Source organism: Cornus florida, unplaced genomic scaffold (genome assembly GCF_030987335.1).
Source record: "Cornus florida cultivar Cherokee Brave unplaced genomic scaffold, ASM3098733v1 CherokeeBrave_3.0.0_Hap2_Chr03, whole genome shotgun sequence".
In the NCBI taxonomy this organism is placed as follows: Eukaryota; Viridiplantae; Streptophyta; class Magnoliopsida; order Cornales; family Cornaceae; genus Cornus; species Cornus florida.
The window spans coordinates 19,537,064-19,593,878 of record NW_026775573.1 but is presented as its reverse complement, the minus strand read 5'-3'; the positions used below and the strand labels follow the sequence as shown (position 1 = coordinate 19,593,878).

Sequence of the window (56,815 nt, the reverse complement as noted above, 5' to 3'; positions counted from 1 at the left end):
GAAAATTCTTGAGTGCCTTTTGAAAGATCTGAAAAATTAGAGCACTTTACCTCCTTCTGAAAGTTGTCGATACGATATGATCTGAATAAAAGTTTTAAAACCCTTATATATAACAACAACAGGGGGGACGACTTCTCTACAAACAATAATATCTAAATCTCACTTCCTATCATGGAAAATTAGATATCAATAGTTAGAAATAAATCACACCAAATAAGTTAGAAAACCACAATCCAATGGTATAAAACTATACCCCCAATTAGACCACCGAATTAGAAAGTACAAACCCAATCCATCAAGTATCAATAATCACATTGCAATCCTACTTTAGAAAACGTAGTGCATAAGACCATAAAATAATAATTATTATTTATATATATATATATATATATATATATATATATATATATATATATATATAAATTCCAACATATTATAGTATGTTTAATAAGATTGATTAATAAAGACACTTATATGTATTTGGTGACTAATAACATAGATGAATTAGGCAAGAATTGAATTTATAGATTGATTCCTATCCCCTGTTTGGACGGAGGGGTGAAAAATAAATGAAAGGAAAAAGAAGAGGGATGAATGAGGCATTTCGAGAAAAGTAAGTTGTTTGTCTTACTTTTTGTTCGGTTGAATAAATAAATAGCAAAGGATAGAGAGGATTGATATGCTTGCAGATTTTTTGTTTAATTGAAAGGGAGGAAATGAGAGATTTATATATTTTTATCAACATAATTTCATTATTGTTTTTTTTTTTTAGAGAAAACTACACTTATATAGAGTTAGGAGTCTTAAATAACAAAATAGTCTATTTGAAAAGTTCATTTTTCACTTTGACTGAATAAAATAAAATAATTACATATGCATCAATAACTATTGTTTAGGTCCAAAATGACTTCCAAACACTTATTCCAAAATACTAAAATTTATTCCCCTGAAATCAAGTACTTTTTTAAAATAATTTATTTACTTGAAAATTTTAAGAAAAAATAATATCTTTCATTTTAACTTTGAACCAAATTGCTGCAGCTTTCATATATATACACACGAGAACTTATACAAATAATAAAAAAGATTTAATATAGTAAAAAATAAAGCAATTAAAGGTTAGTCCTAAAAAGAAAAATATAATTAAACTCAAGAATATATAAATAGTTTTTACTGTGGTGCATGCTTTGAGAAGATTATCAAATTTTTGGTTCTAAATTAACATTTGCAGGTTTGAACCGATATAGATTAGGGCATGTCGTTAAAGTTTTTTGCACAAACATATATATATATATATATATATATATATGTATATATAGTAGTGTTCAATTACTCCCTGGAAATAAAAAATTATATATTCACTTTTAATTGTAACCTTAGATCTAATCCTAATCAATTAGTTAATTGTCTTTTATTTTATTTATTTTAAGAAACTTATATTTACTTTCCATACCATTAAATATTTTTAAAGAAAAATGACATAACTAGACAATTTATTAAAGGAAACAAGAATAAAATAATTTGGTTACTTTTGGCCAAATTTGCAAGCAGCCAATGAGACGAAGTAAAATTAATCTAAAATTAAAAGTCTATCATTTTTAGTTTCTTTCCACACTTTATCAATTCTATTGATAAATTATAAAAACATATACTAAATGATTTTAAATAAATAGAGAACATAATTTTCCATTAGAATACTATAAATTAAGGACCTTGAAAAAACTTAGGTTTTGCAATGATATTATGCATATTTTGGCATGCTTTTACAAGATCAACATTTTGACCATTTAATTTACCCAAAAAAAACACACACACACACACACAAAAAAAAAAAAAAAAAAAACACTGAGAACATTTAGATGGATATATAATAATATATTAAGAGTTGTTTTGTAGGACCTTTATAAAAAAATTATGAAGTCAATGGTAGTCTCCTAATTCTAAATTAGTTGCTGAACAAATTCAAAATATTTTATTAAGAACATGGATACATTTTTCTTTAAGGATATTTAATCGTAGGGAAAGAAAACGGTAAGTTTCTTAAAATCAAGAAAAGAAAAGTTAATCAACTAATTGTAGTAGGATTAGATTCTAAGGCTATAATTAAAAGTGAGTATATAATTTCTTACTCCCAGTCTCTCAGAGAGCAATTGAACACTACTATATATATATATACTCTCTGGGAGACTGGGAGTAAGAAATTATATACTCACTTTTAATTATAGCCTTAGGATATATATATATATACTGTTTTTTTATTTTATATATATATATAGTAGTGTTCAATTGCTCTCTGAGAGACTGGGAGTAAGAAATTATATACTCACTTTTAATTATAGCCTTAGGATATATATATATATACTGTTTTTTTATTTTATTTAGTTTGGTATAATATACACACTATATGCATGCCAAGTTGAAAGTCAACTCAAAAATTTTGTTTTTCTAATTTTATGAGTGAAAGAATTATTTGATTTAGAAAGGATATTTTGGTATTTTGAAATAAGAGTTTGGAGGGTGTTTTGGACATAAATAATAGTTATTTATGCATATGTAATTATTTGACCTAATCCGACCAAATTAAAAAATTAACTTTAAAAATAGATCGATTTGTTATTTAAAATTCCTAAATATACTTAAATGTAGTTTTCTCTCTCTTATTTTATTTTATTTTATTTTTTATGTGTGATAATATTTGAGTAGGGAGGGTTTAACAACATTTTGTAAATAAGTACTATATATTTTGTAGAATAAATTTTATTTCTTTTTTCCTTTTCTTCAACCCAATTTTGGGTCGATAAAAAAAATGTGAGCTAACAAAGATGCTTCATCCCTCCTCCTTACTTCCTCCATCCCTTTTACTTAATCATTTCTTCCAACGAAAACATAACATTACCATTAACATACAGGAAAAGGAGGAGAAGGAAATAAATAAATAAATAAATAAAAGTTTGACCTTCTGCTAATAATAAGTACTAATTTGTAAAAGACCTAAAAAGAGTAGGATATTATTGTAATTAGGCAAAAGGAAAAGAGCTTAATGTTAGCAAGTCTGTGAGTCACGTCAACATCCAAGTTGCTGTAATTCATGGGATTTCTGCTGAACTAACCAAAAGTTCAAAACGGAACTCCTTTCGGTTAAATATTCGGTGAAAAGATCACTTTTTAAAAAATAAATAAATAAGAAAAATATTATACAATACAAGGAGATTTAAGGGATCATTTTGAAATGAAAAGTACCATAGTATAAAACATATAAAAAATAAACTGTATCATACTATAATTGTACTTTGATTTCAAATAATTTTAACGTAAAAAATAATTGAGAATTCAAAATTTTGATAATTTCAATTAATTTATGTGATTAAGAATGATCGATATCATTAATATTATTGACATCATAATAACTTCAACATCTCTTCCACTATCACATAAAATCAGTCGAATTTGTCAAATTATAAGAAAAACACTATCATTTTACAAATTGTAAAAATTAATTTTTTTAAGATAAGATTTTTACCATTACACGTCATTAATTTAATTTTTCATACGCAGTCTAGTGGTTCAAAAATTAACTATTGTTTGTCTCAAAATATTTTTTTTAAAAATAAAAAGTAAAATTAAAAAATTGCAACAATCGGATCCAAGCGAGAAAAAGAAATGTAGATAATCTGATCATCCTGATCTTTATACTTTTTAAGTGCAGTAGTTTAACAAGAATATGTCAAATTTCAAATAAATTTAAAACTAAGATTGTCTTTGAAAAAGAAAGTCAATCTTATCTTGGTTATTTTATCTTCCTAAAAGAAAAATATGTTATCATACATCATGTTACACAATAAACTTAATTTTCTGCCCAATGATCCGACCATCCAACTGTTTAATTATTATTATTATTTTTATTATTATTTCTAATGTTGTCAGCTGCCTTGAAGTTTAAAGCCAGGTAGTATATATTTTCCAGGAAAACAATGAAATAATAATACGATATCAAAAAACACATTTGAAAATAGAATTTCCGTTTTATCTTGTAACTAATAAATTCAAATATATTATTATGCTGTGTTTGGAAATTTCAAAATTTTAAGAAATTTAGGAGGATTTGAGGGGATTTGATAATTAACTCTTTTAATTTATCAAAGTATTCCTCTGTAAGAGTTCGTTTGATTAAGGTGAAGTAGGTTAGTGAGAGAATTTTTTTTTGAGAAAAGTACAATAATTTTCTGCTTTAAAAAAAAAAACTCTCTTCAAAACACAGGTTATATGGTTAAAATTGTAGAAAATTTATTTTCTGTTAAATTTCCTTTTTATGAAATCGAATTTATTTCAAACGTAAAAATTAAATTCCAATTTAATTAAAAATCAAATTTTTTTTTTTAAAACCAATTTCAAATCAAAGACTTGCTTTCCAAACAAAGCGTTAAAATCCAAATCCATATACAAACACGTGTAGCTTTTCGGTGACTCACACACACACAACACACGCATTAACCCACACAGTCGTTTTCTCGTTGCTTCTAACGATTTCTTGATCTTTCCAGAAATTTCTTCACCTATCTCTCCCAATTTTCTTAACGAATCTCTCTCATTTTCTCTCTCTTTCCGAGCTGTTTCTGATTGCAGCTCGCTGAATATTCCTTTGTTCGTAATTTTCCCGCCGTGCTAGCAGGTTTGTTATTTTCCGAGAAATCAAACAGAGAGATAGCAACCTATGTTTCGAATTTCTCTGTTTAAATTCGACCGTTCGCTGGTTTTGGAGAAAATTGATAGCTTTCAACATCAAAGAAAGGTCTCCTCTCATTTCACATGCAAATGTGTTGGTAAGTCTGGTATTTCGCTTGCATGGATCCCTGTTTGGTTGCTGAGAAAATTGTGTACGATAGAAAGAAAATTACACTATCAGAAACAGAATCCCCTATGAAAGAAAGGAACTCTTTTTCTTTCATAGTGCTGTTTTGGTTTCCACTGGATTCTGTTATATGGTTATTTTCCCTCAAATTTCTTAGCAACCAAGCAGGCATTTTGTAAATACGATTTACGACCCATCAAGAGACGAGCTCAATTTATGCTTATTTAATTTTTGATGCAGAGTTTGTATATAGTGGTATGAGTTTCGGTGGCTTTTGAGATGTACAGTTTTGAGACAAAAATTTTGTGCATTCTGCAATTAGAGGAAATCTTGGTATTGTGAATGAGGAATTTTTGTTCTGATTAGTGTTTTTAGGGAAAAAAATATAAAAATAAAATGGTTACAATGGCTCTAGAATTGGGTTCTGTAATACCAATATTGGAGTTGCTCAACACTTCTGATCATGCTTCCGTCGTGTCGATGACTGTATCTGTGGCACTCCTTTGCGCTTGTATTGTGATTGGTCATCTGCTGGAGGAGACCCGGTGGATGAACGAGTCCACCACTGCCCTTGCTATTGTGAGTTTCTACTCAGTACTCTCATTACACTTTACTTATATTTTTGGATAGTGTGTCTGAAGGAAAATTAAAATTCACGTCACAATTTAGCCAAATAGTTGTAATTGTATTATGCTTAATTAGGCTGTGTTTGTGTTCGGCTGCATGGAATTGGAGAAAATTTTGGTTCAATTTTGTGAGTTAGCTTTTCTCCAATTCCAAAGCTTATATTCCATGTAACCGAACACAGCCTCGGGGTACGTTGAGTATTTGTTTTATTTGGTTATCAGGTTATTGAATGATGAAAAACTCTTATTTTGCTTTGTTTTCCATCTTTCTTGGGAAAAAATGGAGCATTACTTTAATCAGTAGCTTGCTTACCAAAATAAAATTAAAAATAAATGGAGCATTACTTCATTGTGCTGCTCTACAGGTGCGTGCTTCATGTGCATGATGCTGAATTTTGTCATACCACGTGCTCATTCATTTTTCGTTTTCTTTTATACATTTTTCTAATAATAAAGTTATAATTCATCGTGTGGGTTGATGCAGGGTCTATGTACGGGAGTTGTTATTTTGCTAACAAGTGGGGGGAAAAGTTCACATGTTCTAGTCTTCAGTGAAGATCTTTTCTTTATATATCTTCTGCCTCCTATCATATTTAATGCGGGGTAAGTCGAGTATTCCATTGAATCTTGCTGTCTAATAAGATATGTGTATCTTGTATCCGTTGTCCACTGAACACCAGGAGTTTTCTTTAACTTTGTGTATTTTTAGATGATTATGCTCTTATAATTAGTGAATTGTCAGTTAGAAGCGTGTGTTTTTTTTTTCCCTAGCTGATACTCACCTCTACAGGGTTATGTTTTTTGTTTAACCGGGTTAAAGATATCAGTTTCTTTCGTGCTGCTTGGCATCTAAAACCCAGATTTTACCTCAAGGACTATTATAACATAAGTATAAAAATTTGTCAGGTTGTTTATAACTTTTTGGCACCTCATTTCACTTTAAAGTAGTTTGAATACTAGATAACTAGAGTATCGAATTATAATATAAAAAGACAAAAAGGTAAGGGTTGTAGATGATGCAAAGTGAATATTTATATAGAAATATTGTTATGGAGTTTATTTTTATGTTACTTTAATCCAAGACTTCTATTGGATTTAAATCCTAGCCTAAAGCATGGAAATAGTAGTAAGCAATGCATATACAAGAATCAAAATCAAAGAAATCAAATTCATTAGTTATGGATGGCATAATTGAATACCGTGTTTTCATTTCGATGAAGAAATATCCGTGTAAATAAGAGCCTGCAAAGTGAAGGGAATCAGATTTTTTATCGGATTAGAGTTATGTCCTGAAACGGGCAATAGCTTCATGAGTGTAAATATATTACCTTTTACACTTGGAATCTTAAAATGTGGTCCATGTTCCACAATCGGGCTTAATTGGTGCTTTGCAAATAAAGGACAAGGAAATCTAAGGGCGTTGAGGCAGAACTTTGGAGTAATTATATTTGGCATATATGAAAATTTCATTACAACAAAATAATAACTAACTTTGGGGGATTAGATCTTAAAGCTTTAATTAGTTTCTGTTTAACTCAACTGGCTCGGAAATCAGTTAAAGCTGGTGTTAGTATGTCCTGGCTGATGTTAATTGTAATTATTCAATATAATCCCCTCTTTTTGTTTCAATCTACCATCACTTGTTTATGAAATCTGTTGGAACAAAATATGTTGTTTCTGGTCTCAAGCATGCTTGTCTGACTGATTTATGAAATCAACACCATCAAAATTTATTGGAATATCTAAAGTCCTAGTGGGGCACTAGAATATGTCCCCTTAGTGGATGGTTTACAATTTTTATTTTTATTTATTATTATTATTATTTTTTTTTTAATTTTGTGAAATATGAATTGTCAGTGATTAATCATGAGGCCTCCACAATTGTCTATATCCAATGCCTTACTAGGACTCTAGAAGATGTTCATATTGTGTACGGCTTATGATTTTGTTTGTGAACAATGAACTAAAAGATTGTATTATGGTGATGAGCCCTAGAGTTGAGAGACTTTAGGATTACCGTCTCGATGCTAATGGATTTTACCTGTAGGGTATCTCATTATCTTGTGCCGCTTTCCATAAATCTTTCTCCTGAAAGACACTATCTCGTTATATTTCATTTCTTATTAAAAAAGAAACCTAAGGTAAGACATTGGAAAACAAATATGGATGTGTTATTGAATGAAAGTTTTGCATGTTCTGGAAATGCATTCAGAAAAGAATTAGCCAGGGCAGTATTAGTGTTTAACATCGACTTCAAAATCCCTTAGCCATTCTGATTCCCACTATGAGATATCAGACAAAAAAATAGAGTGATCCAGTCTCACTTATCATTGTCATTACCATAAATGTCCAAAAGCTGCAAGGTTTTTGTTTTGATGTTCCACTACGCAGAGCGATATTTCCTGCGTCCTTTGAACTTTTTCCACTTGCACCAGAGTGCATTTCATTACTTGTGCAGCTGTGTTTTTGATGCATGATAAGAACATGTAGTAGTGTCATTCTTCTTTCTTTATCCATGTGGCTAGTTTGAGGCTTTTCTCTTATACTCTCATTGTGGGCATCATTCTTGATATTGTCACCCATCTGTCTACATGCCATTTACCTCCAGTTTTTGAAGGTCTTGGTTGCAGGAAATTATTGTTATCTTACAGGGTTTTAATCATGAGTTGATTTGTTTTTCCCCTTCAGCCCTTCTTTTTACGTCTCCACTAAGATTGTACTTCAATTCCATGTGAGGAATCTTCCATTTGTCTTTTACTTCAGCCTAGTGAGACTTCACAATCGTAATTTTCTCCTCTGGAGAAAAGATGATTCCTTTCATAATATGTTGTTCACATTCCATATTTGATTCTGGTAGTCTGATTCGACTGATATGTGAATCTTGATAGTCCAGAAATTTTACTTCACCAAGTTCTTGAATCATGCTTCTTATTATTGTTCATGTGCCAGGTTTCAGGTGAAAAAGAAGCAATTTTTTCGAAACTTCATGACTATTATGTTGGTTGGTGCCATTGGTACACTAATCTCCTGGTTCATTATATCTTTAGGTACGCTTTAAAACTCTATACATGTTTGGATTATTCAAAATGCCCTTATGAGTAGTCCAGATATCTAGCTGAATTACATCATGGCATGTTTGCTATACTGCAAACATTCTTAGTTGAACAATCATGAGAAAAATTGGAAAATATGGGTTATTTGGTTCTGCTTTATGAATACAGTTCTATGTTTTCAAATAACTGATAATCAGAACACAGTACAAAATTTTGTTTGGTTGACTGTTTTTTGAAAATTCAGTTAAAAAAAGCAAGTTTTAGAGAACAATCTTTTATAGTTTTCTGAAAACAATTTTCTGTTTCACGAGTTCTTGAGAATGGTTTTCAGAAAACTGAACCAAACATGATTTCTTTGCTTTCTTTGAGTTGATTCATACTGTATCTAATTGCTTTTTAGTATCCCTGTACAAAATGGAAACAACATGAACTTGCAAATAGAAGCATTCTAGGTTCCTAATGGCCTATTTAATCCATTTTTTCGAAAGCATTTCTCAAAAACCCAAGATATGAAAATTGTTTTCAAAGTAAACAAATGTTTTTTTCCTTCTCCCTAAAACAGTTCTGAAAAACCCAGGAAATAGAAATGTGTTTTCAAATAATAAACAATTTTTATTTTTATTTTTTGTAATTGAGTTTTTAGAAAACTGTCAACTAACAACTTTTGTACTGTTTTCTGATTTTCAGTTTTCTGAAAACAGAAAACTGTTCTCAGGCCATAAATTAATGTCGGTATTACAACCACGAGATTGAGTGGGATGTAAGTTAATGCATATCACTTAGGTATGCAGCTATATAATGACTCTCTTATGCTCGGCTCAGGTGCCAAAAAAATCTTTTCAAGAATGGATATTGGCTCTTTGGATATTGGTGATTATCTAGGTATCAACCTTATCACTCTCATTTGTTTCACCAGGGTTTTCTTGACTATTTGGGTTCTGACTGTTCTTCTTCCACTATTTTAGCAATTGGTGCAATATTTTCTGCAACAGATTCTGTTTGCACATTGCAGGTATAAAATATATCAAAGTTAAAGCAGTGTTGCATACACTAAAGGTACCAATTCTTTATGAAACTAAACTTTTTTGATAATGCAGGTGCTTAATCAGGATGAGACACCCTTTCTCTACAGTCTAGTATTTGGGGAAGGTGTTGTAAACGATGCGACATCGGTGGTGCTTTTTAATGCAATCCAGAGCTTTGACCTCACACATATTGATCCCACAATCGCCCTTCATTTCATTGGCAATTTCTTTTATTTATTTTTTACAAGCACTATGCTGGGAGTGCTAGTAAGTCTCTAATTTTTACTTATTTGTGTGCATAGAATAAAATTGTGGCTTCGATTGTGATTGACATCATATCTTTTCATGCAGGTTGGGCTTACTAGTGCTTACGTCATCAAAAAGCTTTATTTTGGCAGGTATGTCATCATAATGAAGGCTGAATAATTCTCCCCCTAAAGCGTATTCTATTAACGTTAACTTTACTTTTGCAACCCTATCACACTCACTACAATAAAATGAGTAGTGGTCTCATGTTAAATCCTACTTCTGTACACTTCCTTGTCAAATTCAACACCTACAAGATTTTGATAAAGTACCTAGTCAATTATCTTGGTCTAATTATCATATACTTAATCTTAAGACACTGATATTTCTAAGTATCAAAGCAAAAGTTAGGACATGGAAACTAGTATATCTCAAACATTGTTTATTCATCACCATTTAGATTATTGTTCTTCACATCCTTGAAATTTTTTGATGTACTTTAATGTGCCACATTTCGATGGATGGGTGAGAAACAATTTGCTTTTAATATGAAAGTTTGTAACTGGCTTCCATATACCTATTATCTGCTACTGCCATTTTATTACCATTTCTGTGAGTGGTTCAGACTCAAAAGTAGCTGATAGTTCTATTATTGCTATTTCTTCTCAGCTAAATAGTTAGACTAAAAAAAGAAGAAAGAATTATCTCAAGGTATTTGAATACAAAAATGTACCCAGATATCTTCCCTTGATATTGATTCTCAGACTTCTGCTTGCCTTTTGATCGATGAAGCCTCTAGAATGCCTATGAGCTGTTGCAATTCAGGAGGTCTTTTAATGCAAGTAACGATGAAGAGTAGAGAGTTCCAAAAGATATAAATAGAGATGTATAAAGGGAGAGGAGAGGAAAGACGATAGAGAATGAAAAAGATTAGAGAGAGGAGTAAAGATTTCTGAAAAGCAAGAATGACAGGAGATGATGTAGTGGAGATGTTCAAGTAGTTTTAGAGATAGAGGCGATGCCAGAACAAGATATATGGTGCAACTTTCTGTCATAAGCAAGCTAACTTGTGATTTAAATTAGAAATGCTACCCTAATATGTTTTGGAACAATAAATGTACTTTAATTTCACTACCATGTCTATTGCCCAAGAAACTTTTGTAGAATGCTAGTGATTATCTTTCTTTATTCACGTAATCCTCAATCTTAAGAAAAACAATGTGAGAAACGTATAGCTAAATACAGTAACACACATGCACACACATTTATTGTATTAAGATTAAGGAATCGATCTTTCATCTTCAATAACAAAATTTTGACATGTATTGAAAGAAAATGGTGTTGGTCTTATGGATACCATAATATTAAAAAAATAAAATAAAAAAATTGATTGTCCCTTTGAGCGTTTTTTTATAAAATTCTTACTTATCAAAAAAAAAAATATATTAATAAAATAAAAATATTGATTGCGATTGTAGAGAAGAGAAATCCTGAGGCAACTTGGAAAACACAACGTTTGGTAGGAGGGAAGGAAGGGGGAGGAAGACAAGAGAGGAGGGATGGAGCAAGTCTTCATTGTTTGGTAGGAGGGACAACTCGAGGAAGACCCACTATTTTTCATCTCTACAAAACTGAATGAAAGAGAGCAGTGAAGAGAAGATGAGGATATAATGGTTAAAAATACAAAAACTCTCCATCCCTTCCCTCTATTGAACAATGAAAGGTGTCACTTTTTTTCTATTCCTTTCCACTAAGCCAAACAAAAAGGGGAAAGGATACGTTCCCTACCCTAGGGACGCTTCATCAATCATTCTTACCCTGCTATCGACCGCCCTTTCAATCCTTCATACCAAAATGAAGCAAGGAAAATAATGACGCTTTTGAAGCCTTACGTTAATTCTGAAGTCAAAAGAAAAACATTAAGAGTAGAAAAATTCTTCTGTACGGTACACTTTCAATTGCAGTATAATTTTCTGATACCTTTTATATCACATGTGTTCTCTCTTTCTTAAGTACTAATTATATGATACAAAAGAGCCTTAATTTTGGCTTCTTTTCTATCAGTTAATGTTGCTTCATGAGCCTTTTCAAAATTTTCTTCATTGCATTACAAGTTTACTCATCATAATATGATTGACTCCCATTGCAAGTTTGCTCCAATTTTTTCTGCTCATGGAAAATATACCTTGAAATTTTTTCCTAGTAAAATATACCTTGAAATTATTCATAAAATAATTTGATTGGTAAATAAAATATGCTGGAATGCAATTGTCACAGTATCGTCAGACTCACTAGGAATATATGGAAATCATTTAACCTTTGTTCTTGTTCTCTGAAAATTTAGTGTGTTTGAGATGATTTAGTTATTTGATTCCTCAAATTCTTTTAGTTCTAGTGAATCCTCAAATATTGCTGGAAAGGGTTAATGTGACATTAAGTGCCTTCTTGACAAAATCCAGGCACTCTACAGATCGTGAGGTTGCTCTTATGGTGCTGATGGCTTACCTTTCATATATACTGGCAGAAGTAAGATTCTACTGACTTCACTGGGAGCCTTCCAAGGGGCCCTTGTTTTCATTAATCTCCTCATGCTCTGTTTAGACCTTTAAAGCGTACTTGTTAGTCAATTAACCATGATAACAACCACCATGATTTTATTTAGTTATTTTGTGTGTGTGTATATGTGCAGCTATTCTATCTGAGTGGCATTCTCACTGTATTTTTCTGTGGGATTGTAATGTCCCATTACACCTGGCACAATGTGACTGAGAGTTCAAGGATCACAACCAAGTATGTTTTTTTTTTCTCCTTTCGAAAATGTTATTTAACAATTTGGAATCTATTTTTTGTATTTCTTTTTTAAACACATATATCGTAGAAGTTATTTGATTGACGCTTCAGTTCTGTCTACAAATCATTACAGGCATACTTTCGCAACTTTATCATTTGTTGCTGAGACTTTTATCTTCCTTTATGTCGGCATGGATGCTTTGGACATTGAGAAATGGAGATTCGTAAGTGATAGGTATGTTAAAAGTGCATTTAGAATATAAACTTTTCCTTATAGTTTTCCTTATTATGAGATTGATTTTTACATTTATTTTTCCTTCACTCTGGAATTGTAGCCTGTTAGATTTTGTCTCAACCTGAACAATGTTACTGCTTTATAGAAGTACCATTAATTGTCTTCACATGTGGGCTCATTGCATTCTTTGCAGTCCTGGAACATCAGTCGCAGTGAGTGCAATACTGCTAGGCCTGATCTTGGTTGGAAGAGCAGCTTTTGTGTTTCCCTTATCCTTCCTATCCAACTTAGCGAAAGATTCTCCGAATGAAATAATCAACTTTAAACAGCAAGTATATATTTGATACCTTGAAGCTACATTCCAATTACTTGTTACATCATATCATCTTTAATAAATTCATTTTTCAGGTCGTGATATGGTGGGCCGGTCTCATGCGAGGTGCTGTGTCCATGGCACTTGCTTATAATCAGGTAAAATTCGAGGGCATTTGAAAAAATAGAATTACCCAATATCAAAGTGTCATCATGGATAGAATAGGTGTCATGAAATAATGTTGGTCTCTTATGCCATGGAAATTGATTTACCTTCCCTTATGATCAAATTGATATTGTCCAAAAATGGTAGAATATGCTTGCAAGCACATCGATACATGCACGTGCAATACATTTGCTGTTTTTATTTCATTAAAATGCATCTTTTCCTTTTTCTTTTCTGGGAACTTTGTTTTGGTTTTGAGTAAACACTAATTTTGATGTGTTTATGCAGTTCACCAGGTCCGGACATACTCAATTGCGAGCGAATGCAATTATGATTACCAGTACCATTACGGTGGTTCTTTTCAGCACAGTGGTAAGACTTCTGCATGTGCTATTACTAGCTTCCCCCTTTCTTTTTTCTTGTTTGTTTGTTTGGAGTCTGAATTATTATCATACTTTTTTCTTCTTTCTTAGGTGTTTGGTTTAATGACTAAACCTTTAATAAGATTCTTACTTCCATCATCAAAACAATCAAGCAGCGCTGTATCGTCAGATCCTAATAATCCAAAGTCGGTCATAGTACCACTTCTTGGGGATCGACAGGATTCTGATGATCTGTGTGGCAATGATCTGGTTGTCCCTGATATCCGTCGCCCGTCCAGCTTACGCATGCTTTTGAGCACCCCGACTCACACCGTCCATCGCTACTGGCGTATGTTCGACGATAGCTTCATGCGTCCCGTGTTTGGCGGGCGGGGTTTCGTTCCCTATGTTCCTGGTTCACCAACCGAAGGGAGTGCTGCCTAACACGAAGAAGATGAGAAGTGAAGAGAAGATGTACAAAAGATGAAAGCATCTCCATGTTAGTCAAGGAGTTCACTTCCCCGAACCTGTTCGATCTCATGGGCTTTTGAAATGCCAAGTCTGTCATTTGTATCTGCTGTATATATTATATATAGCTGATATCCACTGGACGTGTTTAAAAGGATTCCAAAATCACACACTCAGTGATGGTTTTTGTGTATATTCTCTCCCTGCAACGAAAAATGTCAAATGTAACCGACATTTTTATTCTAACAATTTGATTAAAAAAACTTGAGTAGTTTTGAATTAATTGGACAGGTATAGTTTAGGCTTTGTTAATCCAGGTGAATTACAATTTGATCAAAAATGATTGGCCTTGTTGAAGAAATCATTAAGGGAAGTGCCATGTTCTGTCCACTTTTAACCTTGCGTGGTCTAGCGTTTATGGCTTTTAGATTTTTATGTGTATATTTGCAATGATATGAGAGTAGTAACTTTAAGTAGGAAAGTTCAGGTTTCTCTCTAATTTTTTCTAACAGCACTAGCATAGGCAGAATAATGCACTTTGTACATTGCATGTTTAATACTAGAGAAAAAGACCTATTTATTTGGTGGAAAACTTGGTGTATCAGCACTCCATTTGATGCAGAGTTCTGATGCTGTACTGCATTATCTTCCATTTGGTAGTTTTAAGGCTGTGTTTGGTGCAGGCACGAGGGGAAGGAAAAGAACAATATCGAGGAAATCATTTTTCTTGTTTGGTTATGATGGTAGGGAGGAGGAAAAATTAGGGAAAGTATGTTAGCATTGTTTTATTTTGTTTATCATCCGCTTTTATTTTTTACCATTCTGGATCATCTTTCAGAAAATTTCTTATATTATATTAGGTACCAGAGAAAATAAGAGGGAAATCGTTTTCTTCTCTCCTTCACTATCATTTTGTTTTCCTTTCCATCACCAAGTCCATGAACCAAAGTGTACCTGGCCACCGGACTAGACATTGGAGATAGAAAACAAGAACGCGATTATCACTCGTTATATTGCATTCTATGTGACCGCTATTATACCTTTTCTCACTTGTGGACTGAATTGTATATAAACTCGCGTTCTATTAAGGCCAAATAGTCATTCGGATTATAGTCTCTGTTTATAATCTGTTTTATGAAGAGGGATTATTTCAATGTAGACTAAAATTTATTTTTCTTCTGAGCTGAGAAAATTTTCTACACAAGGTGTTTTAAAGGAGTCGTTTGTACATGACATAATAACGGTTCCAATCTTTAATGCCAAGTTAGTGTTATAACAGCCTACTTCGATCCTCTCCTGTACCTCACCATGTTTCCAATCTTTAATGCCAAGTTAGTGTTATAACTAGGGCTGCAACTTGGGCGGGTTGGGTGAGGCTGGCACTCATTTCGGGCTAGGTCCATATAAAAAATCTTCAACCCAAGTTTAGCCCAAGCCGCTTTAATCCCGAGCCGAGCTGCCCAAGCTCAGCCCATATGTAATTTGTCCACTCTGAGCCTGCACTAACCCACCTCAGAAGAATTTGTGTGTAAAAATTAAATCAATTAATGATACACTCCTGAATTAATTGAAACCTTAAACATAACTACAAAACACACTACCAACTTGGCTACTACACTCTTATGACTTAAGTATAATTATAAATATATATCATATTTTCGGGCTCAAGTTGGGTTTCGGGCTTCACCCATTTCAACCCAAGCCCAACCCAAATTAAATTCGGACTCAAAATATATAGTTCAGGCTCAAACCGAAATTAGAAAAATATTGCCCAACCCCACAAAATTTCGGACTGAACTTGAATTATTTCGGGTTGAACCCGACCGAGTTGCAGCACTAGTTATAACAGCCTACCCTGATCCTCTCCTGTACCTCACCCGTTCAGCGCATCCTTCACGCTATTAAAAACAACAGTACTCTCATCACAATGTAACACACTTTTTGACCATACATAATCGTGAATGAGAATTTTTACGAACTTGATGTTCATAAATCCGTTAGTCTAGAAATTCTTGTTGGACAATTGAACCTTCTCCTGTTTCTATCGTAATACACTTCATCATAGATGCAATGTAAAATCGTGCAACACATTTATATTGACGATGCAATACCCATGTACATCATGTTGCAACACTGCAACACCTTACACGCTATTGTTGCGTTATCAACTTTTGCTTTAGCAATTTAAAGCATTGAACTACACTGAGCATCCTAATCCCATAACAGCCCAATATAAACAGTTATGTAATTTTCTCTGATGCCAATCTGTCTCAGTTATGTAATTTTCTTCTTTTTACATACTTATAAATCATCCCTTCTGAAACAGTGAAAAGAATTACCCCAAACTTTGTATTGGAAAGTCAACTTAAAAGTAATTTGTCTACTGAAGAAAAGGAAAAGGAAGCACCATTACATGCAAATTCTTATTAAAAAGATCACATATAGACATGTTGTATCGACAATCCCAGTATAGACTTGACTAACTAAACATAGCATCAGGTTTCTTCACCTAAATTCTTTTTCTTGTACCGAAATTTTGTAACTCAAACAGGCATGGAGCATCTCTTGTAATGTCTTCATACCAATGTTCTCCATCAACGGTGCAAAAGATATCCGAGCATAACACTGATGAGTGCCACCATACAGACAAACAGTAAAGGAAATCCCACCTGAACTTTTCTCATGTTTCTCTTACTTCTCAATAATGCCTGCGAAGCAAAGGTAGCCAGAGTCACGAAGCAAGTCCAACAACAATAAGTTTCTGATTCGTGCAGAGTATACTGAAGTGAGTTTCACAGGACAGAGGAAAATACCAAGGGATGAGGACGGACATGGGTTGAAAAGGGGTCTAAACATGTTACCCACTTGGTCAAATATTATCCTAAGGGTGCATATGGAACAAAATACAATGAATAATGATCCATAAAGGCCAGAATGAGTTCAAAATATTTTTTGTATGGTAATCAAGAACCAAAATCGGTATTGAAAATTCCTTCAAAATGCAGACAATCTCAAGTTTGACAAAGAAAAGTGCATGCAAGAGTTTAAATAAAATTAGAATTCCAGATTCATTGATGTAGTTTGACCACAGCTTAATAAGGTGAACCAACAAAATGGAGCACTCTTCAATACGAAGACTTTCATTCCTTGCACGCACCCACTACTGTCTCCAATGGGATTCAAACCCTTTCAACCTCCCATGTGGGAGGAAGAGTACAAACTACTTGAGCTAAACGCCTAGCAGTCAATACAGAGAGAGTACGCGGTTCCTCGAACCAAAGACATTGTATCTTGGATTTTATAGGGAATGCATTAATGTTAACATTTAAAATTGAAACTGCAAGATACCTCCCTCTAAAGAGTAAGTTGTAACATTTTCAATTGTTAAAAAGGGCAATTGCAAAAACTTGTATAATACAGAGGTAATTTTGCAATTAACCCTTCAATGACAATAGATTTAGAGAAGCTTATTGCACAAGACCAAATGTGTGTAGCAGGAGGTTAGTGTTAATTTTTTAACGGATAATTATTTTCATAGGCAATTTATCTGCATAGGCGAATGGATATATTACATAAATAGTTCATTCTACTTGTCGCATATTTTCTGCATCCTACACATGGTAGGTATCCTTCTATTACAGTGTTGTAACTTTTGGGTCTTTGGGAAAAAAACTGTAAATCTTTGGAGGAGATAGTTGATTTTTTGGATATGTTTAGTGTTTAGGGACCCTATTTTTTGGATATGTTGAGTGTTTAGGGACCCTATTTGGGCTTTTGCGGGGAGTGCACCCTATTTTTTGGATATGTTGAGTGTTTAGGGACCCTATTTGGGCTTTTGCGGGGAGTGCTCCCCTTTTTGAGCACCATCTAATGAAATCTTACTTACCAAACACACAAAAAAAATAAAAAATAAAATTATAACTTTAATTTCACTGTAATCTAGATTTTATGGTTCCGTTCCAACTATAATATGATAGTTTATATAGATATTTTATTCACTGCCAAATTTAAGGGGACAGGCTGTCACTGAATTCATCGTGGACGTCAATGGCAGGTAGTTGTATAATGCATGGTAAGCCTTTATCATTCAAAATCGTCCAAGCTCCATCTCTCGTTCTACGTGATCAGTTCTCAACAAGTTACAGTAATGACGAGTGACATTATAGGGTTTATGCCTAAATGACATCAGCCCTATAATGAGAAATACTCAATAAGAAATGTATGCAATTAATGAAGTTACCAATTCTTTTTGTAAACTTTCCCTCTCTTGAAATGTCAATCTTCTTTCTTCTGTTAGCTTCGAAATTGTAACTTTAGCCTGCAAAGGAAGTCCACAACATTTCATGACTACCACACTTCAAACTTTGTAAAACATTTTATACGAATTTTGTAAAATTCAAGCAGTCAAGCAGCCCCACTCATGATGCAAGTGGACAGGACAAGGGTCTGTAATACTAATAATTACATATAATAATAATAATAAAAAAAAAACAGTTCTGATTATAAAAAATTCACAATTAAAACATCAATACATATTGTTCTCACTACAAGAAAATGAAAAAAAGTGGACTAGGTCATTACATGTATGAGAGACTACCTGGGGCTGGATCAAGCTTATCAGTATTTTATGCAAATGAAAAACCTTGTAATCTTATGCATATATTCCATATAACTTGTACGCGGAGGAAGAATTTATATGCAAACTAAGCCCACAGCTATCACATTTTTGTCTCTCATGAGATGGGTCTACCATATACAGGGAAAACACACGAGAGAGTCCAATTTCTGATGCAACTAACTAGGCAACAAATGCCATATCGTTATAATGACATTACGTTGGAAACCAGAAACAACGGAGAAAACTGACCTCACTCAGTTTTGATTCAAGTTCATTAATTTCTGACTTCATATCCTCAATATCTTTAACTAACTTCAGCTCCTCTGTGCCCTTCATTGTGACATATTCTACATCATTTTCTGGCTTTAACTCACCATTTTCCAATTTGGACTCCTCCACCTCTTTAGTAACCTAAAACAAGAAAAAAATAAGCCATTGGAACAAAATTGAATCTCAATTCAAATTCTATCATAATGAAATCCAACTAGTAAAATAACACCAAGGAAACTATAATACAAAATTTAAGCTCCAATGCACCCTTCGATGCACATGTACAAACCCTAGTAATAACCTCCAACTTCTAAGAACAGGGCCAAAAATTTTTTAAAGCAAGTTTATGTCTAATAATAGAAGCATATTAAAATGATGGGGAAAAAATGGTATAAATGAACCTGACACTGTCAACAATGTTAAGTAACAGAAGGATCTCTTACTGTGTGCCACTGAGTGAGGCTTTCATCTTTACTCGGTACTTGGTCATTCAGTATTGAAGATTCATGAGCTGGCACCTGCTTCAAATGGTAGAAAGAAAAAGGTCATAAATAAGCCTGACATTATCAATGAAGTTAAGTAGCAGGAGAATCTCTTACTGTGTGCCGTTGAGTGAGGCCTTCAACTTTACTCAGTAGTTGATCTTTCAGTATTGAAGGTTCGTAAGCTGGCACCTGCTTCAATGTTCCACTGATTGGTGATACTACAGGTGAATCAGGTGGGCTGACAAGAATCACTCTCAGCTTGCTCTCGTCAATATATTTACCATCATCTTTGGCAAACTGCCAAACGATAAAAATGAGAAACCAGACTAGAAATCAGGACCAACAACTTCCTACACAAGTACTTACAGTGCTAGATGTAATATCCTCATTGGTTGTCCCTGCTGGAACAACTGTGGTTTGAACCAAAAACTTGTCTTTGCATACCATGTCTGGGGGAACCAACCGTTGTGCTTGCATTGTAACTGCATAAAATCCAAATGAAACAGAAACAATGGCACCATCAACTCTATTAAAATGAACAACAATAGATAAAGACTACAATGCAAAACCAAGTGAAGATAATAAGTGAAAACAACTTTTGGGACAACAGAATATGCTTCATTTAAGTTGAATAACACATCTATTCTAATGCAGATGGCAATTGAAAGAACGGACATATGATGAAATAAATTTTACTTCTTTTCCTTTTGCAATGTCCATCTTCTATTCTAACTGAGGAACTTTAACACGCACACTTCATCATGGAAGGCACATCATCTGCTTCCTTCGGTAATGGCTCAATTCTTCTGCTTTATTGGAGAATAATAATGCACTCGCGCAGTTGTGCATAACTAATAACTATTCATCTCCTAAAACTAACTGAATGTAAATATGCTAGTCAGCATGTCATCTTCATTAATAAGTTGGACCAACTTCTTCACTGAGCTTACGACTTTTTTTTCTTTTCAATAACAAGAATGATTGTCAGTTATTCCCCTTTAAGAGAATGATATTAGATTTCCGCTACAAATGGATGGGATACTGGAAAAGCAAACTCTACATACCATGGTTACCTTTGCACACTTATGACAGCAGCAACAGGAATTTCATGTATTTTCTACTGAGATACAAATAATGTCAGGTCTAGACAGTGGATATTGACTTCAAAGACAGTAAAAACTATTTAGACTCAAACAACATCTAAAGAAAAGTGAAATTATTAAAATCCCCAGAAATCATAACCCCTGCAACCACACTCCCCCAAACCAAAAAAAAAGTCAACCAAGTCTGTCATAACAACATGCAAAAAATCTCAATGTATTAGTAGATGAGCAAGAAGATGCCATGTCATAAAATATCCTAAGATGCTAAATGTTCATGTCACTGCATCTCCTACGGGAAGGGAAACAGATGACCAAACTCCAAAATTAGTCATTATAACAGAGCCCAAAATCTACCTCTCACTTCCATAAATCGAGCATATAAATAATGGGGAAATTAAGACATAGGGTAACAACAACCAAGCCTTTTCCCAATTACTCGGGGCAAATTAAGACGTAGAGAATTCGTTAAAAAAAATGAATATTATTATGACCCAGTGGAATAACATTCAAAATTACATCCTTCCATGAGTTCCCCTGCCGACAGCCTCAGAAATGCATATGCTTAATAACTTTCTTATTTTTTCTTTTTCATATCTTCCCTCTCTTTGTTCAGATCTTCCACCATCCCTCTCTGTCATTTTATCAACTTTCATTCCAACAACTACAAAGTCTGCCTCACATTTTCACATATGGAACCATTTTGCATAAACTTTGGACTTATATTTCGAAAAGTCTCGATGCATAACAGCAATCTATAGAAGATACCATTATTTTCATTACCACTGCCATTGTCAATAACTTATCCATGACTTGCCGTTTTTGTAGCTCCTATACACCAAAGCTATCTACATAATTTATGGATCCCCTAAAAAATGTTTCCAGTTCAAAGTTTTAAACCACTAACAATATGAACTGTTTGAACTCCTTAATCTTTATGAAGGAGTACTGACCATCCCCATTTGACTTTACATCATTACTAAATTAGTTTCATGTATTGCCCTGACAAATGCATCAAGTTTTTATTCAGCTTTCTGGTTCTGTAAAACCTTATGACATACAATATAAAAGTACAAGGACTATCAAGACAAAAATAAAATAATCATTTTCAATTTCCTAGTCCACCCATATATCTCCCCAGTCCATGTTAACTCTTCAAAATTCAACCAAGCAAATACCTTGTAGACATTTAGATATGGTAAGAACATACCAGTGAATTCACATGTTGATTTTGGATCAATTGTGCCTGTGTTTGGTCGCACACAGTATTTTTTTGGAGAGGTAGTTTTAACCTGCCAATCATGCCATGATATTATTGCTACTTAGAATGCCATTTAGCAAATGCAATCTTTTCACTATTATCATTTTTGTGAATAAGCAAAATGTGTCCGCACCTTGAAAGCAACATGATGATTGGAGTTATTGAACAGTTGAACACAGCATGAGCTTTGCTTCTTCAATTCAACTTTAAAAAAGATGGCAAATATATTGAGACATGTTAGCCCACTACTTTAAATTTAATAACGCAGTCGCAAAATCTGATAGAGAATGAATTGAACTGAAACAAAAGTCTGATCTTAGTAAAGTTAAAACCAATTTTTTGTTCATTTCTTCAATATAAAAGTATAAGCCTTCTCTAAAGCGTAGCTAGGGTGAATTTAACAACATAACATCTGATTTTCAGGGCCGCAAAACTTAGTTCCACCATTACAACAATATATATATATATATATGTAACAAATTGTTTATTTCCTAATTATGAAAGGAAAAATATGTAAAGAGCACCAGAGATGAGCGAGGTAGAACGACTCACATATGAATTTGAGTTCTCGGGGTTGAATATCCACAAGTTTTGTGTTCATTTTGCTGCTTCACAGAATTGCAAATGACCCTTTCTGCATCCAAGGCTACAAAGTAGCAAATGACATCCAGTTCACTTAACCTGCAAATTCATACATAATTGTACAAGTCCAAAGATCAAAAACAGCCATTTTACCATCACATAATTTAGAAAGAGAGAGAGAGAGAGAGAGAGTCTGTTGACTATTAGTAAAAGTTCTCTTTCTTTTTTTTTTTTTTTTTTTTTTTTTTCTTTTTTTTTTTTTTTTTCCTGGTAAAGACTATTACTAAAAGTAGTGATCAGAAAATGATAAACAAAAAAACAAAAAAAAAAAAAACAGAGCAATCTCCAAAAAGTACCATCAGAATCAACCGAACAGTTAATATCAAACCCTTCTTAGTTCAGAATCGAAACCACTATACAAATCATATTTCTTCAATCGCACAACAACAAACTCAGAATTTTACCAAACGTCATGCGCTTCAACGAACCGAGATCATAATCAAAGCCACTATGCAAGTCATATTTCTTCAATTACACAACAATAAACTCAGAATTAAACTCAATGCCTAATCAAAATCGTCTCTTACTAATCAACTCAAATCGTACAAGAACACACAGTAGACGAAAACATGTCCGATCAATCAAACGACACTGTTGGAATCAGAAAAGGAAACCAAAACTTACCGGATGGACTGTAGACTCTGTAGCGACGACGAAGACTAGAGAGTTCGAGAAACGGAATTTAATGGCTTGTGACAGCGATGAATTTAAGGTGGGTTCTTGAATTAAATTCAATTGCGTGGAAGTGCCGTTTCAGTTGTTGATTGGATACGTATAGTTAAAACCTCACCCTTCGTTGAATCGGAAGAGAGAGAGAAACCCTAGAATATTTTATATAGAGAGTGTGTGCGAGTGTGTTTTATAGAGAGAGAGAGAGAGGAGGGGAGATCGGTTTGGTGGTCTGAAACACTTTTTAGGACTGAAATGGGGGGAGTGAAAGCGAAGTACGGACTATAAAGAGTTTGTGGCGGTGGTTGTGTTGCGAAGGTAGTGTGGGTCTGTAGACGGTTGTACCGACCCTTTCGGCTGGTTATTTCGGCTCGGCTTCGCTTTTTTATCGGCTCGGCTCGAATGGAGGAACTATCTGGTGTGGAAGATGCTATACTTCCACCAAGAAAAATGAAATTTAAGCAGACAAGTGAGACCTAAATATTTGTGGAAGACTTGTTTATCCTTAAACACGGATCTAAGGAGATTCCGACTAGTAATTTGCATCTAACTTATTGGCTAGAGTAATTTTTTTTTATTTTTTATAAGGCCTAGTGGAATCCAATCTGTGAAATAATTTAATCGTTGTGGTAAAGATCGAAATACCAAATGAATCATTACCATAAAATATAGAGGAACGGTTATAAGCGTCTATATTGTAAAATTGATTTTTAACAAAGATTAAAAAGACATATAGATGAAATAATGAATAAAATATATATGAATTAAGTGTTAACACTATAAATTAGATTGTAAATTCGTAATACACCCGTATATATCATGCATATGATTAGTCTAATTTTAGACTAAGGAAGCATGGTTATCCATTCCATCCATCTTTTGTTGTGGCTTATTAGAATATTTTTTATTCTCATTATTTTAGGTTTTTTCAAATGTGAAAATTTGTTTCTGTGATGTCTAGCCAAGAAGTCAATATCAAATGTTTCAACTTTCAAGTAAGGAAATCAAAATAGAAATATTATAATTTGGGCAAATAAAGAATGCATGACTCATGAGTATATAAATTATAAAACTGCCTAATATTTTTACTAGTTGCGACCAGAAAAAATAAATAAATAAATAAATCACGGCAAAAACAAAATTATGAAGTGTGGTAGATGAGGAGGTTGGATCAAAGCTAACAACTCAATTTAGAGAACAAGAAGTCAAGGTAGTAAGAGATCCTTCCATTCATTCTAATAAATTAAAATATTAAAAGAATATTAAAGTTACCAAATTTTATTTATGTGAACGCTGTGTTAAATCCTGTACATCATCATTGTAACCACACGTGAAGGGATTAACCATTCTATTCACATAAATGAATTTGAGTGATTGCCGAGATTCATATATCACTTCTCATATCAAAATTATGGCTCTCACCTTCAACCAATAACGCGGAATCAAATATTGAGCAAATCACATTTGTGATTTATTTATTTATTTTTCATTAAAAAAATTGAATCAAAAGAAGCTTAACCTTTATCACTTTTCTCTAATGTTCTGAATAGCTTATTATGCCCTTTTCTGGAATCTACACAAATCCCACATTGTAAGGTTAGACAGCCATTATAGCTGGCTTAAATGCTCTTTAGTGCCACAGAGGGACAACAAAGTGCCTATAATTTGGTATCCTATAATAAAACTTTGAATTTGTGTCCCACAATGCATTATGTTATTCCTTTTCTTTTCCTTTTATGTAAAATTGGATTATTAGCATTATAAATATGACCCATTTTTAAAAAAAAAAAATTAATAAAAAAAGGTCTACTTTTTGGGGGAGAAACTATGCATACTATGATTCCACCATATTAGACAAAAGTTGTCATTTTCAACTTTTCTAGGCAAACTTGTATTCTTAGGCATCCATAAAACATGTTATACAACTCACTTTTTAGTAATTGTCGGTTCAGCAATACTCACTAGAAAACAAGAGCTTTTGGTCGCAAAATGGTGGTAAGAACCATGGTTTATAATATGACACAACTTATTAGCTGTTTGGTTTCAGTTACTTTAGAAGGGATTTTTATTTTTTTAGAACTAAAAATGTTATATAAAAATTTTCTGTCTGGTTAGTTTGTGAAAGCTATTTTTTTAAAATTCAGTTTTTTAAAAAAAAACTTGTTTACATATAACAATTTAAAAATATTTTTATATTTTTTGAGTTCTTAAAAACTATTTTTAGAGAACTGGACCAAGGATAGTGTTGAAGAGTGCAGATGCAGGTTCTTAATAAGTTGAGGAGATCGTTCCACGTCTATCAAAAAAGTTGAGATTAGAGGTTGAGTGGAGCTCCAATGTAGCACAAGAAATTCTTGTAGAGGAGATTGAGAGAGAGAAGGCAGATTTGTTTAACATCTTATGATAGCTTAAATCTTAAAAGACTATTATTTATGATTATGGTTGTGGTGGTGTATATGTATTTTAACCCCTTTAAATGTAAAGAGTTCATTCCTATTTATATTACTTTCATTTAGGTAAGAACCCTTGGTTATGAGAGTTAACTCCCTCTTTATCCAATTGTCATTTTTCCTAGGTAAAGACCCTTGATTACGAGGGTAGTTCCCTCTGTTGCCCCTTTCGAGGTGGTGATGATGGCATGTATTGAATGCGGGTCTTATCAATCAATCAACAAATATTTAATGCATTATGTTGTCTCTATTACTCGATCTCAGCTATTGGATATTAAACATTCTTTAATACTTGGAACTCAGCCACCTAACTACTGATACTTAGATTCCCACTATCAGCAAAGGAAAAGAGAGACTAATCAAGGGCCAGCCCTCTGAAACCTCAATTTTTCGTTCCTTGTTCACACCTTGAGCCCTCCTTTTACAAAGGTTTGCTCAAGGCGAGAACTGTTTTCTAATGAATATACAAGAAACTTTTTCTACAAAAGCGAGTTTCATACGAGGGTTTGGTGAAACCCATCCGACTAGAACAGGACATCACCATAGGAGCGCGAAGGGTAGCAACCCTTTACCCTTGTGAATTCAGTATTCACCATAAACCTAGTAGCTCGAGACTCCTGGTCCTGTCAAGAAGGTGCCAATTAGGACTAGATAAGGTCTTATCAGAATTGGTCAGATGTATTTTCAATCATAAATAGTGTCACATGGCGTATGGTGACCTTATGATTTCAAAAAGTTAGAGTAATTTTATTATTGATTCTATGGTTATATATATTGATGGCTACGAAGCAATTGTTAATTCTAATAAATTAAAAACAATAGTTTTAAAAAAAAAGAAGTGGTAGGCAAATGTCCAACAACTATTCTTGTTAGCTTTCAAAAAAAAAAAAAAAAAAAAACTTTTTAAAAAATATTTATGTCATTAATTACCACATCAAGTTGTATGATGCAATAAAAGAAATTGTCAATTATATTAATTTTCTATGTGAATATATAATAAATAAGTAATAATTCTCTAAATTCTAATATTTGCTGAGGTTTTTCATTTAAAAAAAATCTAGCTTATTCCCTAACCGACAATGCAAATCAAGAGAATTTTATGTTTTTTTGGATGCATTTGACGGGATCCAAGCTGAATTTCATCAAATGAATTCAAAGAATAAAAATTCCTTTGAGGTACTGTCGGTCTAACCGATAGAGTCTTAAATATAAATAGTATTAGTCATATATATAATGCATATCATATTTCTTTAAATATTGTTAAAAAAAAAAAAAAAGTTTGTTTAAATAGTATTATTCATATATATATATATATATACACAGTATATTGTTTAAATAGTATTATTCACATATGATAGTACAATTCATGTTTTGTCAGTATAATTACATCTACGTGGATTTGACATCATATCTCTCACCAACTTTGTTTCATTCCTTTGTAAAATAAGAGTTTTTTTATTTTTTTATTTTTATTTTTTATGGAATTTTAAGCAACTATATTATAAATAAAAATAATTACAAATGGAAAGAAGGCCAATGGCCAAACATGACAAGGAGCCCAAACAAAAAGGCCCAAACCCAATTACAATCCTAGCCCAGGAGACAAATTAACGGCTACAAAATCGCTAATAGAGGTTATCTAACCACCAATTTCGGTAAACAATTTGGGAATTCCTATGCACTGAAGTATAGAGAGTGTGATCAATCCGGCGGCCTTGGAGGAGGACGGCGACGACAACAATTCGAAGAGACATTCTAATCCTTGAGAATGGAAGAGGTCGCTGCACAATCTCTGAGAAGCCCTAATTTTAGGATTGAAGTAATGGTATGGCAGACTTTGCTGAAGAAAACCCTTTAAGAGGACTCCTTGCCTTTGAAAATTCTGTGGTTCCTTTTTTCCCATGTGTTGTAGACGATAGAGGATAGGCTAATTTTCTTAAAGTGGTTCACCGCTGAATTAAGTTTCCATTGATTGCTTATTACAACTATCAAGTCTGCCCAATTTCGAGCCTGTGTGTGGAATCTGCATCTGTATTGGATGTGTCTCCATATTGGCGCAATAAACGGGCATTTGAAGAAAAGATGGTCATGGGATTCTGTGTGAATTTTGCAGAAGGCACATATGTTATGCAGCTTTGCCATTGATTTGCAGTTAAGAGTAGGAAGCCTTGATTGAACAGCAAGCCAGATGTTGAATTTCATTATGGGAATTGTGTGTGAATGCCATGCTAGGTCATGCCAAAAAGCTGTGCTGTGATGGCCTTCAAGGTAAGCTCTAGTAAGCTTAAGGTTGTATGTGCCTGTTGTTGAAATAGTCCAGACTTTCTTATCCTCTCTAGAAACACAAGGAGGTGGCAGAGTGAGAAGCTCAGGGATAACATCAGTGATTAAGGAGGGGAATGACCAGGAGTTGTTGAAGATGAAGACATCAACTGTTGTGGATTCATTGTGCCCAATGTTAATGAGGATGGAAGATGAGAATCTAAGGCAGAGAGGCCCCCCAGGAGCCCAATTGTCTAGCCAAAATGAGGTTCCAATGCCATTTCCAATTTTGTGAATAATGAGAAGCCTGGCAAGGTGTCTTAACTGAAGGATCTTCCTCCAGCTCCATGAACATGGCTGAGGATAAGCCAAAGTCCAAAGATTTCTAGCTTTGATGAGGTGAGTATGACACCATCTTATCCAAAGTCTATCTGAATTATCAGTTTGAAGATGCCAAATAAATCTCATAATGCTTGCTTTATTTGAAATCTCCAAATTTGGGATTCCCAATCCACCTGCTTCTTTAGGCTTGCACACATTGCCCCAATTGATTTTAGCCCCTGTGGATTTCATCTCAGGCCCTGACCATAGGAAAGCTCTGAAAATTCTATTCAGTTCACTTATAACCCCTTTTGGAAGGATGAAGATGCTGCACCAATAGATTTGTGTGGACACTAGGACAGACTTGATCAATTGCATTCTTCCGGCATATAATAGGGACCTTGCAGTCCAGTGTGTAATTCTGTGGGTGATCATATCAACTAGTAAGCTCCAATGAGATGATTTGAGGTTTGTAGAGATCAAAGGGACTCCAAGGTACTTGACTGGCAGAGAACCCACTGCAATGCCTAGCAAGGATGAGATGTCAGTTTCTGTAGATTGGTGAATTCCAGAGAAGAATGCAGTGCTTTTGTTGAGGTTGATTTGCAGCCCAGACATTAAGCAGAAATGGTCAAGAGCATTCTTGAGGGTAGATACAGAGTTGATATCACCATAAGAGAACAAAATGAGGTCATCAGCATATGATAAGTGGGTGATCTTATGATGTTTGCATCTTCAGTGGTATTTGAAACCATGAGCCCTAGCCACAAAGTTCTTGATGACTGCAGAAAGTGCCTCCATAACAATCACAAAAATGAATGGAGAAAGGGGGTCTCCTTTCCTCAACCCCCTTCTGCCTTTGAAGTAGCCTTGGAATTCCCCATTAAGAGCAACTGTGAAAGAAGGGGATGTGATGCAAGCTTTGATTAAAGAGATGAATTTGTGAGGGTAGTTCAGGAGAGTTAGGCAGTTGAGTGCAAAGTCCCAATTGACAGAATCAAAAGCTTTCCTCAAATCTATTTTAATGGCACATCTAGCTGGCACAGTATCTCTGTGGTAACCCCTGAGAAGCTCATGAGCCAAAAGGATGGGGTCAGTGATTTTCCTTCCTTGAATGAAGGCTGATTGTGAGGGATCAATGATGTGGGGCAATGTGGATTGAAGTTTGGTTGCTAGTAATTTGGCAATGCACTTATACACAGTATTGACACAAGAGATAGACCTGTAGTCATGGAGAGAGGCTTGATTTTTACACTTAGGCACCATGGAAATATAGGTATTGTTAATTTTTGACAAGATTTTCCCATTTCTGAAGAACTCAGATGTTGCATATGTGACAGTTCTTCCCACAATATGCCAAGTTTTTTGGAAAAAATGAGCATTGAAGCCATGTGGACCAGGAGCTTTATCAGGGTTGAGCCTCAGCATGCAATTTTCAATGTCAGCATTTGATGGATTCTTTTAAGGCCTGAGAACCAAATATATATATATATAGATATTTGATTTAAACTTGAACAAGGTTACGTAGGGTATGTTTGATTCTAGTTTTATTTTTTGTATTTTTAATTTTGTTGGCTAGCAACTGATAGTGAATAATATATTTGATAAAAACTATTTTATTTTGTATAGAGCTAAAATATTTCGTAAAAATTAAAAGTTGAAACTTAAGTTAGTGTTTTTACGTGTTTATTTAACAACAGGTACTGTAGCAAAACCTTATGGTCTTGTCTTTCAAAATTCAAATGGAATACTAAAAGTGCTTATTATTTTGTAAGTCTTGCTAAAACGTATTAGTATTATATACACACACACAAGTATATAAATTATTTGTTATGATTTAAAGAGAGAGACAAAAGAAAAAAAAAAGGGAAAATTATATATAAATGGAGTCAAAGTTCCATATTTACTTAGAGACTGAGTCAAAGTTCCATATTTCTCTAAAATGGATTACTGAGGTGGCACATGGTTTAGAAAATTGTGGTGCCTAAAATGCCCTTCTCTAATAAAAAAGTAGTACCTTCAGTGCAAAAAAGTAGTACCTTCAGTTCAAAAAAGTAGTACCTTCGGAGAAAAAGTAGTACCTTCGCGGGTGTTTAAAAAACATGGTACCTGGACGCCAAAAAGTAGTACATTCAGTTCAAAAAAGTAGTACCTTCGAAGAAAAAGTAATACCTTCGCGGAAGGGTATTTTAGGCACCACAATTTCTAAATAGTAAAAAACCATGTGCCACCTCAGCAATCCATTTTAGAGAAATATGAAACTTTGACTCAGCCTCTAAGTAAATATGAAACTTTGACTCCATTTATATGTAATTTTTCCAAAAAAAAAAATACTAGACAATGACAACTTTATTAATTAATCTTCTTTCTATTTATTTTTCTCATATAATTTGATTCCCCCAATTAAAAATTTCTACCTCTACTGATTGTCATTCAAAACATTATCTAATAACTTATTTTAATTCGGGTTAAAATAAAAATGCAAAAACAAAACTTATATCAAATAAACTTATAACGTTTAAAAATTCAGTGTTTAATATTTAAAATTAAAAGAAAATTAGTTCATGGGGACGCTGTGTTTCCAACATAGCATTAATTATGGGTCCTTGAGGGAATATCAATCCCGATGCAATTCAACCAAGTGAAGGTTGACTATGCTAAGTTTCTAACTCTCTAACGATAAGTTTGACTTACTCGCGCTCGGTACGTTATACACATTTATATCCTTATATATATGTGTGTGTAATTCTTCTTCTCCTGTAATTTTTTTTTTTTTGAAAAGCAAATGTAACATTCAAAATAATTATACACATTTATAAGCATTTCATATATTTGTCTAAAATTAAGAATTATGGGAAATAATGGATTTAAGACGAGCTTGCCGGCGGCAATTTAAAACAAAAAATGGTCTGATATATGAGAATCAATAGGCAACCAATTATATAAGCATTTTAGATTAAAAAAAAAAAGTAGCAAAAAATCAAAATATAAAATATATGAATTTTTGTCTAGTGTCACGATCTCCCATGGTACAATTGAAATCATTTTTCTATAAATTTTCATCTGTCTTTCACAGTAATTTTGATATCCTATATTTCTATTCGTGTACACGCGCGCGTGAGATTAAAAGTGTTATATATGTTTGAAAATGATGTATAAATTATATTTGGACAAAATTTGCGTATCAATGGATACATCGTATATCGAACGATAAGACAAACTATAATATAACTATATTATATATATATTTATTCCGTTACATTATTCTTACTTTAATTTTATGTGAATCGGTCAACATTACATGTTAGTATTTTTTATTTTATGATAACAAGAAGAAAAAATAAATTATCTTTACAACAATAAATTAAGTCAATTCCAAATAAAGGCCACAATATTATTAAAATACTTGCATGCAATTATTATTATTTTTGTTTTATTTTAAATTTTTTTATCCACACGAATTAATAATGAGGTGGGATACTACATCAGTACATCTGAACCATGAAAGTGAAATAAAACCAACCAGTTTGTTGAGAATTTATGAGATTAAAAAAAGAAATTAATGGCCACAGCCATGACAACCACTTGTGAAGCATCCTTCAACTGCCAGGACCAACCAAAGATAGTGTGCATCACATTTTTGTAAGCCATGTAGCCTCCAAGCTTGGATGCTGAACCAGCCACCAGCCACTCAAAATCTCTCTCTCTCTCTCTCTCTCACACACACACACACACACACACACAATATAAAACATTAAACTCTTTGAATTTAAAATGATTAGTCCAAGTTATATATAATTTAAAACTCACATGAATTCTATTTTAAATGTGACCAATTCATTCTAACTAATCAAGAGCTCTTGTTATTGACTACTGAATTAAGATATTTATTATATTTAACTATTTACGAGTCATAAATATTGTCTCACCCAACTGCCTATGTTTTCTGTTAAAAAGAAGAACGTTACATTATTAATTTAGTAAAAGTACTAAAATGGCCTTGAAGGAGTGATTACAGAAACTCCCTTGTCCTATCAATATATTTTTTTTTTGTTATAAATGGTTGTTATAAGAAATCAAGATGAAACTTGAAAGCACCAAATACATGCGTGTGTGTGTAAGTATATGAAACAATAAGAAAGTGTCACAAGGCTATATTTTGTCACATGTTAAATCATCAAAAACATCACACACTTTTGATCACAAATTTTGACGAATAATTTGTTTCAATTGGGAGTTGTTTGTCCCAGGTTGGGTTTAATAGGGCCTCATGTATTTGGGCCTGAGGTCTACTACTAGTTTAGCCTTCGGCTAACATTGTGTTTTGGGTCCTTTTAATTTTGTCCATATATATTTATATATTGAAATTTAACTTTCAAAAAAAATAAAATAAAATAATCGATAAATAAATGAATCACAAAAATTAGTTGACCCCTTATGAGTTAAAAAATAATCACTTGCATGACAGTTTTAGAGAGGGGAATAAATAATTTCACCTGAGAAGGATTGTCAATTTCATTGTGTGGAATTGAAAATAGGAGAGAGAAGAGAGATGAGTAAAAATTATGACCCAAAATACAAAAAAAAGTTTTCAAAATCCTTCTTTTTCAATGATGTAGGAGATGCAAGATTTTTATGTCGCAATTCAATTATTTTTATAACTTTGATAGGATAACCCAAAAAAATTGGCATATGCATGTGGAGGAATAAATGAACAATGCAACACTATTATAATAGTAGTATCTATATTCATCATCAACTTACAAACTAACATATGCAGTTAAAAAAAAAAAAAAAAAAAGTATATAAAGATGTATTCTTGGCAAAGGTCCTCCAACTCAATGATGCAAATCATGAGCACTGGAAAGCTAAATTTGTAGATGGTTTACCAACCTTCTTTGCTGAAAGAATCAGGAAAAAGCTTAGAGATATGAATAATGGTATCTCTATCCCTTACAGAAACTATACCTATGGTGGATTAGTCAACATTGTAATCCAAGAAGGTCTAGCTCTCTGTAATGATCTGAAGTTACAATCCCAGCTAAAATCCCAAAGATTAACTGGTCGAAAGGAAGTAGGTGAATTTTGTGATCAATTTGCCTACCAGACTCCTTTATCTTATCCTAAACCTAGGAAAAGAAATAAGGTTGAAAAACCTTATAAAAGGAAGTATTCCAGAAGAAAGAATTATTCAAAGGAAAAGGATAATTCTAGACAGTATACTAAGCCTAAAAGGAAATATACTCCTAAAGCAAAGGGTAAAGGAAAGCTCAAAGCTGAGGCTAAATGTTTCAAATGTGGACGTATTGGCCACTATGCAAACAAATGCAGAACTAAGGAGAAACTCAGTAGTCTTCACATAGAAGAGGAACTGAGACTTCAATTAAGTAAATTGTTACTTAATACTAGTTCTTCTGAACCAGAATCATCAAGTGATTACGGAGATGTTGTCATGGAATTACAGTCTTCTTCTTCCTCTGAAGCAGAAATTGAAAATCCTAGATGTTCCTGTAATCCTTCGCATGATGATTATTATAAGGCAATTGTTGAGATGAATGGGTTAAGCTTAAATGTTTTGACTTCGACTCAACAATCCTTATTGGATCTTATAGATCATATCCAGGATCCTCAAATCAAGATGAAAGTCTTTGAAATAGGTTCTGCTCTGGCAAGATCTAATGAGGATACGGATAATCCAGATTTTCTGCGAGCAGATAATCATTACAGCATGAAAGAAGTTCTAAGCAGATTAGAACACCAATGACAAAACTCTCGTCCTGCTAATCTCCCTGATCTTAAAATGGAGATTAATCTTTTAAAAGAAGAAATTCGTCAATTAAAGTCTCGTCAGACTACGATGGATTTGGAGATTACTCTTTTAAAAGCAAAATCTGCAATTCCAACTTCATCATCCAATGATGAAGTTCCTCAATCAGAAGGCACTAATTATCTTCAACTCCTGAATCAAGTTACTTACCAAAAATGGTATATATCTATCAATTTGGTGATTAATCAGGAGTACACAATCACTAATGCAATTGCCTTAGTTGATAGTGGTGCAGACATGAACTGCATACAGGAAGGATTGGTTCCTACTCAATATTTTGAGAAAACCACTCAAGGTCTTACCAGTGCAAGTGGTGGTAAGATGCAGATTAAGTATAAACTTAATCATGTTTTCATTTGTAAAGAAGGTATTTGTCTGCCATCTACTTTCTTACTCATCAGAAACATGGCACAACAAGTTATTTTGGGCACTCCCTTTTTAGCTTTGATTATGCCAATTGGGAAAATTGATTCTCATGGGATATGCTCTACTTTACATGGCCAGTCAATTACTTTCCAGTTCTTGACCCCACCCGTAAATAAGCATATCAATGCTCTTAAAGATAACATTATCTTTAAGGAAAAGCAACTGAATTATTTGCAAAAGGAGGTATCCTCCTTAGCAATTAATCAAAGATTGGTACAACCCAAGGTGCAACAGAAAATTGAGTCACTACGACAACACTTTCTCAAAGAAATCTGTAGTGAGATTCCTAATGCTTTTTGGGCCCGAAAGAAGCATATTGTTTCTTTACCCTATAACAAGGGGTTTACCGATAGCATGATTCCTTCTAAAGCTAGTCCTAGCCACATGAAAGCTGACTACTTGGAATTATTTAAAACTGAAATCAGCTCTTTAATGGCTAAAAAGCTTGTCACTACTAGCTACTCCCCCTGGAGTTGCAGAGCTTTTTATGTCAATAAAAATGCTGAAAAAGAACGAGGAATTCCTCGATTAGTTATTGATTATCGACCACTTAATCTTACTTTAAGTTGGATCCGATACCCAATTCCCAACATCAAAGATCTTTTAGATAGGTTACAATCTGCTGTGATCTTTTCTAAATTTGATCTTAAATCTGGATATTACCAGGTACAAATCACCGAAGAAGACAGGTACAAAACAGCCTTTTGTGTACCTTTTGGACAGTATGAATGGACAGTAATGCCATTTGGATTAAAAAATGCTCCTTCAGAATTTCAACATATTTTGAATGACATATTTAATCCTTTTACTGAATTTTCTATTGTTTATATTGATGATATCCTCATATTCTCAAAATCAATCGATCAGCATTATAAACACTTGAAAATTTTCAAAGATATCATTTACCGAAGTGGTTTAGTAGTTTCTGCTCCTAAACTAAAATTGTTTTTAACAAAGGTCAGATTTCTTGGTCATGAAATTTGTGATGGGAAAATTAGACCTATTGATCGCAGTATTGAGTTTGCCTCTAAATTTCCAGATGAAATCAAGGATAAAACTCAACTTCAAAGATTTTTGGGTAGCTTGAATTATATTCGAAGTCATTACAAAAATCTTGCACAGGATACAGCAATTTTGTACACCAGGTTAAGGAAATCTCCTTCCCCATGGACTTTGGATCACACCAAGGCAGTCCAGAAGATTAAACTCAGAGCCAAACAAATTCCTTGCTTAGCTCTAGCCAATTCTTCATGGTTCAAAATTGTGGAAATAGATGCCTCTAACATTGGATACGGTGGTATTCTGAAACAGCAAAATCCAAATACAGGAACGGAGGAACTTGTTCGCTTCACTTCAGGAACTTGGAAAAATGCACAATTAAATTATTCAACCATAAAAAAGGAAATTCTTTCTTTGGTTAAATGCATTTATAAATTCCAAGATGATTTAATCAATCAGAAATTCTTGTTACGCATTGATTGTAGTGCTGCTAAACAAGTACTGGAAAAAGATGTCAAGAATTTAGTTTCCAAACAGATATTTGCTGGTTGGCAAGCTGATTTATCTGCTTTTGATTTTTCTATTGAATATATTAAAGGCAGTTCTAATTCTTTACCTGATTTTCTAACTCGTGAATTTCTGCAGGGTTCATGAATCAGCCCTATGGGCAGGGCCGGGGTAATACTCCAAAGGCTCGTGGCAAAAACAAGGCTAAGGCCAAAGTGGTTATACCACTAACTGATGATCAGTTTCCATATCTGGAGCATGTTGCTGATCTACTAAAAACTCCTTCTAAAGGAAGCAGCAGTACCCAGCAACAAAAACAGAAACCAACCATGAAAGAGGTTCTTGAACAAGAAACTCCATGGATACCTAATCAAAGGTATATTCAAACAGTATTGGTACTGGATTCTCAAGATGAGCAATGGATGCCAGATCCTTGGGAAGTAAAATCCAGATATTTCCAAACTCAACAATATGCTGCACCGGATGGTCGCCATAGATATATCTATGAAGCCATTCTTACTGAAACTTCCTCTGTGGAGATCAACCACACGAAGCAATTTCCGAATTCCAAAGATAGTCCTCTTACTTATAGTAAAGCTATCTTTAAGAGGCTTATAAGGCCTAGTGACTGGGGATTAAATCCCAATTTGCCAAGGAAAATATCCTATGGTCACAGTTACAATTATTGGGATTATATCTCAGCATGGACATATTCGTTCTTTTATCAAAATCCGAAGCATAGGCATTCTTGGTTCTTCAAGATATGTCCTCAATCAGTTAAGACTGATTTTCCAAACTGGGTTATACCCTGGTGGGCTATATTTGGCCCTGATCTGGATATGTTGCCAGAATTAATCAGTCAATTATATTTGCCATGGCAACAATTTCATCCTCAATTACGAGGACAGGATAATATTCCTGTAGGGAAATCCACCCTATTGTTCTTTACTGAATTTGGAATCCCTTGGATTTGGAAATGGGATTTCCAATGTGGTTATACCACTGACAAGTTACCAGTCCTCCAGAGGATTTTTTATTACAGATGGTGGTCAGGCATGACTCACGAACCTATCCAGGCCCTCATCCATCAGATCAGAAAGAAAACAATGGAATATATGGATAAGATTCCAAAGTTAACTATTCCAGAACCTGAAATCTTTAACCCGTTTGAACTTGTTAAAGATATGATCAGAAAACAACAACCATTAATTACCGAAGCTGATTTAATGGTTAAATGCATGGATTTTATGAGGAATAAATTTGTTAAATCTTTTGAATCCTCTACCCCTACAGTAAGAGATGATACATCCATGGTATCAGTCTCTAGCCAGACCAGTCAAGACGGAAATCAGTTTTCTTGTCTAGCAGGTTATGCACAAGATCCCAATGAAGATCTTAATTCAGAAGACGAGATTTCAATAGCCGACTATTGGGACTCTCTCACAGGACATTTGAAGGACAAGATGAATCCACCCAAAAAGTAAAGATTCCTCTTATCCTGCCGACAGAAGAAGACAAAGAACTTTTCCAAAAAAGTCTTTGATTCAACAGTATTTCCTTCATCAGATGTCTACTTTCCATCAGATAAGGAGACAGCACTTAGTGATGGGCCGACCGACTGCATTATTCGAGCACACGACCCCATGCACTATGCGGACTTCAAAGTATTAATTTCAAGTCCATTTTATGTATAAATAGAGGGCAATGTTTCCCATCAATGTATCTTCCAATTTTCTTTTCTCTCTTTTGTAATATTTCTCTGTACTGGCTTGGATAATAATAAAGAAAGTTTTCTGTAAGTCTGTTCAACCCTTGTATTTATATTGATCGATCCCCTTTGCAGATATTAATATTTGCTATTTGATAGTTGATATTTGCATTGTCTTTTTGGTATCAGAGCCATGATGGCTTAAATTCTTATTGTTAATACTTTTTAGGTTCTGGTAGCATGATTATTATCGTCATTATATACTGAACAATATGAATATTATTCTGTCCGCATTATGTTTATCCCAGATTCAATTATGGGTCGTCCAAAAGTCGCGTTGGAATGTTTAACCCGTTTTTGCATTAAATTGCTACCAAGGGTATTGTTTCCAGTAAATCGTTGACAGACGAGTAATAGAATCTCTCTTAAGCAGAACGACGACAGAATAGTAACTTACTGTTCACTATATAATATTATAAAATTTATACTGCTCAGACCTTAAAGTATTAACAATAATTAACAGCCATGTTACAACCATCTTCGTCCTCCTCTTCAGGACTACAGGATAACCAGGATTCAGAACTGGTAAAAAATACTGAAGTAGTGGAATGGACCAATGTTCAAAATCAATTGAACAAATGGACTATCCCTCCAGTAAGTGCTAAAAGCATTTACAAAATAGGAATGCTTAATTTAGCTGATCTATGGACTATTAAGACCATGGAACAGACCATGCAATTAAGCACTAAGGATACAATAATTAAATTATTGTCTTCCCGTGACCTTCAGAGGCACATGCATAAATATAAGTACATCCATATAGGTTTAATTCAAATTGCTTTTAAACCTTTAACCTTGTTAGGTATGGATGCTTGTATTCAAGCAACCCTAAGGGATGCTCGATGTCTGAAATTTCACCCTTCTTTGATGGGTGCACTGGAAACCAGTCTATGTCATGGACCGGTTTATTTTAATGTCTATCCTAGTCTGAATTTATCTTTAACAGATAAAAATATCCATGAGGCAGTTAGTCTTAGGATTCAGACTTATGGATATGATTACTTACCTGGATCGGAAGTGATAAGTGTTATTTATCGCATCCATTACAAGGTACTTGATACGATGTGTCCCAAGGCCATACGCAAAGACTCTAAAGGAGTAACAGCGTTATGGGATACTAACATGTACACATCCAATGTTGCCACAAAAAGGATGATACCTTGGAGTGAGATAACGTTTCCTGAACACTGGACGATTTCTAATACCGTCCCAGCACAGCCAATTGCTAATCATAGCTTAGACTGTGTTATTCAGGACCAAGATGGTGATGTTTTTCTAAATTTCAGAAAATCGTATCAAGTACCTTGTAATGGATGCGATAAATAACACTTATCACTTCCGATCCAGGTAAGTAATCATATCCATAAGTCTGAATCCTAAGACTAACTGCCTCATGGATATTTTTATCTGTTAAAGATAAATTCAGACTAGGATAGACATTAAAATAAACCGGTCCATGACATAGACTGGTTTCCAGTGCACCCATCAAAGAAGGGTGAAATTTCAGACATCGAGCATTCCTTAGGGTTGCTTGAATACAAGCATCCATACCTAACAAGGTTAAAGGTTTAAAAGCAATTTGAATTAAACCTATATGGATGTACTTATATTTATGCATGTGCCTCTGAAGGTCACGGGAAGACAATAATTTAATTATTGTATCCTTAGTGCTTAATTGCATGGTCTGTTCCATGGTCTTAATAGTCCATAGATCAGCTAAATTAAGCATTCCGATTTTGTAAATGCTTTTAGCACTTACTGGAGGGATAGTCCATTTGTTCAATTGATTTTGAACATTGGTCCATTCCACTACTTCAGTATTTTTTACCAGTTCTGAATCCTGGTTATCCTGTAGTCCTGAAGAGGAGGACGAAGATGGTTGTAACATGGCTGTTAATTATTGTTAATACTTTAAGGTCTGAGCAGTATAAATTTTATAATATTATATAGTGAACAGTAAGTTACTATTCTGTCGTCGTTCTGCTTAAGAGAGATTCTATTACTCGTCTGTCAACGATTTACTGGAAACAATACCCTTGGTAGCAATTTAATGCAAAAACGGGTTAAACATTCCAACGCGACTTTTGGACGACCCATAATTGAATCTGGGATAAACATAATGCGGACAGAATAATATTCATATTGTTCAGTATATAATGACGATAATAATCATGCTACCAGAACCTAAAAAGTATTAACAATAAGAATTTAAGCCAGCATGGCTCTGATACCAAAAAGACAATGCAAATATCAACTATCAAATAGCAAATATTAATATCTGCAAAGGGGATCGATCAATATAAATACAAGGGTTGAACAGACTTACAGAAAACTTTCTTTATTATTATCCAAGCTAGTACAGAGAAATATTACAAAAGAGAGAAAAGAAAATTGGAAGATACATTGATGGGAAACATTGCCCTCTATTTATACATAAAATGGACTTGAAATTAATACTTTGAAGTCCGCATAGTGCATGGGGTCGTGTGCTCGAATAATGCAGTCGGTCGGCCCATCACTAAGTGCTGTCTCCTTATCTGATGGAAAGTAGACATCTGATGAAGGAAATACTGTTGAATCAAAGACTTTTTTGGAAAAGTTCTTTGTCTTCTTCTGTCGGCAGGATAAGAGGAATCTTTACTTTTTGGGTGGATTCATCTTTGTCCTTCAAATGTCCTGTGAGAGAGTCCCAATAGTCGGCTATTGAAATCTCGTCTTCTGAATTAAGATCTTCATTGGGATCTTGTGCATAACCTGCTAGACAAGAAAACTGATTTCCGTCTTGACTGGTCTGGCTAGAGACTGATACCATGGATGTATCATCTCTTACTGTAGGGGTAGAGGATTCAAAAGATTTAACAAATTTATTCCTCATAAAATCCATGCATTTAACCATTAAATCAGCTTCGGTAATTAATGGTTGTTGTTTTCTGATCATATCTTTAACAAGTTCAAACGGGTTAAAGATTTCAGGTTCTGGAATAGTTAACTTTGGAATCTTATCCATATATTCCATTGTTTTCTTTCTGATCTGATGGAGGAGGGCCTGGATAGGTTCGTGAGTCATGCCTGACCACCATCTGTAATAAAAAATCCTCTGGAGGACTGGTAACTTGTCAGTGGTATAACCACATTGGAAATCCCATTTCCAAATCCAAGGGATTCCAAATTCAGTAAAGAACAATAGGGTGGATTTCCCTACAGGAATATTATCCTGTCCTCGTAATTGAGGATGAAATTGTTGCCATGGCAAATATAATTGACTGATTAATTCTGGTAACATATCCAGATCAGGGCCAAATATAGCCCACCAGGGTATAACCCAGTTTGGAAAATCAGTCTTAACTGATTGAGGACATATCTTGAAGAACCAAGAATGCCTATGCTTCGGATTTTGATAAAAGAACGAATATGTCCATGCTGAGATATAATCCCAATAATTGTAACTGTGACCATAGGATATTTTCCTTGGCAAATTGGGATTTAATCCCCAGTCACTAGGCCTTATAAGCCTCTTAAAGATAGCTTTACTATAAGTAAGAGGACTATCTTTGGAATTCGGAAATTGCTTCGTGTGGTTGATCTCCACAGAGGAAGTTTCAGTAAGAATGGCTTCATAGATATATCTATGGCGACCATCCGGTGCAGCATATTGTTGAGTTTGGAAATATCTGGATTTTACTTCCCAAGGATCTGAGTTTTATCCTTGATTTCATCTGGAAATTTAGAGGCAAACTCAATACTGCGATCAATAGGTCTAATTTTCCCATCACAAATTTCATGACCAAGAAATCTGACCTTTGTTAAAAACAATTTTAGTTTAGGAGCAGAAACTACTAAACCACTTCGGTAAATGATATCTTTGAAAATTTTTAAGTGTTTATAATGCTGATCGATTGATTTTGAGAATATGAGGATATCATCAATATAAACAATAGAAAATTTAGTAAAAGGATTAAATATGTCATTCAAAATATGTTGAAATTCTGAAGGAGCATTTTTTAATCCAAATGGCATTACTGTCCATTCATACTGTCCAAAAGGTACACAAAAGGCTGTTTTGTGCCTGTCTTCTTCGGTGATTTGTACCTGGTAATATCCAGATTTAAGATCAAATTTAGAAAAGATCACAGCAGATTGTAACCTATCTAAAAGATCTTTGATGTTGGGAATTGGGTATCGGATCCAACTTAAAGTAAGATTAAGTGGTCGATAATCAATAACCAATCGAGGAATTCCTCGTTCTTTTTCAGCATTTTTATTGACATAAAAAGCTCTGCAACTCCAGGGGGAGTAGCTAGTAGTGACAAGCTTTTTAGCCATTAAAGAGCTGATTTCAGTTTTACATAATTCCAAGTAGTCAGCTTTCATGTGGCTAGGACTAGCTTTAGAAGGAATCATGCTATCGGTAAACCCCTTGTTATAGGGTAAAGAAACAATATGCTTCTTTCGGGCCCAAAAAGCATTAGGAATCTCACTACAGATTTCTTTGAGAAAGTGTTGTCTTAGTGACTCAATTTTCTGTTGCTCCTTGGGTTGCACCAATCTTTGATTAATTGCTAAGGAGGATACCTCCTGTTGCAAATAATTCAGTTGCTTTTCCTTAAAGATAATGTTTTCTTTAAGAGCATTGATATGCTTATTTACGGGTGGGGTCAAGAACTGGAAAGTAATTGACTGGCCATGTAAAGTAGAGCATATCCCATGAGAATCAATTTTCCCAATTGGCATAATCAAAGCTAAAAAGGGAGTGCCCAAAATAACTTGTTGTGCCATGTTTCTGATGAGTAAGAAAGTAGATGGCAGACAAATACCTTCTTTACAAATGAAAACATGATTAAGTTTATACTTAATCTGCATCTTACCACCACTTGCACTGGTAAGACCTTGAGTGGTTTTCTCAAAATATTGAGTAGGAACCAATCCTTCCTGTATGCAGTTCATGTCTGCACCACTATCAACTAAGGCAATTGCATTAGTGATTGTGTACTCCTGATTAATCACCAAATTGATAGATATATACCATTTTTGGTAAGTAACTTGATTCAGGAGTTGAAGATAATTAGTGCCTTCTGATTGAGGAACTTCATCATTGGATGATGAAGTTGGAATTGCAGATTTTGCTTTTAAAAGAGTAATCTCCAAATCCATCGTAGTCTGACGAGACTTTAATTGACGAATTTCTTCTTTTAAAAGATTAATCTCCATTCTAAGATCAGGGAGATTAGCAGGACGAGAGTTTTGTCCTTGGTGTTCTAATCTGCTTATAACTTCTTTCATGCTGTAATGATTCTCTGCTCGCAGAAAATCTGGATTATCCGTATCCTCATTAGATCTTGCCAGAGCAGAACCTATTTCAAAGACTTTCATCTTGATTTGAGGATCCTGGATATGATCTATAAGATCCAATAAGGATTGTTGAGTCGAAGTCAAAACATTTAAGCTTAACCCATTCATCTCAACAATTGCCTTATAATAATCATCATGCGAAGGATTACAGGAACATCTAGGATTTTCAATTTCTGCTTCAGAGGAAGAAGAAGACTGTAATTCCATGACAACATCTCCGTAATCACTTGATGATTCTGGTTCAGAAGAACTAGTATTAAGTAACAATTTACTTAATTGAAGTCTCAGTTCCTCTTCTATGTGAAGACTACTGAGTTTCTCCTTAGTTCTGCATTTGTTTGCATAGTGGCCAATACGTCCACATTTGAAACATTTAGCCTCAGCTTTGGGCTTTCCTTTACCTTTTGCTTTAGGAGTATATTTCCTTTTAGGCTTAGTATACTGTCTAGAATTATCCTTTTCCTTTGAATAATTCTTTCTTCTGGAATACTTCCTTTTATAAGGTTTTTCAACCTTATTTCTTTTCCTAGGTTTAGGATAAGATAAGGGAGTCTGGTAGGCAAATTGATCACAAAATTCACCTACTTCCTTTCGACCAGTTAATCTTTGGGATTTTAGCTGGGATTGTAACTTCAGATCATTACAGAGAGCTAGACCTTCTTGGATTACAATATTGACTAATCCACCATAGGTATAGTTTCTGTAAGGGATAGAGATGCCATTATTCATATCTCTAAGCTTTTTCCGGATTCTTTCAGCAAAAAAGGTTGGTAAACCATCTACAAATTTGGCTTTCCAGTGCTCATGATTTTGATCAAAACTTTTGAAATACCAATTTCTGAATTCTTTATATTGATCCTGTTGAAATTCAGTATTAATGGCAATTCTATCAGGGACAAAATCCATTAAAACTAATATTCATGAGGGTCATTGATGTCTGTGGGATCTTCAAACTGATCCTTGACAGATTCGTTTCCGATTCCCATTTCAGATGGAGTTGGGCTGAATTCAATTCCAAATTGGCGACGAGACATACCTATGGGTGCCTTCTCGTAAACTCCTCTTGGAATCTGATTCGGGGATTGTTGTATTCCTTTCAGCTTGAGCTTGGAATCAACTGCTTCAGGGAGTCCTTCCTTACGATAATTTGATGAAATCGAATGTCGAGAAGGAGGACAAGAAACACGATAAGGAAGATGACTTCCTTTAGATGATGCAGATCTGGATAGATCTATGGATTTTCTGAAATTTAGAAAAACATCACCATCTTGGTCCTGAATAACACAGTCTAAGCTATGATTAGCAATTGGCTGTGCTGGGACGGCATTAGAAATCGTCCAGTGTTCAGGAAATGTTATCTCACTCCAAGGTATCATCCTTTTTGTGGCAACATTGGATGTGTACATGTTAGTATCCCATAACGCTGTTACTCCTTTAGAGTCTTTGCGTATGGCCTTGGGACACATCGTATCAAGTACCTTGTAATGGATGCGATAAATAACACTTATCACTTCCGATCCAGGTAAGTAATCATATCCATAAGTCTGAATCCTAAGACTAACTGCCTCATGGATATTTTTATCTGTTAAAGATAAATTCAGACTAGGATAGACATTAAAATAAACCGGTCCATGACATAGACTGGTTTCCAGTGCACCCATCAAAGAAGGGTGAAATTTCAGACATCGAGCATCCCTTAGGGTTGCTTGAATACAAGCATCCATACCTAACAAGGTTAAAGGTTTAAAAGCAATTTGAATTAAACCTATATGGATGTACTTATATTTATGCATGTGCCTCTGAAGGTCACGGGAAGACAATAATTTAATTATTGTATCCTTAGTGCTTAATTGCATGGTCTGTTCCATGGTCTTAATAGTCCATAGATCAGCTAAATTAAGCATTCCGATTTTGTAAATGCTTTTAGCACTTACTGGAGGGATAGTCCATTTGTTCAATTGATTTTGAACATTGGTCCATTCCACTACTTCAGTATTTTTTACCAGTTCTGAATCCTGGTTATCCTGTAGTCCTGAAGAGGAGGACGAAGATGGTTGTAACATGGCTGTTAATTATTGTTAATACTTTAAGGTCTGAGCAGTATAAATTTTATAATATTATATAGTGAACAGTAAGTTACTATTCTGTCGTCGTTCTGCTTAAGAGAGATTCTATTACTCGTCTGTCAACGATTTACTGGAAACAATACCCTTGGTAGCAATTTAATGCAAAAACGGGTTAAACATTCCAACGCGACTTTTGGACGACCCATAATTGAATCTGGGATAAACATAATGCGGACAGAATAATATTCATATTGTTCAGTATATAATGACGATAATAATCATGCTACCAGAACCTAAAAAGTATTAACAATAAGAATTTAAGCCATCATGGCTCTGATACCAAAAAGACAATGCAAATATCAACTATCAAATAGCAAATATTAATATCTGCAAAGGGGATCGATCAATATAAATACAAGGGTTGAACAGACTTACAGAAAACTTTCTTTATTATTATCCAAGCTAGTACAGAGAAATATTACAAAAGAGAGAAAAGAAAATTGGAAGATACATTGATGGGAAACATTGCCCTCTATTTATACATAAAATGGACTTGAAATTAATACTTTGAAGTCCGCATAGTGCATGGGGTTGTGTGCTCGAATAATGCAGTCGGTCGGCCCATCACTAAGTGCTGTCTCCTTATCTGATGGAAAGTAGACATCTGATGAAGGAAATACTGTTGAATCAAAGACTTTTTTGGAAAAGTTCTTTGTCTTCTTCTGTCGGCAGGATAAGAGGAATCTTTACTTTTTGGGTGGATTCATCTTGTCCTTCAAATGTCCTGTGAGACAGTCCCAATAGTCGGCTATTGAAATCTCGTCTTCTGAATTAAGATCTTCATTGGGATCTTGTGCATAACCTGTTAGACAAGAAAACTGATTTCCGTCTTGACTGGTCTGGCTAGAGACTGATACCATGGATGTATCATCTCTTACTGTAGGGGTAGAGGATTCAAAAGATTTAACAAATTTATTCCTCATAAAATCCATGCATTTAACCATTAAATCAGCTTCGGTAATTAATGGTTGTTGTTTTCTGATCATATCTTTAACAAGTTCAAACGGGTTAAAGATTTCAGGTTCTGGAATAGTTAACTTTGGAATCTTATCCATATATTCCATTGTTTTCTTTCTGATCTGATGGAGGAGGGCCTGGATAGGTTCGTGAGTCATGCCTGACCACCATCTGTAATAAAAAATCCTCTGGAGGACTGGTAACTTGTCAGTGGTATAACCACATTGGAAATCCCATTTCCAAATCCAAGGGATTCCAAATTCAGTAAAGAACAATATGGTGGATTTCCCTACAGGAATATTATCCTGTCCTCGTAATTGAGGATGAAATTGTTGCCATGGAAAATATAATTGACTGATTAATTCTGGCAACATATCCAGATCAGGGCCAAATATAGCCCACCAGGGTATAACCCAGTTTGGAAAATCAGTCTTAACTGATTGAGGACATATCTTGAAGAACCAAGAATGCCTATGCTTCGGATTTTGATAAAAGAACGAATATGTCCATGCTGAGATATAATCCCAATAATTGTAACTGTGACCATAGGATATTTTCCTTGGCAAATTGGGATTTAATCCCCAGTCACTAGGCCTTATAAGCCTCTTAAAGATAGCTTTACTATAAGTAAGAGGACTATCTTTGGAATTCGGAAATTGCTTCGTGTGGTTGATCCCGACAGAGGAAGTTTCAGTAAGAATGGCTTCATAGATATATCTATGGCGACCATCCGGTGCAGCATATTGTTGAGTTTGGAAATATCTGGATTTTACTTCCCAAGGATCTGGCATCCATTGCTCATCTTGAGATTCCAGTACCAATACTGTTTGAATATACCTTTGATTAGGTATCCATGGAGTTTCTTGTTCAAGAACCTCTTTCATGGTTGGTTTCTGTTTTTGTTGCTGGGTACTGCTGCTTCCTTTAGAAGGAGTTTTTAGTAGATCAGCAACATGCTCCAGATATGGAAACTGATCATCAGTTAGTGGTATAACCACTTTGGCCTTAGCCTTGTTTTTGCCACGAGCCTTTGGAGTATTACCCCGGCCCTGCCCATGGGGCTGATTCATGAACCCTGCAAAAATTCACGAGTTAGAAAATCAGGTAAAGAATTAGAACTGCCTTTAATATATTCAATAGAAAAATCAAAAGCAGATAAATCAGCTTGCCAACCAGCAAATATCTGTTTGGAAACTAAATTCTTGACATCTTTTTCCAGTACTTGTTTAGCAGCACTACAATCAATGCGTAACAAGAATTTCTGATTGATTAAATCATCTTGGAATTTATAAATGCATTTAACCAAAGAAAGAATTTCCTTTTTTATGGTTGAATAATTTAATTGTGCATTTTTCCAAGTTCCTGAAGTGAAGCGAACAAGTTCCTCCGTTCCTGTATTTGGATTTTGCTGTTTCAGAATACCACCATATCCAATGTTGGAGGCATTTGTTTCCACAATTTTGAACCATGAAGAATTGGCTAGAGCTAAGCAAGGAATTTGTTTGGCTCTGAGTTTAATCTTCTGGACTGCCTTGGTGTGATCCAAAGTCCATGGGGAAGGAGATTTCCTTAACCTGGTGTACAAAATTGCTGTATCCTGTGCAAGATTTTTGTAGTGACTTCGAATATAATTCAAGCTACCCAAAAATCTTTGAAGTTGAGTTTTATCCTTGATTTCATCTGGAAATTTAGAGGCAAACTCAATACTGCGATCAATAGGTCTAATTTTCCCATCACAAATTTCATGACCAAGAAATCTGACCTTTGTTAAAAACAATTTTAGTTTAGGAGCAGAAACTACTAAACCACTTCGGTAAATGATATCTTTGAAAATTTTCAAGTGTTTATAATGCTGATCGATTGATTTTGAGAATATGAAGATATCATCAATATAAACAATAGAAAATTCAGTAAAAGGATTAAATATGTCATTCAAAATATGTTGAAATTCTGAAGGGGCATTTTTTAATCCAAATGGCATTACTGTCCATTCATACTGTCCAAAAGGTACACAAAAGGCTGTTTTGTACCTGTCTTCTTCGGTGATTTGTACCTGGTAATATCCAGATTTAAGATCAAATTTAGAAAAGATCACAGCAGATTGTAACCTATCTAAAAGATCTTTGATGTTGGGAATTGGGTATCGGATCCAACTTAAAGTAAGATTAAGTGGTCGATAATCAATAACCAATCGAGGAATTCCTCGTTCTTTTTCAGCTTTTTTATTGACATAAAAAGCCCTGCAACTCCAGGGGGAGTAGCTAGTAGTGACAAGCTTCTTAGCCATTAAAGAGCTGATTTCAGTTTTACATAATTCCAAGTAGTCAGCCTTCATGTGGCTGGGACTAGCTTTAGAAGGAATCATGCTATCGGTAAACCCCTTTTCATAGGGTAAAGAAACAATATGCTTCTTTCTGGCCCAAAAAGCATTAGGAATCTCACTACAGATTTCCTTTAGAAAGTGTTGCCGTAGTGATTCAATTTTCTGTTGCTCAGTGGGTTGTACCAATCTTTGATTAATTGCTAAGGAGGATACCTCCTTTTGCAAATAATTCAGTTGCTTTTCCTTAAAGATAATGTTATCTTTAAGAGCATTGATATGCTTATTTACGGGTGGGGTCAAGAACTGGAAAGTAATTGACTGGCCATGTAAAGTAGAGCATATCCCATGAGAATCAATTTTCCCAATTGGCATAATCAAAGCTAAAAAGGGAGTGCCCAAAATAACTTGTTGTGCCATGTTTCTGATGAGTAAGAAAGTAGATGGCAGACAAATACCTTCTTTACAAATGAAAACATGATTAAGTTTATACTTAATCTGCATCTTACCACCACTTGCACTGGTAAGACCTTGAGTGGTTTTCTCAAAATATTGAGTAGGAACCAATCCTTCCTGTATGCAGTTCATGTCTGCACCACTATCAACTAAGGCAATTGCATTAGTGATTGTGTACTCCTGATTAATCACCAAATTGATAGATATATACCATTTTTGGTAAGTAACTTGATTCAGGAGTTGAAGATAATTAGTGCCTTCTGATTGAGGAACTTCATCATTGGATGATGAAGTTGGAATTGCAGATTTTGCTTTTAAAAGAGTAATCTCCAAATCCATCGTAGTCTGACGAGACTTTAATTGACGAATTTCTTCTTTTAAAAGATTAATCTCCATTTTAAGATCAGGGAGATTAGCAGGACGAGAGTTTTGTCCTTGGTGTTCTAATCTGCTTATAACTTCTTTCATGCTGTAATGATTATCTGCTCGCAGAAAATCTGGATTATCCGTATCCTCATTAGATCTTGCCAGAGCAGAACCTATTTCAAAGACTTTCATCTTGATTTGAGGATCCTGGATATGATCTATAAGATCCAATAAGGATTGTTGAGTCGAAGTCAAAACATTTAAGCTTAACCCATTCATCTCAACAATTGCCTTATAATAATCATCATGCGAAGGATTACAGGAACATCTAGGATTTTCAATTTCTGCTTCAGAGGAAGAAGAAGACTGTAATTCCATGACAACATCTCCGTAATCACTTGATGATTCTGGTTCAGAAGAACTAGTATTAAGTAACAATTTACTTAATTGAAGTCTCAGTTCCTCTTCTATGTGAAGACTACTGAGTTTCTCCTTAGTTCTGCATTTGTTTGCATAGTGGCCAATACGTCCACATTTGAAACATTTAGCCTCAGCTTTGGGCTTTCCTTTACCCTTTGCTTTAGGAGTATATTTCCTTTTAGGCTTAGTATACTGTCTAGAATTATCCTTTTCCTTTGAATAATTCTTTCTTCTGGAATACTTCCTTTTATAAGGTTTTTCAACCTTATTTCTTTTCCTAGGTTTAGGATAAGATAAGGGAGTCTGGTAGGCAAATTGATCACAAAATTCACCTACTTCCTTTCGACCAGTTAATCTTTGGGATTTTAGTTGGGATTGTAACTTCAGATCATTACAGAGAGCTAGACCTTCTTGGATTACAATATTGACTAATCCACCATAGGTATAGTTTCTGTAAGGGATAGAGATACCATTATTCATATCTCTAAGCTTTTTCCGGATTCTTTCAGCAAATAAGGTTGGTAAACCATCTACAAATTTGGCTTTCCAGTGCTCATGATTTTGATCAAAACTTTTGAAATACCAATTTCTGAATTCTTTATATTGATCCTGTTGAAATTCAGTATTAATGGCAATTCTATCAGGGACAAAATCCATTAAAACTAATATTCATGAGGGTCATTGATGTCTGTGGGATCTTCAAACTGATCCTTGACAGATTCGTTTCTGATTCCCATTTCAGATGGAGTTGGGCTGAATTCAATTCCAAATTGGCGACGAGACATACCTATGGGTGCCTTCTCGTAAACTCCTCTTGGAATCTGATTCGGGGATTGTTGTATTCCTTTCAGCTTGAGCTTGGAATCAACTGCTTCAGGGAGTCCTTCCTTACGATAATCTGATGAAATCGAATGTCGAGAAGGAGGACAAGAAACACGATAAGGAAGATGACTTCCTTTAGATGATGCAGATCTGGATAGATCTATGGATTTTCTGAAATTTAGAAAAACATCACCATCTTGGTCCTGAATAACACAGTCTAAGCTATGATTAGCAATTGGCTGTGCTGGGACGGCATTAGAAATCGTCCAGTGTTCAGGAAATGTTATCTCACTCCAAGGTATCATCCTTTTTGTGGCAACATTGGATGTGTACATGTTAGTGTCCCATAACGCTGTTACTCCTTTAGAGTCTTTGCGTATGGCCTTAGGACACATAGTATCAAGTACTTTGTAATGGATGCGATAAATCACACTTATCACTTCCGATCCAGGTAAGTAATCATATCCATAAGTCTGTACTCTAAGACTTACTGCCTCATGGATGTTTCTATCTGTTAAAGATAAATTCAGACTAGGATAGACATCAAAATAAACCGGTCCATGACATAGACTGGTTTCCAGTGCACCCATCAAAGAAGGGTGAAATTTCAGACATCGAGCATCCCTTAGGGTTGCTTGAATACAAGCATCCATACCTAACAAGGTTAAAGGTTTAAAAGCAATTTGAATTAAACCTATATGGATGTACTTATATTTATGCATGTGCCTCTGAAGGTCACGGGAAGACAATAATTTAATTATTGTATCCTTAGTGCTTAATTGCATGGTCTGTTCCATGGTCTTAATAGTCCATAGATCAGCTAAATTAAGCATTCCGATTTTGTAAATGCTTTTAGCACTTACTGGAGGGATAGTCCATTTGTTCAATTGATTTTGAACATTGGTCCATTCCACTACTTCAGTATTTTTTACCAGTTCTGAATCCTGGTTATCCTGTAGTCCTGAAGAGGAGGACGAAGATGGTTGTAACATGGCTGTTAATTATTGTTAATACTTTAAGGTCTGAGCAGTATAAATTTTATAATATTATATAGTGAACAGTAAGTTACTATTCTGTCGTCGTTCTGCTTAAGAGAGATTCTATTACTCGTCTGTCAACGATTTACTGGAAACAATACCCTTGGTAGCAATTTAATGCAAAAACGGGTTAAACATTCCAACGCGACTTTTGGACGACCCATAATTGAATCTGGGATAAACATAATGCGGACAGAATAATATTCATATTGTTCAGTATATAATGACGATAATAATCATGCTACCAGAACCTAAAAAGTATTAACAATAAGAATTTAAGCCATCATGGCTCTGATACCAAAAAGACAATGCAAATATCAACTATCAAATAGCAAATATTAATATCTGCAAAAGGGATCGATCAATATAAATACAAGGGTTGAACAGACTTACAGAAAACTTTCTTTATTATTATCCAAGCTAGTACAGAGAAATATTACAAAAGAGAGAAAAGAAAATTGGAAGATACATTGATGGGAAACATTGCCCTCTATTTATACATAAAATGGACTTGAAATTAATACTTTGAAGTCCGCATAGTGCATGGGGTTGTGTGCTCGAATAATGCAGTCGGTCGGCCCATCACTAAGTGCTGTCTCCTTATCTGATGGAAAGTAGACATCTGATGAAGGAAATACTGTTGAATCAAAGACTTTTTTGGAAAAGTTCTTTGTCTTCTTCTGTCGGCAGGATAAGAGGAATCTTTACTTTTTGGGTGGATTCATCTTGTCCTTCAAATGTCCTGTGAGACAGTCCCAATAGTCGGCTATTGAAATCTCGTCTTCTGAATTAAGATCTTCATTGGGATCTTGTGCATAACCTGTTAGACAAGAAAACTGATTTCCGTCTTGACTGGTCTGGCTAGAGACTGATACCATGGATGTATCATCTCTTACTGTAGGGGTAGAGGATTCAAAAGATTTAACAAATTTATTCCTCATAAAATCCATGCATTTAACCATTAAATCAGCTTCGGTAATTAATGGTTGTTGTTTTCTGATCATATCTTTAACAAGTTCAAACGGTTTAAAGATTTCAGGTTCTGGAATAGTTAACTTTGGAATCTTATCTATGGGGCCAATTGCCTCCACTGAATTTTATTTTTTTTAGTATTTTAAGAGCAGAGAGAAAGGCTTCAAAACGTACCCATAGATGGGCATAGTCAAGGCAGCAAAACGGAATAGCAAAGACTCAATAGGAAATACCAAGAAAGATGGCTGGAACAGACCAACAAGGGCACGAGAATTGCCATAGAGGAGTTCGCGAGAGGGTGGGTGAGTTGCTTAATTCATATGGGCGAAGACACCAACAGTGACTAATGGCGAGATGTATTAGCAGTCCCTTCTTCTTGGTCTGACCCAACATCCTCCATATCAGCATCCTCGTCATTTATCGCAATCCCATCTTCTTCATGATCTGACCCACCAAATCCCATTAACTCTTCATGTAACTCCGCGTTGCGACACGTTATGTAACAGCGACTGCACAAGAAAGGTGCAGACCCAGTGCCATGAAGGAGGAGTATGAATGTCTGTGAACACAACTCACATTCATGTCTGCCAAAATGTTCTTCTAATTCACCCAATCTGCCGGACTCCAAGAAACGGGTGCCATCGGAAGCCAACACTGGAACATCAGAAGGCACCGGCGGAGCTTCAAAATCAAGTTCATGAATACCTTCTTCTATTGTAACAATTCTCCAGATATTTGCTTCATCACTATCGAGTTCCTCATATTCATCGGAAGCCAACACTGGAAAATCTTCATGATCATAGCCATCGGAAGCCAACACTGGAACATCAGAAGGCACCGCCAGAAGGCACCGTCGGAGCTTCAAGATCAAGTCCATCATTTTCATCTAACAAAAGTTGTGGGTCGAGGTCGAAATTACAGGATATCAAGCATTTATCGCAAATTGTATCTTCTATTCTGACCCTCAAGTTCATTTCATCTATCCTTAAGATCATAAACTCTCTAATTATCATGCACGTGCATATACTAACCTCTCTCTCTCTCTCTCTCTCTCTCTCTCTCCATCTCTGTAAAATTCTCAGGCATCATATCTTCACAAGAAGTGCTCAGGTTATGAAATGCTCAATAAAGTATCTACTTCCTTATATATATATGTATGGGTACGCCACTTTCACCCAATTATGACCGTTACTAAACTTATTTTTCAAATTCAAAAATAAAGAAAATTCTCAGACATACAATCTTCACAAAAAGTACTCAGGTTATGAAATGCCCACTAAACTGTCTACTCCCTTATATATATGTATGGGTATGCCACTTTCACCCAATTATGACCGTTACTAAACTTATATTTCAAAATCAAAATCAATTATGACCTGTATTGGTAAGATGATGACCTTGTGTCCCTGCTCTCCAAAGAGAAAAATACCCATTTGGGTGAGAGTGATTTGGGCTCAGATGGATCTGTAATGGTGGCAAGAAGAGAGGCTGTTGAGTGGATTTTAAGGGTCAATGCCCATTTTGGTTTCACTGCTTTGACCACCGTTTTAGCTGTTGATTACTTCGATAGGTTCAAATCAAGCTTTTGCTTCCAAAGAGACAAGCCATGGATGAGTCAATTAGCTGCTGTTGCTTGTTTGTCTTTAGCTGCCAAAGTTGAGGAGACCCAAGTGCCGCCTCTTCTAAACCTGCAAGTATGTGTTGTGTTATGTGTATTGTTTTTATATGCAATGTGGGTGTTTGTGAAAATGTCTTATTTTGTTTTTTTGGGCTGTTTATTGTCTTTGATGTGGGTTTTGGTATTGTCTTTAGGTGGAGGGATCAAAGTATGTGTTTGAAGCAAAGACCATTCAGAGAAAGGAGCTTCTGGTGCTCTCTGCTCTTCAATGGAAGATGAATCCTGTGACCCCACTTTCATTCTTTGATCACATTGTAAGGAGGCTTGGACTGAAAACCCATTTGCATTTCGAGTTCTTATGGAGGTGTGAGCGCCTCATTCTCTCTGTCAGCACTGGTAAGCAGATTAAAATTAAACAGCTATTGATTCCCAATTTCTATAAATGGGTATGTATAAGACCAAAAGAACAAGAATAGGATTTGGAAATCTTATATTGTGTCATCCCATTTGATAAATCATCTCATCTTGAACATTTAATATTTTGATTCAGATGCAAGGTGTCTGAGTTATCTTCCATCTGAGTTGGCTACTGTGACAATGTTACATGTTATTGAAGAGTTTGAGCCTTGTAATGCATTGGACTACCAAAATCAGCTTATGGGTGTTCTCAAAATCAACAAGGTCTGTATTTTATTTATGTACGCTTCTCTTTTCTTAAACAATAAGATTGAATTTGAATTTGAATTTGGCATTACATTGTTCAACACTTCAATTATTGAACCAATTCTTAAACAGGACAAAGTGGATGACTGCTATAAACTCATACTGGAACTATCAGGCAACCATGGTTCTTATAAGCAATACCAAACTCACAAACGCAAGTATCAGTCTGCACCAGGCAGCCCAAATGGTGTCATCGATGCATATTTCAGCTGCGACAGCTCAAATGATTCGTGGGATGTAGCATCATCAGTTTCGTCATCGCCCAAACGGCTGTTCAAGAAGAGCAGAAACCAGGATCAGCAGATGTGGTTGGCTCAACTGAACCCTGTGTCTGTAGGTGTATTTGGGGGGCGCGGTTGATCTTTCTTACTCTATTATCTACTATTTTTGGCCATGGTATTATACATACTCTCTTTTGCATATTAATTGCAGTAGATGTTCTTAAGGTGCAACTATATGCATTCCATGATATATCACTGTAATTCTGGCCTAAGCTGTGTGTAGCAGACAGATGCGAAACATTCCCTCCACTGCTTATATATTTAGGGTGGTGGGTGAGAAGAGAATTGAGTTGAATTTTCCTTGCGTTGCATATACAATGCCTCCCTGTCCAGCATTTTCAGATCAAACTAGTTTGACTTACGACATCCTATTCATATGTAGATCAGTACATTATACTCTTTTTTTTTTTTTTTTTATTGCTTGACATATCATATGCTCAATGACACCATTAGGTGGATATAGAAAAGAGAGATGGAATTGGGGGGTGCCAATTCTTCAGTGGTTTTTTCACATGGAGCTATTGATGAATTGGGAGAGTTTTTCAATATAGGACAGGTTGGCATTGGACATCTTGCTTGTTAACTGTTTTATATTAAATTGGAAGATACTGATGTCTTGAAGACAGGAATAGATTGTCGCCTGTGGGATTTTGGTGGTTGTTCTACAAAGACTTTTGTTACATGGTTTGACCTTGTTGAAAGGGTACCACCCTAGTTCAATGACCTAATGTAGATGTTTAGGTTTTCAATACTCTCCTTCTCCACCTTCGCCATCAAAAATATAAATTTTTTTCCCGGTAACTTAAACGTATGAGCTGCGTCATTATAGAAGAGGAAAAATCAAATTAGTAGTTCTTTTAAGGTAGCATACATTGTGCTAAAGTATACAATTGTTAAAAGTTGTAATCGAGTCGTTATAGAAGAGGAAAAATCAAATTTGGTAGTCTTTTGAGGTACCAGACATTGTGCTAAAGTATACAGTATGATTAAAGAAATTGCCAACTTATGAGAACTGTTGTTTATGTCTAAATTTGAATGTTCCATCTATTTGAAGAATCTTATATAGGTAATTGGACAAAAGACTTGGTGTGCAATTCTTATTATAGGACACATAATACTATGTCTTTTATTTAATGAGATTCACTAGGCAAAAGTTTTTGCACCTAATATTATATATTACTATTTCCCTAGGTTATCATTTGTAGTTTCCTGATCATTTTCTGTCCTCAAATGGGTAAAAATGTAGAAACCAAATGTAGAAGTTCTAACTGTTCTATTGTAGAACCATTTTCAACCTGCAAAGGGCATGTCACTTTTGTGCAATATTTGTATGTGTAGGCAATTTGCTGCTCTGCAATTCAGAATAATGTTTCATTTCTATGTGAACTGTGGTTGCACGTTTCGAACTCTTTTTACAATTGCACCAAGTAACGGCCCCTAAATGGTTATTGCCATGTGTTATCAAGACTTGATGTTGTCTTAGACTATGATGCCTCGAATGTGACATTTGTGTTATATATGGCCTGGTTCTTGGAGAACAACCGAAAACAGTTTCTGGACAACTATAAAAGATTAAAATTTAAAAAGAAATATATATAACTCGGTTTTCAGAAAATTGTCAAACCAAGGTA

General features: G+C 34.6%; 3 protein-coding genes across 5 annotated transcripts; 2 read left to right on the top strand and 1 right to left on the bottom strand.

The window, feature by feature from the left end:
- The first annotated feature begins 4,468 nt into the window (after positions 1–4,468).
- On the top strand, positions 4,469–14,522 carry LOC132299813 (sodium/hydrogen exchanger 1). Its single transcript, XM_059796634.1, has 15 exons — positions 4,469–4,820; positions 5,090–5,428; positions 5,960–6,078; positions 8,425–8,522; positions 9,351–9,410; positions 9,494–9,540; positions 9,626–9,820; positions 9,905–9,951; positions 12,259–12,325; positions 12,489–12,589; positions 12,723–12,824; positions 13,018–13,156; positions 13,233–13,295; positions 13,591–13,674; positions 13,776–14,522. The coding sequence occupies exons 2-15, from the start codon at positions 5,246–5,248 to the stop codon at positions 14,106–14,108; spliced, it is 1,638 nt and encodes a 545-aa protein (XP_059652617.1). The 5' UTR covers positions 4,469–4,820; positions 5,090–5,245; the 3' UTR covers positions 14,109–14,522.
- Positions 14,523–16,458: 1,936 nt separating this feature from the next.
- LOC132299814 (vesicle-associated protein 2-2-like) lies at positions 16,459–23,448 on the bottom strand. 2 transcript variants are annotated; one of them, XM_059796637.1, is made up of 10 exons: positions 23,133–23,448; positions 22,419–22,547; positions 22,000–22,070; positions 21,816–21,897; positions 19,872–19,987; positions 19,620–19,802; positions 19,464–19,541; positions 19,000–19,161; positions 18,373–18,450; positions 16,459–16,840 (listed from the first exon to the last, which is right to left on the bottom strand). In XM_059796637.1, exons 2-10 carry the CDS (start codon positions 22,465–22,467, stop codon positions 16,727–16,729), a joined length of 933 nt encoding a protein of 310 aa, XP_059652620.1. In that variant the 5' UTR covers positions 22,468–22,547; positions 23,133–23,448; the 3' UTR covers positions 16,459–16,726. The 2 variants fall into 2 exon arrangements, with proteins under 2 accessions (XP_059652620.1, XP_059652621.1); XM_059796638.1 differs by having other exon boundaries at positions 19,464–19,538; positions 23,133–23,445.
- Positions 23,449–52,731: 29,283 nt separating this feature from the next.
- Positions 52,732–55,940, top strand: LOC132299812 (cyclin-D3-2-like). 2 transcript variants are annotated; one of them, XM_059796633.1, is made up of 5 exons: positions 52,732–53,507; positions 53,645–54,256; positions 54,375–54,576; positions 54,731–54,861; positions 54,976–55,940. In XM_059796633.1, exons 2-5 carry the CDS (start codon positions 54,032–54,034, stop codon positions 55,261–55,263), a joined length of 846 nt encoding a protein of 281 aa, XP_059652616.1. In that variant the 5' UTR covers positions 52,732–53,507; positions 53,645–54,031; the 3' UTR covers positions 55,264–55,940. The 2 variants fall into 2 exon arrangements, with proteins under 2 accessions (XP_059652616.1, XP_059652615.1); XM_059796632.1 differs by having other exon boundaries at positions 52,732–54,256.
- The last annotated feature ends 875 nt before the right edge of the window (positions 55,941–56,815 follow it).

Excerpts from the sequence above, each read along its gene's own strand:
- LOC132299813 (XM_059796634.1), top strand. The coding sequence starts at position 5,246 with ATGGTTACAATGGCTCTAGAATTGGGTTCTGTAATACCAATATTGGAG. Across the intron at positions 12,590-12,722 it reads AGTTCAAGGATCACAACCAA|GCATACTTTCGCAACTTTAT; the intron begins GTATGTTTTTTT and ends AAATCATTACAG. Across the intron at positions 12,825-13,017 it reads TGGAGATTCGTAAGTGATAG|TCCTGGAACATCAGTCGCAG; the intron begins GTATGTTAAAAG and ends CATTCTTTGCAG.
- LOC132299812 (XM_059796633.1), top strand. The coding sequence starts at position 54,032 with ATGGTGGCAAGAAGAGAGGCTGTTGAGTGGATTTTAAGGGTCAATGCC. Across the intron at positions 54,257-54,374 it reads CGCCTCTTCTAAACCTGCAA|GTGGAGGGATCAAAGTATGT; the intron begins GTATGTGTTGTG and ends TATTGTCTTTAG. Across the intron at positions 54,577-54,730 it reads CATTCTCTCTGTCAGCACTG|ATGCAAGGTGTCTGAGTTAT; the intron begins GTAAGCAGATTA and ends ATTTTGATTCAG.
- LOC132299814 (XM_059796637.1), bottom strand. The coding sequence starts at position 22,467 with ATGAACACAAAACTTGTGGATATTCAACCCCGAGAACTCAAATTCATA. Across the intron at positions 19,803-19,871 it reads AGGATATTACATCTAGCACT|TTTGCCAAAGATGATGGTAA; the intron begins GTAAGTACTTGT and ends ATCGTTTGGCAG. Across the intron at positions 16,841-18,372 it reads AAAGTTTACAAAAAGAATTG|GCATTATTGAGAAGTAAGAG; the intron begins GTAACTTCATTA and ends TTTGCTTCGCAG.